Source organism: Ochotona curzoniae, unplaced genomic scaffold (assembly GCF_017591425.1).
Source record: "Ochotona curzoniae isolate NIBS_2020 unplaced genomic scaffold, NIBS_Ocur_1.0 scaffold_4506, whole genome shotgun sequence".
Classification (NCBI taxonomy): Eukaryota; Metazoa; Chordata; class Mammalia; order Lagomorpha; family Ochotonidae; genus Ochotona; species Ochotona curzoniae.
The window spans coordinates 11,980,711-12,052,799 of NW_024467119.1; positions in this window are offsets into that span (position 1 = coordinate 11,980,711).

Below are 72,089 nucleotides of genomic sequence, written 5' to 3' on the forward strand. Positions count from 1 at the left end.
TAAAAACACATAGTCTGCTACTGGCTGTGTTCTATTGAATTTAATTCATCTGATGTTTTCTTGATTATGTTCATTTGTGCTTGTCACATTGAGTAAAAACAACACCAGGGATTTATCCACCAATGGGCAATAGTTACTCCATCCTGTTGACATGACAGTTTTGCATGCTGATAGTCCAATTACTGACCCAGTACAAGCAGAAGTGCTTGGCACTGCTGGGATTCATGGAATGAACAAAGTTAGATTGCAATTCCTCTGGGTAACTTTCAGTAATTCAAAGTAAAAGTTCAGTAGGAAGCACATTACCAGGGAAGACACCAGGATGAACTAACAATTTCGAGGGTACTGGGGCATTGAGAATCCCAAGGAAGGGTTTCAAGTAGACTCTGTGCCAGGCTTCCAGGTGTTTGGTCTCACCGTTCCAATTCTACTGCAATGGCACAATTTTGTTTGGGGATGGGGAATGCTGCAGGGAGCAGGAGAACACAATACTAAATTTTACGTAGGAAGACAAAGAAATCGTATTTTGGTGTATCTATCTGCTGATTTTTGTTATCATGCCGGGATTTTATTCATTCCTGTTTACATGCCCTAATGCTTTATGACTTTGCCACTTCACTATGAATCCTCAATGGAAACAATTGTTCTTTGTTGCTGCTGTTGTTTTCCCTCAGGCCTATTGTAGCACAGTGTCTGGGCTTCAGCCAACTTTGAGATTATCATCCTCACTGCGCGAGGCATGCATTTTTTTTATTTCCACGTTTGGTCATTTGTATGACATAAATGAAGAAGAAAATCTGAATAAAATGTCAAAGCAAGGTCCTTCAGAAGGACATAGGTCCTTCCAGAAAGCCCCTTAAAGAAAGAGAAAGAGGAAGTACTTGCAGTGGGAGCACAGTAGACCTTCAATGAATGCTGCCACTTGTGTATAGGGAGTAGTTCACTAAACACGCAGGCCACTTCTGCCTGATAAGCCTGGGGGGAGAAGGGGAACTTTCAAAGACATGTGGCAGAGTATGACAAAGACAAAAGGACAGTGGAAGACAGCTTTGTGGGCCTTTACTTTTCACTCTGCTCCAGGTAACTGGGGAGAAGAGAGAGAAGCCTTAGGTGAATAAATACAGACGGCTTTGAGGACAAAGTGTAGGTCATCAATCTCAGATCTCAGCAGTGTGCCTACCTTTGGAAGAAAAGGAAATGGACACAAGAGGGTCAGGAATTCTTGATAGCTAAGGGAAACCCTCTTCGACAGAAAAAATGCCAACAAGTCCAGGGGTTCCCTGGCTGCCTACTTCCCCATAAATTGAAATCTCTAAGGGAACCTCTGGGTCACTTGTCTCTTTTGGAACCACATACTGTGTGTTGACTACTGAAAAGGGGTGTCTCTGTAGGAGAGAGAAAGGAGAGAGAATGGGAGTCCTATACTCTATCCTGCAGCTAGCTTGTAAACTTAGTCATTTGTCCCTGTAAACCTCAGCCCAATGCCTTAGGGAAGAGACTGGTGAAACTGGACTGAGTACAGCAGTTAGCCCGAGTGGGCCAGCAGGTGGGATGCCTGACCTTCCTGCATTCAGTGCATAAGGATTTTGAAACCACTGCAGAACTTATTTTAGCTGAAGTTATCTCTAGATGCAAGCCCAGATTAGTTGGGATTTTCTGCTAACACTCACTGATGACTGGCTTAGAGTTAAGAAATCTCCTTCCTGAAAACCTTAACAACTGGTATCATCTCTGTTTTAATCACTTCAGCCAGAGGATCGCTTGGTCCTGTAGAAGCTACTACACTTTTCCAAGAGCATGCGTGGGGAGTGTAACTGGAAGAATCACAATTTAAATTCTATTTCAACTGACATTGCTTACTTTGCAAAAATTAATTTGCCTCTAGCATCTCTGAGTGTTAGGATTTATTTTCTTAACCATATATGATTGCCGTTTAAAATGGTAACTTCAAGCAGTTAAGGTTTCATTTGCATGTTTATTCATTTGTGTTTGTCTGATTTTGGAAAAAATATTAACTAAATTATGACAATCTCTCCCTCTTAAAAATTTCCATTTATGAAGCTGGAAGTGAATAATGCCAAAGTCAGATGCCAGGCATCCGCTCCATCTTTTCTCTTAAATTTTGGGAAGGCGTTGGTGGGGACTACTTCACCTCCCTCTCCTCAACTCTAGAATCATGAAACCACACTGACAATTATTAACACTGATTATTTCCAATTAAACTGTGGACTTGCATGACAGACGTTGATGGAATAATGCCTGAGAGCCAAATCTGTGCCTTTAATAAAATGTGTTATTCAATTAGGTTGTATACAGAAATACGAAAAAAAAAAGCATGCGAGCCACATTATTTACAAAAACTCACTACTTCCTAAATGAAGGCATGCAGACAGTGCCGATTCAATTCCAAGAATTTTATGTATTTTAAGATTTTACAATATTTCTGAAGCACATGATTTTAAAACAGCATGATGAATTGCACATTTTCATCTCTTCAATGATTCAATACAGTCCTATTCAGTCATGAAGACTATATACTCTGGAAATAATTCAGAAAGTATCTCACGTCTGAAAGCAATTTTCACTCAGCATTCAACTTAAAGAAGGAGAGAAAGAGTGAGAGAATAATATAAAGGAAAAGAAGAAATTGACACAAAGAAGGAAAGAATCCTGTAACAGCTTCTGTTCATTACTAACAATGCATTGAATGTTCACTCCCTGAAATCCACTGGCGAAGCCATTCACTGTAAGATATACTTCACTGCAAAGCAGAGTCTCTTTCTTTATTCAATTTCATTTATTAGTACGTTAATAAGAAGCTTATTAACATTTCCTGTTCCTTAAAGCCATTCTCCAAACTATGGCATAACAGTCACCAAAAATGCCCTTGGAGCATGATGAAAAACTTTCACTAAGTCAAAAAAGATGAGGAATCAGATTTATAGGTAGCAAATATTTCCCAAAGATGTTAGAATTCCAATGCACATTATGCTTATAGGTAAAGCTGAAGGCTGAACAGTCGCATGTGAAGTGCCTTTTTTCTATTATAATATCTTATCTACAAATTGGATATGGTCATGTGTCACATAAATTTTGGAATAAGAAGCTAGAATGCCACTTTTATCAAAGTTCCATCTGATTATAATGCAGAATAGCCTTAAGCAGAGGTCTTTTAGGGCCCTGCTTCAACTAATAGAGATATGGATAAATTATAAGCTTGCTGGCTGCAAAGCCCATAAGTTATGCTGTAGCCACTTCTATAACTGAAACACTGGAATGGAAATGAGATTTTATAAGTTGAACATTTTTTAAGACTACATCAAGGTCATTATATGATGAAACTCATGAAAATTAAAAGTCACTTTGTAATCAAGTTATTTAACTAAGACACTTGATTATTTTTTGAAAAGTTGATGTGAAATATTACTAATGGATATAAAATCATAAAGAAAATGATAACGTGCATTCAGACTGAATTCTCTCCAGCTTGAATTCATATTTCAACGAAAAATACATTGAGGTAAAGTCTTTCTGGACAAACTGTATACCTTCCATGAATATTTGTTTCATCATTTATAACATAATTATAAAAAGTTTAAAAAAAACTTAGTGTCATCCTTTTCCAAAAACCTCATTTGAAAAGCTATACAATTGAACCATTAGTAGAATCAGCTTGCATAATCACCTATACAGTAGAGTCACGCCTAAAACTAAAAAATAAAAAAAAATAAAAAAACTTTTTTTTTAATTAAAAAGAGACCTAGAACTCAATATACTGTTAAACGAATGTATTTTTGCCCAGTGTTGTGGGGAAGGAAGCAAATGTATTGTCAGCCACACCTGCATTCCATCAGGATTCCAGTTTGAGTCCTGGTTGCTCTAGTTCCTATCCGGCTCCTTGCTAATGCCTCACTGAACACATTTTAATACGGTCTACATGTTTGGGCAGCAGCCACCCACACAGGATACCGAGGTGCCTCTCCCAGCTCCTGACTTCTGTGTGGCACGCCTTGAGCCCTTTTTGTCTTCTGCAGAGTGAAACAACAGACAGGAGAGTTCTCCCAGATCCTCTCTCCCTGTAATGCTTTCAAATAAACAACTCTTTTTAAAAATTAAAAAAAGAAATGTTTTATTGAGTCAACTCTTACAATCAAACATCGACTACTATGTAGTTTTTTTTCAAAACATTTCTATCAAAAATAAACAAGGAACAAGTTATAGAAGAGTACTTGCTTTTCCATTTGAATATGGAAACATTAATTATACGTCATAAATTGATATGTATCTAGCATTTGTCCCATTGCCTTACACACATTGTCCAAATCATATAGAAAATTATTATTTCAAAGAAGTCTCACTAATACTGACGCAGTAATATAACGACTATGGATAATAAGTTTCCCATTGGGTATACAACATATTTCTAAATATCGATAAATCCCAACACAATAACACCTAACTTTGCTTCAGGCAAAGTCTAAATATTTTTTCTAAAAGGGTTGCGCCTTTCTGACTGAAGCACTCTGTTTCTAGAAAATCAGGGTTGAATATTATTTTCTAATGATTTGTTCTTAACACAAATCTAACTTCAAGGTCGACCACAGTATGTTTGGCTCTGCTATACTCATCAACATTGCATTGTTGGTTTCATTAACTGAATTTACAACACTTCAAGTGTCATGTTTCTATTTATTTTCTATGAATGTGGAAATACTTTGGAGGACCACACTGTCAGAAAATGCATATTTGTTATTATGAACAGTTTATCCAATTACTAAAATGATTTCTTCAATACGTATACCAACTATTTTTAAAGCAATGATACTTAATTTGATTGATGATTACGTATGACCTAGTCAATCTGTTTATCTCATGTGTGATAAGTAATATGTGCGATTCTGCATATTTTATTTTACTTATTGTTAATTTTGCTACATACATATAGGTTCACAAAACAACCAAGGGTGGGTCAGGCAAGTGCAAGAGCCTGGAATTCCCTCTGGGCTTGTTCCCTGGAATTGTTCACAGGGTGGACTCCAGGAAGCCAAGCGGTTAGAATGGACGACCCAAGGGTGTAATGAGCAAAGCCTTGGCTAGCAAGGCTATGAGTAGATTCCTGTTGTGTGGCAAGTTCCGGCACAATGTCTCTCATCACTCCCTGATGCCTCTCCCCACTATATGGACACTTGATCACCTTTCTGCTATTTCATGACATTCTCCTGAGGGTGGTGGTTCGTTTGTTTAGGCATATGTGGAAAGGCTTCTATGATTGGTATAACACCGGAAACTGATTTATCAATCATGTTATGGTAAAACAGTCTTTAGCAACTTAAGACAATGACACAAAGCTAAAAGCATACAATAGCATAAATGAGCCTATATTGTTCCCAAACGTCTTATTATGTGCCCACCTTTGTCCTGGAACTTACATGTGAAATATTCTCCTTAGGAAATGGTTTGGCAATATCTTGGAAACAGATGGCAAAAATGGAGACACAAAGAATTTGTTTACTGAACAGCCTCAAACTGCTACAATACATGAAATGATGCATTTTGTCTTCCAGTCATGTAAAGCAGAAAGTACATGGGACATCTTCTAAAGGGAGACAAATGCTGTGAGCCCCCAGAGGAAAATTTGTTTTGAAATCTCTACCTTATATCACCACTTATACTTAGGGAAAGAAACTAGCTTAAAAAGACAGAAAGAAGTTTCCTGTGAAGGTCCTCTGTTCACAGAAAGGTTGGCCTACCCCGATCCTCTCCACTGCCCCTTAACAAAATAATAACCAAAACACTGAATCAGTACCAGGTGAGGGTGAAGGTAATTAGTGCACGGCCAATTATAAGATTTAATAAAGAATCTATGATGTATGTCCTTATAAATTTCTTTCATTTATTAGCTTTTTTTTTTAAAGATTTATTTTTATTATTTTTTCATTGGAAAGGCAGATATACAGAGAGGAGAGACAGAGAGGAAGATCTTCCATCCGATGATTCACTCCCCAAGTGAGCACAACGGGCCGATACTATGCCAGCCCGAAGCCAGGAGCCTCTTCCGGGTATCCCACGCGGGTGCAGGGTCCCAAAGCTTTGGGCTGTCTTCGACTGCTTTCCCAGGCCACAGGCAGGGAGCTGGAAGGGAAGCGGGGCTGCCGGGATTAGAACCGGCGCCCATATGGGATCCCGGGCGTGCAAGGCGAGGACCTGTAACCACTTGCGCCACTGCGCCGGGCCCTCATTTATTAGCTTTTAAAAAAATTCTATATTCTTGATATTTTAAGTGATACTAGTTCACATTTAATGAAAATTGATGTTTCACAGAAGTAAACCATCTGTTACTATGTAATAGTATGTACTGCCAATCCTGGAGTTCCTGGCTTCAGCCAGGTCACTGAAGGTTCGGATGAGTGATGCTTGCTGAAAATGTTTTCTTTGAAGCAAAATGATAATAATATATTTTTAAAGATTTATTTATTTTTATTGCAAAGTCAGATATACAGAGAGGAGAGACAGAGAGGAAGATCTTCCGTCCATTGATTCACTCCCCACGTGACCGCAACCACCGGTGCTGTGCCAGTCCGAAGGCAGGAGCCAGGAATCTCCTCCATGTCTCCCACAGAGGTGTAGGGTCCCAGGGCTTTGGGCCATCCTCAACTGCTTTCCCAGGCCACAAGCAGGAAGCTGGATGGGAAGTGGGACTGCCAGGGTTAGAACTGACATCCATATGGGGTCCTGGTGTGTTCAAAGCAAGGACTTCAGCTGCCAGGCCACCGTGCTGGGCCTGATAATAATATTTTTTATAATTGTTTTTTAATCATCCTTTAACCATGAAATAAAAAATGAAGCATTGGATGCTGTGCAAAACTTGCAATGATTTCTGTATCAATAAAGAAGACAACTTTTCTGAGTTGCCCATTCTGGGCACAATGCAATAGTGGTCCACATCTCTTCTTGTCTTCTTCCCGATCTATGCATCCATGGCAAGCTCTGAAGTCAGCTGGAGCCAGGCTGTCTCTGGCTGTGGGCAGAAACAAAATTATACCTGCGCCATCTTCCATGACCATCCCAAGGACATTGGCAGGGAGCTGGACTGGAAGTGGAGCGATAAGGTTGCCCATTCAAGTATCTTCAAATATGCCCAAACCCTATGTCGCTTTTATCCTAAATGTAGGAAAGCTCTGGGATAGGAAGGAAACCAGAGATTTAATCTTTCCAACAATTAAAAACAAAAGACTTTGCATGAAGACAGTTTGAGCATTTTTTTTATTTTTCCCACTGCAATGGTGAACACAAGGCCTAGTGGCACCATACACTCAGGCAAAGGAAGTAAAGGTCCTGCCAATAACATGAGAACTTCGGTTTCCAATAGCGAGTTTGAGCTCCAATACCAGGTCTAACTTGTCTTTTCCCTGAACTTCTTATAATGTAATAGAAACAAAGTCATTATCAGGTGTTGCTCTCTTTGGTGAATTATATTTCTGACATACATTTTAAAGATTCATTTCTTACTTTTTCATATAATAAATTGGCATGTCAATTTTAATGAAAAACTAATGAGTTACAAAATCATCCAAATTATAATCCCTGGAATATTGAAAAGTTAAACTTACGATATTGATGCTGTAACTCTGATATAAATTATATAAAAGAGCAGTGTAATGTTTTAACAGAACACTTCTTGACATTCTGTCAGCAGTGCCCATGAATACCTAAGAATTTTTATATGTAAAACTCACCAACACAAGTGAGTCTTTGAATATTTTATATCATCTTCATATCAACACACTATTATTTTGCAACAAACAGACATGAGAAATACGAGAAAATTGAGTGGTTGGCACATTGTTTAAAAGCAACAATGGAAATGATCTGTTCTGTACTAATTGTTTCTTTAGCCCCATCATATCTAAAAAGCTCAATATAATGAATGGTATTTCATGGAATTTTGACTTAATTTGAAAATTGACTAATAATTACAGCCGATTCTTTTTTTTTGTTTTGCTCCTGAACGTTTTCATCCAACTGCCAGCACACAGGGATCAATCACTGACAGCACTCGTGTTCATTCATCTTTGTCCAGTCACTCACCGCCTGGCAGCGAGAACGCTGTGTAATTGAATTTGGGTGCAGTCTAATACAGTGGCACACTGCAACACAGTAGCTATCATCAGTTTGATTCACAAATTTGAGCATGCGTTTTTGTTAGTTGATGTCTGGAAGAGGAATAGATTCTAGAACAGCCCACAAATGAAAACTCTGGGGAAACAGCTCCAAATGCGCTTTGGGAAACATCAAGTATTTTTCAACTGTCAGCTGAAAAATTAACAGACAGAGGGATAAAAGTGCATAAGCAGCACAGTGCAGCACTTGCAGAAAATTAAAGAACGAAGCCCAATATCTGAAAATAGCTTTCGATTATATGAACAAAACAGTCTTTTAATGTTTTCTATTTCTGCTGTCATATATGAAGGAAACTTACCTGATTCAGTAAAATTCTGTGTTGTAGATGTAAAGAAACTAAATTTATATTAACCCATGTGATGACATATCGAAAATCTATAGCAGGGCCACTGTATTTGTATACAAAACTTAACAATAGGTGAGGGGTCCTCAGAAGTGCTTCAGAGTAGACTCCCAGATCCTCACCAAGGACTATCAGTAAGAGCATCAAGGACTATATCCCAAATTCCAAGGAGACCACAGGGAATTGGAATGCCTTTGGAGGCCGAGAATTCTGAGGTCATCCACCCCCATTTGGATCTACCACATGGGATAGAAGAAGTTCAAATCCTGCCTTACAGGATCCAAGTTCATCAGAAAGACAATCAGGAGCCCTGAGCAGTCTGCAGAAAAGGAACAGTAAACTTCCTTCGGGACTAGGGAGGGGAGCTTTCTCTGGTCCCTACCTGGTTCCGACTTTGGGTCCCCACCTTCTCTTGCAATGACCATCAGGATCACTCCAGAAACCCCTCAAAACAAACTAACAAACAAAAAATCTAGAACAGATAGAGAACAACAAGGAAAGGTTAGAATCAGACAGGAAACAGCGTAAATGCACTTATACCTCACTGGGTTGGACACAAAGATTAGTTACTCCTCACTAGGGTATCGAAGATTTCTCTACACACCCCTCCTAAAACTGTTCACCTAAATTGTTGACATATGTCTTGTTAGAGTTATAGAGTTAGACAGCCGAAAAACAGCCAGGTTCAGCAAAATCATGCTTCAACTCTATAAACTGCTAAATGCTAAAATGAAAATAGATACAAGACAGTTGAATCGTAGTCTATAGCCATTTTAAGGTGTATAGAACACGGTTTTATGTAAACTAATAATTGAAATGTCAATCCAGTACACATTTTTTTCTACGTTCAGGATTACTATCACACACAAGTCAGCCAGGCTTGAATGAGGCTGTAATCTAGCCTAGAATCTTGTGGTCCAGGAAAGAAATTTCTAAGTAAGTCAAAGAAGTATCCCTCTGCGGTGGACTTGTGTGTGGATCTGTAACTGGCATTCCCTCAATATCTGATGTGCTCACCCAGGCTTGGCAGGTGGTGCTGGCCAAGGTGAGCATTCCCAGTTAGGCTCAAAGAAAGCTTGGACTCAACCACTTCCTGAAAGACTGAAGGTATATCCGCTGCCCTGCCAAGGCAGCAGCCCCGAAAGAAGAAATATCTGTCTTGTTTAGTGAAACATTTTAGCGGGTTTCTCATGAACACTGATACCTGGAAATGATACTGTAAGTGATATGGATGGCATAAATGTAGGGTCAGTTTCACTTCATGGCATGTTCTTAGCAAGTCTGGATTCCGTTTTAGGCTTCTGCCCCAGTATGTGTGTCATCCCCAGGGTTGATCACTAGAGTCATGCCATTGTGTCTGACTTACAGCACCCCAGTATCTTCTAGTCTTCCGAGTTTGACTTTGTCCATACCATGTTTGCTCAGTCTCAATTGTCTGTTATGAAATCTATGGGCTGCAAGTACACACAGAACATCCCCCACTTCATTGTTCAGTAATCAGGGATGTGGACGCATTGTCATTCACCAGCCAAGCTTCGTGGTAGCCATCAGCCCCAGACCTGCATTTGGTTGCCTGCAGTGGAATAAACTAGTTCTCCTACTTCCCATGTCCATGCTTATAAAATGTTTCCCAGACTTTTGTACTTATCCAGTTGAATTAATTAGCGAATGTGAAGAGGAATCAGGACTCAGGGCACAGGCTTTCGAAGCCTGGTGCTGGGTTTAGGTCAGGTTTGTGTGTATCCCCATGCCAGCAGCTGTGTCTCTCTTGAGGTAGCATCAGGCTCTCTCCTCCTGCTGGTGGGTGACCCTGGAGCATATCTTCATATTTGTTTCCCACTTCTTGGGTTCATTGCTTCCCAGTGTCGGGGATGACAGTCCTGGCACATAACTGCCCTCTCTGTTTTACTGGTATTTCCCTCTCCTGCCGGTGCACTTCTTCAGTTTTCCAATCCTGGGATCAGGTGATGCTCAAGGGAATCCCCTGAAGAGTTGCGCATGTGTGGTGCACTTCCTTCCAGTGTGTTTCCAAGCCATGAAATATCAAACTCAGTCCTTAGCTGAACTAAATCTCCACTACTGCTGTGTAAGTGCAGAGAAATAGACTATAACCACAAGGAGAAGTTCTACATCAGTAGAGTGAGTTTCATATGCTCGGATACTCAAACACTCAGCTTAAGATTGCAAAAGGGTGTTAAGTTTAAATGTGTAGAGTGAGAAGGGAAAACAGCACTTTGAAATGCCCATTAGAGCAATGGAAGTGGTTTATCTTGATGCATGCTAAACTGCTTCAAATATCTGAGATACATCCTTTAAGAACTGATGACTACTGGGCCCCGGGGCAATGACTCAATAGCTAAAATCCTTGCCTTGCAAGCGCTGGGATTTCATTTAGGGACCAGTTTGTGACCCAGCTGCTCCATTTCCCTTGCAGCTCTCTACCGGTGACCTGAGAATGTAGTACAGGATGGTCTAAAGCCTTGGGAACCTGCGCCCAAGCAGGAAACCTAGAAATAGCTCCTGCCTCCTGGTTTTGAATAGGCTCAGCTCTGATTGTTGCAGCCATGAACCAGCAATTGAAAGATCTTTCTGTCTCTCCTTCTCTCAGTAAATCTGCCTATCAATAAAAAAAGTTTTTAAAAATAATGTATTACTTCTATAGTGCCAATTCTGTAAGTTTACTAAAATAACTCCTAGAATGGGTAACAAAAAATCTAAATCTAACAGCTGAATATATGACACTTGATTGTATTCATTATAAATATTCAAATTTCACAAACCCAAAAAATACAGGTTGCCTAGAGTTTCAACTCTGTGAATGGACAATAGAAAATCAAATCTATATTTATGATATTTCAACATTTAGAGAATAATTGAAATAGGTCATTATAATACATTTTAAAAACTATCTGCTATAATAACATCATTACTAAAAGTGTACTTGCCAGTTTTATTATAATCTGTAATTGCCAAACAAACAAAAAAAAAGCACAACATTTAGATGAACTCTTCACAGAGTCAAATGACAAAATTGCTAGGGCTGAGACACATTCATATATCAAATGGCTCTCAAAATAGTTGTCATTCCTAGAATGTTTTTAAAGATTTATTTGTTTTGATTAGAAATGTCAAATTTATGGAGAGGAGACAGAGAGAGAAAATCATCTGTGTCCTGGTTTACTCCCCAAGGGGACACAAGCTGAGCCAGGCCACAAACCAGACAGAAGGCAGGAGCTTCTCCCTGCTCTCTCATGTCGCAGGGCCCCAAGGCTTTCTAATGCTTTCCCAGACCACACGCAGGGAGCTGGAAGGGAAGTGGAGCATCCAGGACATGAACCTGTAATCATATGGGATTCTAACAAGTATATAAGACAAGGATTTAGCCACTGAGCCATTGTGTAAGGGCCATCATTCATACAAAAAAAAAAAAAGATACACCACACAAATTTTATTTGGGGTATCTTGTGAGACAGTTAGTGGACTAAAGATATAAGGAAATAAATAAAATATGTTTATCAACCCTTTGATTTGTGTTATACCACTTACTGGAATGCCCACATAACAGTTTCATTGTGAATATGTATTTGCTAATTGTAAAGGTTGGAGCAACAAAGGAAAAAAACACCTTTTTCATTATTTAATTTCGAAACTAAAATAAAGCAATTAAAATAAGGGGTGGGTGACAATGTAAACAACAAAGACAGTACTATGAAACTTTTTTACATCTTTGTCAAATACATTATTTTATTATTTTAGTTTTACTAATCCGTAATCATTTTCAAAATTAATTGTTAAACAGAGGTGAATTATACTTTTCCCCTTCAGTTGTAGTTTGGGTTCATTGCCTATATTCCGGCTGAATGGAGTCATTTGGCTTTTTACTAGTTAAACTGTTACCTTGCGAAGCATTAGCCATACTAGTGTAATTTAAAATATATTACCTTAAAAATAAGGGGGACATGAAGAAAGAAAGGAAAGAGGGAAGCAAAGAAAGAAAGGAGGAAAGGAGGAAGGGAGAATGATAAGGAAACAGTAAGGTCGTTGTAAGGATAGATTTGTAGGTAAGAGCTACACTGACACTGTAGAAGACTAAATGAAAGCATAAAACTTCAGAGAAAACAAGCCACTTTATTTCCAGCTATAGATCTGGTATGGGATTGCATTGTGGTCATTTTTGGACTAAATTCAAACAGAAAAGTCTGGAGGAATGAAGTGAAACGGAGGTGTGATGTGATGACAATATCTCCGGAGAATCAATCCGTCAAACAGCATTTCTGGCTTGAGTTAGAAAATCTGAATGAAATTAGTCGCGGTGTGTTTTCAGAAAAGGTTGGGAAGAGCAGCGTGGGGTAGGAGTTTAGAGGGATTCAAGGTAGTGAAATGTAGCATGTTTGTGTCTCAAAACAAAAGAAGCAATGAACAATCGTCTCCTCTAGATGCTGTAGGACGCGGCTGTCCTGCTGTCCTTCTCTCAATTCTCCAAGCACAACATTTTAGATTCCAGCCGTAGGAAAGTTACTTAAAGCAATGATTCCTGGGAACCAACTTCAGTCACCACCATATTGGATACCTGCAGCTGTAATCAAAGAACAACTATCCTGTAAGACTCATATAGTTCCCTAACAAAACGAAACAAACAAATATATATATATATACACACACACATATACACACACAAGTGCTCCATATGTTACAATGTCTTTGCCTTAAGAAAGTATCATCAGAAAATAGTTTTGGAATGCTTTGCTATATTGACAAAATTGCAATATAGTCTAATTACATACCTTTAAAAATATTTCTTTATTTTTACTGAAAAGTCAGACATACAGAGAGGAGGACAGAAAGAGAGGAAGATCTTCCATCCACTGATTCATTCCTCAAGTGGCCCCAACAGCCGGAGCTGAGCCAATCCAAAGCCAGGAGCCAGGAGCCAGGAGCCTCTTCTAGGTCTCTCACATAGATGTAAGGTCTTTGGGCTGTCCTTGACTGCTTTCCTAAGGCTACAAGCAGGGAGCTGGATAGGAAGTAGGCTGATGGCCATACGGGATCCTGGCATATAAGGCGAGAACTTTAGCCACTAGTTTACTGCACTGGATCCTAATTACTGATTTTTTAAAGGAAGATCCATTGCTCACTATTTTAATACTCATTAATATTAAATAAAACATTTATTGATAAAAAACCGTTGAGAAGTTAAGACTTTTGTCAAAAAGATTTTAAATTACCGTCTTTCAAAATGTCTTATTTTTAAGACAATGAGAAAAGCATGACTCTAAATTTGAGTTGCAGGCATTTGGAGGATGAATTTTAAGCAAATGAATGATCTTGATGTAGATATTTCATTTCCTCAAGAAAAAGAAAGGCGCATTCTCAGATTATTTTGGCAGAAACATTGCTAATTTCCAAGCACCATCGTTGATACAAACGTGCATTCTCTAGCTTTTAGCCATGATGACAACTTTCTAGAAGCAAAAATCTATTCTGAAAGAAACTGAGGGAGAGCGAGAAATTTCCATTTTTCTCACACACGTATGGTATTACTATAGCAAAAGTCTTTTGACTTTTTTTTTTTAATCACACTTTTTTGAAGATGAAAAACATATCCTCCCATTTGGAAAACACAAAGAATTCATTTAAAGCAAATCTAAATTCATGAGATAATTATATTGCATAAATAATATAAACTCCTGTGGATTCAATATATCAATATTACCAATGATTCAACTCTTGAATGAACAATGTGGTAACATTTAGCTAAGTGATTTTTATTCAAGTGCAAATTAATTTTGCCCAATAAAGCAAGTAATGCATTAGTTCCACATTCCATTTTCTGTATACTATTCTCATATATTAGGTGGTTTTGTTGCCATTTTCCAGGAAGTTGACTATTAAGTGTGATAGAATTTTTTCTTGTTGCTAAATTAATCATTCCCCCTGTAGAGTTATTAGAAGATCATTTCCACAGAAGTTTTAAAACCAAATCTGGGAAAAGTGAAATGTATAGAAAAACAGCATATAAATACTTATGAAGGTAGATAATTTAATATTTGAGGTGATATTTGAAAATGACCACAGGATGTGTTTACAGCAATTTCTCAGGCAGGATTCTATAATTCTGTAATTTCTGCTGTAACCAGGTATTAATGCTGGTTTTATAGGAGTGTATGACTTCTATTGAAAATGGATGACTTCTGGACCCAATGCGATAATCTAGCGGCCAAATCCTTGCCTTGCATGTGTTGGGATATCATGTAGATGCTGATTCATGTCCGAGATGTTCCAGTTCCCTTCCAGCTCGCTGCTTGTGGCCTAGCAAAGCAACAAGGAATGGCCCAAATCCTTGGGATCATGTACGCACATGAAGAAGACCCAGAAGAGGCACCTGGTTCATGGCACTGGATCAGTTAAGCTCTAGCTATTGTGGCTACATAGGGATTGGACCAGTGGATGGAAGGCCATACTTTCTGCCTCTCCTTCTTTTCTCTGTATACCTGTCTTTCTCCTGGAAATAAATGAATCTTTTTTGAAAAAGTATAATCAAAATGGATGATTTGTAATGTCCTCTTACCAGTGCCTTGGTTTCTGGCTTAAGCTCTGATCTCTTCAAAATGAGCTCCTAACCATTGCAATATCATCTGCTATGAGTTGCTCACCAATGTTGAGTTCTTGAAACTGCAGTTCTGGGGTCAAAATGAAACTTTCTTGCTTATGTGGCACCCAATCTTGTTCTTAATACCAAAAACATACCTAATTTATCCACAGTTAGTAATAGTAAACTCAAATAATATAATTAGGGATTTAGAAGTAATATTGACATAAGTAAAACTAATTAAACTATACAAATCAAATCTTTCAAAATCAGATATATAAAAACATTGGTCATTATTACACAATTGGAGCTCATGCTGGAAGAAATACATTAAATAACATGTTTAAATTTGGGTTGTGTGCATATTTTAGGAAATAAACATCTATCCATAAAATAATGTGTTTTTTTTAAGATTTATTTATTTTTATTACAAAGTCAGATATACAGAGAGGAAGATCTTCCATGCAGTGATTCACTCCCCAAGTGATCACAATGGCCAGTGCTTTTCTGATCCGGAGCCAGAAACCAGGAACTTCCTCCAGGTCTCCCACATGGGTGCAGGATCCCTTGACTGCTTTCCCAGACCACAAGCATAGTGCTGAATGGGAAATGGAACTCCCAGGTTTAGAACTGGTGACCACATGGGATTCTGGCATGTTCAAGGTGAGAACTTTAGCTGCTAGGGCCCTTTAAAACAATGTTTTAACAAAATTGTTACAGGGTATATTTACATGTATATTTTGTGAACGCACATCATAAGTAACTGAAGTTTGTACTATTCATGGAATGATTTGTTGTATTAGATGTTGAAATTAAAGCATCTTCAGTTCATTCAAGGTTAGTCGTTTGCACGTAGAGATTTTATTGTTTGCAGTGTTCCTGTTCTCCTTCCTTTAGTGGCTTCAGTAATCATGGTATATTTGTTCATGTGCTCTAAGCAGTGCAAGCGTTTGGGTTTCCACGCCGTCAGCATATGGCATCTGAGATTGATGACAGAGCTCCCACGATCCTTTCGGCCTGTCATTTGGGGATTCTCAGGGTGATTAGGAACTACTCTGCTGTGGCTGTTGTTTGGAAAGTGTATCTAAGCAAAGCATGCAACATTTAGTGGTTCAGAAACTGGTCAGAAAATGAAAATGCAAACATTAGCAAAAGCAGCGTCTCCTTGACTCATAAAATGATTTTCCTCCATTTCTTCTCTGAACAAATATTGAGAGATCTGATGTTTCTAACAGTGAATGTACAGATTATTCTAAACATTTTTCTGATAAGAAATATGAGAGTTTTCTGAGATTTTAATATTATTTAAATCTGTGTATCTGCTTATTTTTATTAGATGTGGTCCTTGGGTCTTACGGATGAATGTGTTGGATTCTGGGTAGATTGTGGGTTGCAGGTGAAAGTTCAGCATGATGAAGAGAGAGCACTTGTGCATAGAAAGAGCTGAACATCAAGGACAAAATCAACAGTAGATGAGTCCTGCGTAATTCCTGAGAGTGGAGTTGGGCTGCAATGAATTATACATTGCTATGGGATATTAGGTTTTTAATTGCATGATTTATTTGAAAAGCTTACACACACACACGCACACACGAAGTGGAGAGAGAGGAGGAGAGTGAGATAAAGAGAGACCTCCTATCCATTGATTCAGTACCTAAACACTCAGAAGCCTGGGGCCTGGCGAAGGCTAACACCCACAGCTGGAAATGCATCACAAGTGGGTGAGAAGGATCCAATTGTCTGAAACAACTCTGCTGTTTCCCAGGGCCTACAATGGCATGAAACTGAACTCAGACACTGAAGCTGGGAATGCATCGCGGGTACCCTGTGTGGGGTGTCTTTGTGATGGGTGTCTTGATGCCCAGTATATGTCCTCTCTGGCTGTCTGTCTCCGGGGGATCAGGGAAAGTTGATGTACATGTCATCAACTATGTACTTCACACTAAAATAGCAGAACAGCTTAGAAAATGAACAATCAAAATCATTTCTGACTTAATTATGTTATAATTAGGAAAAAGCAATTATAAAGTATATTTAATACAAATTATGTGACATATATTAAATTGTAATATGAAATGTATGAGTATATTTATAAATCACAGCAATATATGTGATTATATCTAAGCACTGTGTTACATATAAATTCATTACGCGAAATGCAACAGCAGTAGCAACAAAAATTCTATTATTGTAAGGGCTTAATAGCATTATAGAACATAAGGTTTATATAGAAGTATTTATATAATTTCTATAGAAAATATTTTATGTTGAAAAGATTATTCACATTGCCCACTAAAAATAGACAGCTTCATTAATATTAAAAAAAAATCTGTGGACTAAGCCAGTATAAGAAAATCTGAGAACAAAAATAATAAAATAGGGCCCAGTGCAGTAGCCTATCAGCTAAACGTCCTCAACTTGCATGCACTGGGATCTCATATGGGTGCCAGTTCCAAACCTGTTGGTCCCTCTTCCCATCCAACTCCCTGCTGGTGGCCTGGGAAAGAAGTTGAGGATGTCCAGAGCCTTGGGACCCTGCACCTGCATAGGAGACGTGGAAGAGGCTCCAGCTCCTGGCTTCGGACTGGCACAGTTCTGGCCATTGCCTTCCCTTGGGGAATGATTCGATGGCTGGAGGATCATCCTCTCCTTCTCTGCTACTATCTGCATATACATATTTGCATAGAAATATTTGCATAAATAAATATATTTCTCTCTGTAAAACTGCCTTTCAAATATAATACTGTTTGCAATAAAATAAATATTTAAAAAAAAAACCCACAAAATATCTCAATGAGCTAAATAAATGCCGATGCATTTCATGCTTATCAGAAACAGTTGATATTGCTAAAAGGTTAATTCATCCTTACTTGTTCCATAGATTTTTTTCAACACTATGAATTTTAAAATTAATGAGGAAAAGGGAAGAATCCAAAAAATCCAAAGCAGCAGTGGAAAAAAAAATATTGGGTAAAAAGGTGGTTGTTGTCTTCAACATTTATCATGATCTGTGATGATCAAAACAACATTGGATATTCAATAACACTTAGCGCATCCAGAAAGCTGGCTAGGAAGGCCAAACACACGTTCAGCAGATGCTTTTAACAAAATACAGAAAATTAAAAGGAGAAACGAATGCTATCTTGAACACAAACTCTGAAACAATAGCAGCTATGTTAAAAAAATATGAAACCAAATATTTCTTTTATAAACATTAACCAAAACAGATCATTCACTTGAATATAACATAGAAAAGAAAGATTGATAGACATTGATAGGAGAAATATTAGATAGTCTTGTACTTGTAGACTTTCAGATATGATTACAAAAGCAAGGCACATTTTAAAAAAAATAGAAGAAGAAAGAAAAAAAAACATACCTGGTAAGCTGAACTATTTTGAATCTAAAATTTCTGAACTTACAGATGTTTGATGGGACGGGCATGATGAGTCAGTAGGCTGATCTTTCTCTTTGCACTATCACCCTCTATATGGGCACTGGCTTGTTTCTTTGCGGCCCCACTTCCAACCCAGTTCCCACTTAGGGCTCAGCAAAGCAGAAGAGGATAGTTCAAATCCTTGGAAATCTGTACTTTCACCCATGTGAAAACCCAAAAAGCTTCTGGCTGCTGGCTTCGGGTCAGCTCAGCTCCAATAGTTGTGACTATTTGAAGAGTGGAACATGATAGGGAAGTCATCGCTGTGTCTGTCTCTCCTTCTCTCTGTAAATCTGCCTCCCAAATAAAATCTTAAAAATATAAGAATTTTTAAGAAAACACAATGTTTATGAAGAAAATATTCTTGAATCACATGTGAAAGGTTGATTCAAAAATATTTGAATAGTTAGAATTCAGAAATAATAAAGCAATTCCATCATAAATTAGGTAGTGAAATAAATCAACAACTCACCAAAGGAGACACTCATAGGAAATAAACAAGTGAAAAATTCAAGTCCGTATGTTACGGGGCTTACAAATTCATGCAATGATGAAATATCACTACTCACAAAATTCCCAGAAATGAAAAGCTTGACAAGATTCTGCGCCTTCGAGAGAACAGCAAGAATTCTCATCCCTTGCTGATGGTCGTGCAAAATATGCAAGCTGCTGTGGAAGTCTTTATGCGATTTCAATAAGACTGAACGATTTTGCCTCATGGTACTTACCCAAACAGAAGGAAAACTTGTATCAACATTCAAATGTGAACACTAATTGACTGAGATTTTTAAACAATTTTCCTAAGATCAGAGTAAAGATCTTCTTCAATGAATGAATAGTAAGAAAATCATTGGGCACCAATTCCTCGGTATAGATTTAACTGTCAATTAATGTAAAGAGTGAGCCAGTCATAAGAAAACAGGGAGAGATCCATAAATGTTTCTCGCTCAAAAGAATCAATGAAATCAATATGGAAAGGGTCTCACTATGTGTTTCCTATGGAAGCATTCTGGAATAGGTAAAATTGTGATAACAGCAAATAGGCTTGTAGTTGACTGGTGTGATGTAAATATATGAGAAATTAGAAGGTAGAGCACACAGCCATTCGAGGGCAACTGAGAAAAGAATCAAATTGGCATGAATCTATACTAAGAATTCAATTAGTGTAATGCCTTTAAAATATTTTTTAACATATTATAGGCTGTCACAAAACTGAAGTTATTGGCCTATCACAAAATATTTAATGGACATTGAGTGCTGATGACTTTCTATCTCATTGAAGCCTGAAAGAAATAAAGTGTCAGCATTTGATGAACCAATTTTGTTAGGTGTAGCCAGTTCATAAAGCTTCATGCTTAAGCTAACAGTAGAGAACTGTAAACACTGCCTCCAAGTGAATAATCTCATTGGAATATCATTAGCAATAAATACCCAGGGAGTTCTAATTACCTCCTGCTGCACTGCTGCTTGAGGGGAACTTCTATCCTCTGTGGCCATGCCGTGGGACATGCTGATCACTTAAATCCTCTGCTATTCAAAGTGTGGACAGTGAGAAAATCAGAGAGAAAGAGAGAGAGGGAGAGATACCAGCATGCTTTATATGAAATGGCAGAGAGAGAATGATTCCCATTCTGGAGAAATAGTTTCTCCCACTTATAATAATCATAACATATGCTGTTCTACTTTTCTTAACATTCAGTTTGGAAACGAATAGGAAACCAAAAAGGTTGGATAATAGAAGGCCATCTATTTGTTCATCCGCTGTTGGGGAAAAGATATTGCACTTTGTTCACTTGAAAAAAAATGCAACAACAACTTTAACTAAATGTAATTGCATTTCCAATGCTTCATTTCCCTTTTGTGCTGCAATCAAATGATTGTTATATAACCTTCAAATATATTAAATGGTTTTTACTCACAGAGATATTTGAATGTTTGGTGAAGTGAAAACTTAAATGTGTTGATTTTTCTAAATGTAAAAAAATATATATTTTTTATCTAAAAGACAAATGGTACTTAGATCCTGTAACTCAAAGATGACTTTAGAGTTTTAAAATATTAGAGATAATATTTCTTTAAGTCCTTTAAGTTTTATGAAAATAAGGGGAAATCAAAGCATGAAAAGTTAGGTTTAGCACAGATTATATACTTCTTAACAGTATCATAAAAACAAATATCTTATTATTACCACCAAATAAATGAAACTGATCAGTACCTTAGATATTACCACAAACTGGGAACACTACAAAATCATGATTATCTCTGTCCTAGGAATTTCAGTAACTAAACTTACTGTCCATCATTTTTATTTCACTTGCTATTTGTCTTGTTACCTGGTTTTCTTCAGCAGTTGATTTATTGTCATCATTTGAAAGGCAAAAAGATATTGAAACAAGGAAGCAGATCCCACCTGTCTGTTTACCACCTCAGGTTTCCAAATGGCTGGCCCAAGTCAGCCAGAGTCCAGTCGCAAGTGTCTTCCACGTGTGTGGCAAGAACACAATTATTTGATCGATAACTTGGTGTCTCCCAGGCTGCACATTAACTAAAAGCTAAAATCAAGAGTGGAGTGGGCACTCAAACCCAGATACTCACATAAGGGATGTGGGTACCCCATGTCGAACCAATCACCCCATCGTCCTATTTGTCTACTGGGATTTTTCTTTATTTCTGACAATCATTACATAGTTAATTAGGGCACAAAGGTTCAAGGACTACAGGAACATGGGTAAAACTATTATTTCCACATTTTTTTTCTCTGTATCTGGGGTAAAGGAGGAGTTTAACAAAAAAGTCCCACCGAATCTCCCACTCATCCCAGGTCCCCGATGTGGGGCATGTTCTGAGGGTCTTGCTCAAGTGGTTTTGATAGTTTAACAATTATGAATTGCTGCCAGTCTCACCATTCCAAGCACGATGAGGTCGCTGAAGAATCCACTCAGATAGATTGACACAATCTAACTGAGTCTCCATTTGCCCTGTTTTTCACTGCTAACATATGGCTGGGGTAGTTGATTGATTTGTTCTGTCCTCTGTCTTTTCATGGTTAGGGTTCTGAGTCTGGCAGTTGGATTGGGGAGATCCCCAAAGAACAACATGAACTAAATAAGTTCCCAAATTCAACAGCAAAAAAGATTCACTTAATCTGACCAGGGATGGAAGGGCAGGTGAAGATAGAGGTGGCAGTGAAGAGCTGGGACCTGAACCAGGGATGCTGGTGATGGGTGTGGACCTCCAAGACAGTGATCTACCTACTGTGTTAATGTCTGCCTGAAATGAATACTTCAAAGAGACATATAACTCACCACATTCAAATGGCATTATTTAAATAGTCAAGAGATAAAAGTAGCCAAAGGGTGAATGAACCAAAAAAAAAAAATGACTTACACTAAGATTGAAAATATAATTTTCCTTAAAATAGCAGTAAATATGATCATTTGCAAAACATGGTGCACCTAGAGGATATTATATAAAGTAAAATAAACCCATTATAGAGTGAAAAACACTGCATGGTTCTACTGTGTTGAGTTTGTAATCACTGACCACACACCAGCAAAGAGAACAATGGCTGCTGATAGCTGAGGGGAGAGGAAACAGGCAGTTGTTAATCAGTGAATGTGAAGTTTAAATTATCCTAGATGCATGAGACCTTCTGTGCGATCACAGCTGAAGTTAAAAATGTTGCACAGTGTACTTGGACCACTGCACGATGCTTGGACCCCTGACACGCATATAAGAAGGAAGAATAAAATTCAGCGCTCTTGAAATTTGTGCTGCAACTGGCCAGAGTGTACTTATTTTTTGGCAAGTGAAAACCTAGTTGGAAGATCTCTCTCTCTTTCTCTTGCTCTGTGTGTTTGTGTGCTTGTGTGTGTGTGTGTGTGTGTCTGATGGTCTGACTTCCACACAAACAAATCTGTTATAAAACAGCCTTGAACATACTTACCACATAGGCAATCAAATTGCTGCATTTTTAATTCAATCAAAAATAATCTTATTAAATCTAACTGAACCACATCTAACTTTTATTCTAATAATTTCAAACTTTCCTCACCTGGTTGTGCACCCTAGTGCCAAGGAATTGAGGGGTTTTTTTTTTGCCAATTATCTATAAGTCACTTGAACTAAGTTGGACTTAATATGTCATGCAGAAAAACAATAAATGTTTTATTTTTTCCAGATTTATTGTAAGAAGGAAAGCTTGCTGCTAATATTATTTGAATGTAAATTATGTGTTGACAGTCTACATGTGTGCAGGGAATATTTTGTATCATTTGAAGAAGTTATTTTTGTTGTTAAGGTGTTAAAATCCTCACAAGTGAAATAGAAAATTCAGTTATTTTATTTCAGTGAGTATTTAGGGTCGATTTTATGCTGAAAATCTTTATGGTGTATTGCATTGCATTTCAGATAAATCAAAGTATATGAAAAGCTCTTTTCTATCACAATAATTAAATGTCTGAGGTTCTATGCTTTGTAAAGAAAAGAGGTTTATTTAACTCTTATGAATGGAAGCTTGAGAGCATATGGCAATGTCATTCATTAGATTTTGTGAAGTCCTTGGGTAGGTTGAATCATAACTTGTATGTATGAGATACATGGAGAGAGAGAGACAAAGTTATGGTGTCACCAAAGATTTTTAAAATACTTGTTTAGCAATTTTCAAAAGGCAGATTTGTGGAGAGAGGCAGATATAATGAGAGATAAACGTCAAGCCACTGGCTCACTGCCACTGGCTCACTCCCTAAAATGCCAAATAGACAGAGCTGAGCTGATTGGATGCTGGAAGCCAAGATCTTCTGGGTCTTTCACATGACTGCAAAATCCCAAGGATTGGGGCAATCCCCCGTTGCTTTTTAAGGCTATCAGCAGTAAGCTGGGTTGGCAAGGGAACAGCAAGGACATAAAGCAGCATCCATATTGGATGCTTGTACACAGGGTGGAGGTCTAGCCAATTGAGCCACAGTACTGTCAGAGGCTGGCACTTTCATTACCCTTCTTCGTCTTTTGAGGAGGCCCTCGCCACATTCTTGGCCAAGATTCCAATATGAACACTTGGGGAATAAACTAGACCCAAGTGAAAGGAACATGTGTTACTGCTGTACAAGGAAACACAATGCAAGCATTTATATAATATAATATATAAAATGCACATTTTATTATAGAATGTAATAACAAAACTGAATCTATAAAAGCTAAAATCTCAACATGAAAGAATTTCATGAAATTTAAATATTTCTTATCCATAAAATGTAAAAATGCACATCTCTTTGTCTGAAATAATGGCCTAATTCAGTGAATCTAAACCAACAGTCAATGCCTTTTCACACTTTTGTCATATTATGTTTGCTGTTTCATGTAACCAAGGGATTAAAAATCAGATTATATTGCCACAAGACAATTATTTTTAGTTTAAAAGGATATAGTGGTCAGTTCTGGTATAATTATATTAAATATCAGAGAATCAAAATATGAAAAGAATATTCAGAATGATATAGACAGATCCATAAAATATATTGAAAAAGTAAGCTATTTAAAAATTCACAAAGGCCACAGAAAAGTTATTTTAAAAGATTTAAGAAAGCAGCAACAATGGCTCATGGATATGACAAGCTCACCATGCACTAGTCAGGGCCGAAGGACTGAGACACACAGAGAACACACAAACCATCCAAGGAAACTCCAAAGCACGCTCATATGAAATGCATCTTTCAGCAGAACGACAGTCCCAGACAGTCCCAGAAGGTAAAAGATATTGTGTTTGCAATCTTTGTTCTGGTCTTTTTTTTTTTTTTTTTTGCGGGTGGGAGTTGGGCCAGGGGGAGATTAACTGAAACACAGAGATAGTAGGAAGGAGAAAGAGAGAGAGAGAGAGAGAGAGAGAGAGAGAGAGAGAGCCATCTGCTGGTTTATTCCCTCAAATCACTTTAATCCCTGGAGATAGACCAGGCTGCAACCAGGAGCCTAGAGTTTTGTCCAGTTCTTCCATATGTGTGGAAGGGAACCAAGCACGTTGGCCATTTTCTGCTGTTTTAGGGAACTGGAATATGTGTATCAGAAATGGAGCCCCTGGGCTTCAATCAATGACTCTACCAAATGACACAGTGGCAGGTAGCAGCTTAGTAGGCAAGAAGGCAGTTTAAGCCTCAATTATCCATATTTTTGTTCCTTGGATATAGGACCTGGCTTGGCATGCAGTTAGCAAGTGAAAAACACTAAACGAATTGATTAATTAGCTTGAATAAAACTCATTGGTAAGTTAAATGAGGTAAAAATAACAGGTAAGAAGTGAAATTTTATTGTCTGAATAATAGATTGGTTATTTTAATTTCTGTATAGTTTTAGTATGTATCTATATTGGATATATATTTTAAAAAGTTCCTCCCACAAAATGATCACTATTTTTGTTTTATGTTGTTGTAAAATTAATGAAAAAAATAATTACATATCAATTTTATACAGAAAACATAGATTGTGTGACTTTTATTTTATTTTGTTTTATTTTATGTTGTTGGAAAGTCAGATACACAGAAAGAAGAAGAGACAGAGAGGAAGATCCTCCGTCTGCTGAGTCACTCCCTAAGCAGTTGCAGTGGCTGGAGCTGTGCCGATCTGAGGGCAGATGCCAGGAGTTTCTTCCGGGTCACCCTCATGGGTGCAGCGTCCCAAGGGTTGGAGTCATCCTTACTGCTTTCCCAGGCCACAAGCCGGGAGCTGGATGGGAGGTGGAGCCGCTGGAATTAGAAGGAGCGATCATATGGGATCCCTGCCCATGCGTAGTGAGGACATTAGTCACTAGGCACTGGCCTAAGAATTTGCTTCATTCTGAACAATTCTGATTTTGGTGACAAGATGAGATTTGATAATATTAATTTCACATAGTTTAGAGTGGTGCCATGATGAACTTTATTTCATTTGCTTTTGTAATGGAACAGCAAGTACAGTGACTGTAAACTATTCCATTAGAAGATAATGAGTCATTTGCTTGAAGAAATAAATTAACACATAAAACCATTGCTGTCCTTAATTATACTGTTTTGTGAATATTTTGCTTGTTTCACTGTAATACTATGCAGTATCTATTTAGAAAAAGAAAAATCTCATGAAAGAAATAATATTTCAAGCACAGTTTTCAAAGTATATGCATTTCCACTTCAAATGAAAATGCGTTTACATTTTAGTTATTTTTAAATTCATGAAAGACTTCATTTCTATTCTGCAGATAAGCACAGCTTAGCTTCAGTTTTGTGCATTCCAAACCTAATTCAATGAAGAGCGAGCTGAGTGTTTTTACTGTTTTTATCAAAGTTGTTTCAAGTTACTATAGGGAGATGTTGTGGTCTAATAGTTCTATTTTAATGGAATATTCCAAATCAATACGTCATTTAAAATTTACTTAGTTTTACAGGAAAAAAGAAAACAAATTAGAGAACATTAAGCTCAGTAAAATAAGTTAATCCCAAAATAACAAATTCATATGTTTGCCCAGATATTACGCAATCTTCATGCAAGATACAAGGTAAAAAGCTTTTTTGAAAATTTATTTATTTCTAATAACATTGTATTATGTGACACAATTTTATAGGTACTGGGATTCCCACCACCCCTTCTATAACCTCCCTAGATGGTGGATTCCTCCACCTTGTTGCATGACCACAGTTCAAGTTCAGTTGAGACTCCTTCATTGCAAGCATATGCCAAGCATAGAGTCCAGCATCTTATTGTCCAGATAAGTTCAATCGCTTTTTGGGGAGACCTTCTCTGGTCTTAAGGTAGAGCCAACAGAGTAAAAACCCAATCAATCAAAAGCCCCAACACAACATCAGCAACAATATACAATGTTATGGTATTCATTGATGTAATATTGAGTAAACAATCTATTAAAAATAATGCAAGTTCTTAACCACATCTTGTGACTACTCCATGGACATTTCAACAATTGAGGTGCATAACAGTTATAGGAGGGGTGTAGCACAAGGTTTTGAAAGTATAGTAGGTTTTACAATTTTTCTAAACACATGGGTTGAGACAGTATTAATTACAGGTTCAAAAAGAAAAAAAAATTATAGGTTAAATTAAGACAAACATGTGGTATCTAACCTTTTGGGATTGGCACATTTCCCTTAGAATTATGGTTTCCAGTTGGGCCCATTTGGCTACAAAGAACTGCATTTTTTTTTTTTTTTTAATAGCTGAGTAGTATTCCATGGAGTAGATGAACCATAGCTTTCTTATCCAGTCTTCTGCTGATGGGCATTTCAGTTGCTTCCAAGTTTTTGCAATTACTGATGGTGCTGCTGTGAACATAGGGGTGCATGTTGGCTTGTTGTGAAACAGGTGTTTTGGATATATTCCTAGGAGTGCTATTGCTGGATCATATGGTATGCAGATTTTCAGTTGTGTAAGTGTTCTCCATACTGATTTCCATAGAGGCTGTACCAACCTGCAGCCCCACCAGCAACAGAGTAGGGTTCCCTTTTCCCTACATCCTCCCCAGCAAGTGTTGTTGGTGTTTCCCCATATGTGGGCCAATCTTACTGGTGTTAGGTGGTACCTCATCGATGTTTTAATTTGGATTTCCCTTATTGCCAGAGAGCTTGAGCATTTTTTCGTGTGTTTGTTTGCCATTTGGGTTTGTTCCTTTGTGAAATGTTTGTCAATTTCCCATGCCCATTTCTTGAGTGGCTTGTTTGTTTTGGTATTTTGGTTGTTTTGGAGTTCTTTGTATATTCTGGAGATTAGCCCTCTGTCACCTATGTAGTGTGCAAAGATCTTCTCCCATTCTGTGGGTTGCTTTTTTACTTCGTTAATTGTTTCCCTTTTTGTGCAGAAGCTTTTTAGTTTGATGAGGTCCCATTTTTTTGTTTTAGTCTTGATTGCTATTGCTTTTGGCATCCATTTTATAAAGTCAGGACCAACCCCTAGATCTTGCTTGGTATTTCCTACATTTTCTTCCAAAAGTTTGAAGTTTTCTGGGTGTACGTTTAGGTATTTTATCCATTTAGATTTGATCTTAGTATATGGTGATAGACTCAGGTCTTTCTTTTTGTTTCAGTAGGCTATTAACCAGTTGTCCCAACACCATTTATTGAAGAGACCTTCCCATTTGCCTTGATTGTCGTTTGTCTTTTTATCAAAGATTGTTTGGCTGTATCTGTGTGGGTTCCTTCTGTTGCTTCTTTTCTGCTCCATTGGTCTTCCCCTCTATCTCTGTGCCAGTACCATGCTGTTTTGATAATGATTGCCCTATAGTATGTCCAGAGATCCGGAACTGTGATTCCCCCTGTTAACTTTCTATTCTTCAAGATGTTTCTGGCTATTTGTGGTTTTTTGTGTTTCCAGATGAAACTTTGTATAATTTTTTTGAGTTCCATGAAGAATATTTTGGGCAATTTGATTGGGATTGTGTTGAATGTATACATTGCTTTAGGTAGTATAGACATTTTATTGATATTGATTTTGCCTATCCAGGAGCATGGGGTATTACTCCATCTTTTGAGGTCCTCCTCAATTTCTTTTTTAAGTAGTTTGTAGTTTTCTTCAAAAAGGTCTCCGACATTTTTTTGTTAGATTTATTCCTAGATACTTCATACTTTTCTCTGTTGCTTTCAATGGCATCTTGCTGATTAGATCTTCTTCCATCTTGGGTCCGCTTGCATACACTATGGCTGTTGATTTTTGTTCATTAATTTTGTACCCTGCCACTCTACCAAATTCTCATATACGTTCTAGCAGTCTCTGTATTGAGTCTCTTGGTTTTTTCTATGTAAAGGATCATGGCATTTGCGTATAGTGAAAGTTTGACTTCTTCATTTCCCATTTGAATTCCTTTGAATTCTTTGTCTTACGGCCTCTGTGAGAATTTCTAGGACTATGTTGAATAGCAGTGGAGATAGTGGACTTCCTTGTCTTGTTCCAGATCTCAGTGGGAAGGGTTCCAGTTTTTCTCCATCCAGTATGATGCTGCGGTTGGGTTTTTTGTATATTGCTTTGATTATGTTGTGGATTGTTCCTTCTATGCCTAACCTGGTTAGGGTTTTTAGCATGAAGTGGTGTTGGATTTTGTCGAAGGTGTTTTCTGTGTCCATTTATACTATTATGTGATTCTTGTTTTTCAGTTTTTGGATATGGTGTATCACATTTATGCATTTCCAAATGTTGAACCATCCCTGCATGCCAGGGATGAATCCTACTTGATCCAGGTGAATGATCTGTCTGCTGGTTTTTTTTTTAAATTCTGTTGGCTAGGATTTTGTTGAGAATCTTAGGACCAATGTTCATCAGAAGGATAGGTCTATAGTTGTCCTTCTCTGTTAGTTCTCGATCCGGTTTTGGGATTAAGCTGATATTGGCTTCATAGAATGAGTTTGGAAGGGTTGCTTCCTTTTCTATTGCACTGAAAAGTTTGTGGAGGATTGGGGTTAGCTCTGCTTGGAATGTTTTATAGAATTCTGGAATGAAACCTTCCTGGCCTGGGCTTTTCTTTTTTGGGAGATCTTTGCTCACTGTTTCGATCTCTGCCTCAGTTTTGGGTTTGTTTAGGTCTTTAGCTGCCTCAGGGCTAAGTTTTGGTAAGCGTTGGGTGTCCAAGAACCTTTCCATTTCTTGGTGGTCTTCTGATTTGTTGGAGTACCGCTCTTTGTAGTAATTTCTAAATATTTTCTTAATGGTTGCAGTGTCTGTTGTTATGTTGCCTTTTTCTTCCTTGATGCTGTTAATTCTTGTTTTCTCTTGTTTTTTCATTGTCAGTCAGTCCAGTGGGATGTTTATTTTGTTTATCTTTTCAAAAAACCAGCTTTTTGATTCATTGATTTTGTGTATAGTTTTTTTTTTTTAATTTATATTTGGTTTATCCCTTCCCTCATTTTAATGATTTATTGTTTTCTTTTGTTTGAAGGGTCATTTTGTTGCTGTTTCTCTAATTTCTGAAGGTGGGTGTCTAATTCTTGTAATTGGTATCTTTTTTGGGCTTTGACATAGGTGCCAATTTCTATGAAAATACCAAGCAACACTGCTTTGGCGGTGTCCCACAAGTTCCGGAATGTTGTATTTGAGTTTTCATTGGTTTTCATATATTTTTTGATTTTGTCCTTTATTTCCTCTCTGATCCACTGTTCATTTATTAACATGTTGTTCAGCCTCCAGGTGTTTACGTACTTCTTGTGGCATTTTGATTTGTTGATTTCCATTTTCACTCCATTGTGTTTTGAGAAGGTGCATGGTATGATTCCATTTTTTTTTTTAAGTTAGTGAGGCTTGCTTTGTGCCCTATCATGTGGTCTATTCTGGAGAAGGTATCAAACACTGCTGAGAAAAATGCGTATTCTGTGTCTGTGGGGTGGAGGGTTCTGTAAATGTACACCAGGTACTTTAGTTCTATGGTCTGTGTGAGTTCTACTGTTTCTCTGCTAAGTTTCTGTTTCGTTGATCTATTTATTTGTGTTAATGTGGTGTTGAGGTCTCCCATGATTATTGTATGGTTCATCTATGTCCCCTCTTAAGTCTATCAGCAATTGCTTTACATAGCTGGGTGCACCTGTGTTTGATGCATAGATGTTTATAATGGTAATCATTTCCTGCTGGAAGGTTCCCTTCATCAATATGAAGTGTCCATCTCTGTCTCTTTTGATGTTTGTCACATTGAAGTCTAAGTCATCTGAGATTAGAACAGCTACTCTGGCCTTTTTTTCTCTTCTGTGGATGTGAAATATCTTTTTCCATCCCCTCACTTTCAGTTTCTTCGCATCTTTTTTGGTTAGATATATCTCTTGTAGGCAATATATGGTTGCATTCTGTTTGTTGATACATTCTGTTAATCTGCGTCTTCTGATTGACGAATTTAGGCCATTCATGTATAGTGATAAAATTGAGAGGTTTTGATTTTGAGCTGCCATGCACATGTGTAAGCATGCAAGTGTGTATTTGCATATATTGGGATCTCTGATTAGATGGCTTTCCTCGTATAGGTTTTAGTGGGGAGGTCTTCCCATTTGCCATCTTTGGTTCTGGTTTTCATTTTTTATTTTTGGGTTTAGCACCTTCCTAAGGAGATTTTCCAGAGCTGGATTCATGCTGGCATATTCTTCGAATTTCTCTTTACTGTGAAAGATTTAATTTCATTCTAAAATACAAAGGAAAGCTTTGCTGGGCACATTATTCTTGGTTGGCAGTTGTTTTGTTTCAGGATTTGAAAGGTGTTACCCCATTCTCTCTTTGCTTGGAGTGTTTCTTCTGAGAGATAGGCTGTGATTCTGATTTGCCTTTCTCTGAAAGTAATCTTATACTTTCTTCTTGTCTTAGAATAGTTTCCTTGTATTTTCTTGAGGGGAGCGTGAGGACTAAATGTCTGGGCGAGGGTCTTTTTGGATCAAATCTATTGGGAGTTCTCTGATCTTCTGGATTTGTGCTGGATTTATGTTTCCGGGGTTCTGGAAGTTCTCCTGCATTATTTCATTGAACACCCGTTGTAAGCCTATTTCTTTTTCCACTCCTTCAGGAAGGCCCATTATTCTAATATTTTACTTTTTGAGGTTGTCTTTCATTTCATATATGGACCTGTTGGCTTTGTTCCAGTTTGTCTCTTAACTGTTTGATGAGCTGCTGACTTTCATTCTGATTGTCTTCCATTTCTGATATTCTGTCCTCTGCTGTGTTCATTCTGTTAGTTAGGCTCTCAATTTTGTGTTCAAGATCGAGGATTCCCTTTTTGACTTGGTTTATTTTTGCAATGACATGGTTTTCAAATTTCTTGGACTCTTCCCAATGCTTCTCGCTGTCTCTGATGAATTTCATCACTATTTTCTTAAATTCCTTATCTGGTAATTCCTCCATGCCTTCATCTCGCATCTCAGAGACTGAGATTTGTTTTTGGATTTTTGGGGGGAAGTGCTTGATCTTTCTTCTGCGTCATTACTTTTTCTAATACTTTTTCCACATTGTGTTGTTGTTTCTTGTCATTTTGGGATTTTAGCATCCAACTTGCTTGTCCATGGCTGACGCTGTGCCGATCCCAAGCCAGGAGCCAGGAACTTCTTCCAGGTATCCCACATGGGTGCAGGGTCCCAAAGCTTTGGGCTGTCCTCGACTGCTTTCCCAGGCCACAAACAGGGAGCTGGATGTGAAGTTGAGCTGCTGGGATTAAAACCAGCGCCCTTATGGGATTCTGGCATGTTCAAGACGAGGACTTCAGCTGCTAGGCCACACTGCTGGGCCCCCCAGGAATACAGTTCTTAAAAAAAAAAAACACTGTGTCCATGAATAGGGTAAAAATCAACTTCTTTATTCGTTCAAGGACTTCAAGGACTCTGTAAGAAACCAAGACCAACAGATTATATAAAGATGAAGAGTGAACCATGCTGCCATTACACCTGGGAGATGACAAGAATGTGCATGGTTTTCAATTGTTCTGATGCTGTAATAAAAGGTCTGTTCAGTGTAACAACATTCTTAGAGAAAATATTTTTATAGCATTCAAATTGAAATAGAAAAAATAAAATTTAACCTCCAGAGATTTTGGTGGAAAACTAATTTACCATATTCTCACTAGTAAAAAAAAAATGAATATGTTGCCTTTGAATATTCTTGTTAACTAATAAGAGGGAAAAACTCCAGGCTTGGTAGTCAAACATCTGACTTTGCTTTCTAGATTCCAATACTGTAATCTTCTTCAAAATTTCAGACCTAAGTCAATTCACAGAGTGAATGAGTGTGAACCCTAATAATGCGAATCAATGTCAATTCCTATGGTCCTTCCTTTGCAGTGACTTCGCTGGAAGCCAATGATCATTACTTGGCTGAGTTGTTTGAAGTCTTTTAGGCAAGACGTCATGTTCTAACCAATCATTTGTAAGAGTGTTTGGATAATGCTATACCTTGAAATGTTTCCTAAGGATAGTATTAATTCTCATGCTCTCTGCCATAATACAGTCTACAGGATTCTTGAATGTCTTAACATTCTGTGATCTCAGATTATTAAAAGCCAGGGGTAATTCTAAAACTCATTTATTGTTCTATCCTGTAATGTGTGTTTTGTTACGTGTGTACATGCTGCATGTCTAAATCCTAAAATGTATTGTGAGTTCTGCTTATAAATTAAGATTACTAAATTAACACAAAAAATATTTCTGACTCATGTAACTTAAATCTCTGGTATGCTATTTTAAATTCATTGGTAAAAAGAAACTAAGAAGAAGTTTTTAATTCATCTCCATGCTTGTCCTAGAATTTGCTAGTCAAATAAGTTACAGTTAGTCATGGCAGGTGCTCGTATCATCTTATCCTATCTTAAACAACTTAGCTTTTAGAGTTGATCCTTGAAAAATCAGAATTTAAGATAATTACCATGTTTATCAAACATTCTAATTTCTCAAGTAACTTAAACATAAGCTAAGCTGTAAATAAAAACAGTGATTTTCTCTGGCATATTTGCCCTTGTCTCCTTAGTAGAAGACATTAGATCTTTTAGTAAATGATTGTCTTCTGAAAGTTTGTATTTGGTGGTTTTCATTTGATATCATAGCTATTAGTCAGCCACACAGCATAGCAAACTATTAAGAGTTAAATTAATTAAATAAACTAGAGCTTAAATTATGGTATGGTTTCACAACTAGGTTTATTTTGCCATAGGCAAAGTGGACAACACCTCTCTTTTTTCTAACCAAACTAAGGGAGACATGACTTTAAAATTAGTAGAAGGTGCTATGTGATCATCCTATCCTCATGTTACCTAGTAAGACACAGCTCTCCTCATGGGCAGTGCCTTATTTCACAGAGAAAGCAAAAGCAAACAACAACCTAACAGAATATGCCTGTGACTATATACCTCTACCTCAGGACACTATGTCTTTAGCAGAAGGTCTGGGCATCCCCTTGGCTGAAATCCTATACATTGTCTCTGTAGTCTACTTCATCAGAGACAGGAGGAAAAGGAGTGAAGAAGGCAGCAAGAGACACATTAATGTGGCTTTACATACTGATTTACTCTCACGGCCAGGTCTCCTTCATATAGGACTGTTTGTGATGTAGAATGCAGAGAATTGAGCAATTAGCTGCCCTTGATAGCAGTTGGATACCAAGGAATACTGTCCACTCTGACCAGGGCCAGGCCACTGGAAGCTGCCTGGGTCATTAAAGAGCTCATGTGTGAAAACTACTATAGTTTTCAAGCTCAAAATCTCTCTGCTCAGCTTCTAAGGCAACCAGCACTATGCATAACCTAAGTGATATTGTAGGTGTAGCTGTAAATTTCTACGTAGGGACATTGACTATTCTCTACTACCCTGCTATTTAGACCAGCTCTCCTCCCAGTCTACCCATGTAATACATATTAAAATGATAGCTCCCCCTAGGAATTTCACACCTTCCTTAACATATCTTTTCCAATGCCCCATGTGAATATCTAGGCCTGGGACTCACACTTGGCAAGTTCATATACACTTATGTAATTGACACATGCCTTCTATAGAGTCCTGTTTGCCTCTCTATGGGAATACTTCCTCTGGATTTGTGTAGTGTTTTATTTTGGACCCCCTATATTTAATTGGCATGATAGATAAGTTTTCTCCAGATTTGAAGCATGAAACTGTAGGTGGACATGCATAAAGCCTTGTAAGGAAATGGCTTCTGCTGGTTAACAGAGTGGGCCTTTGAGAGGCCACTTCTGGAACACTGGCAAGATGACAGGTGTACACTTTGCTCCTACTCGGTTCAAAGGAGCCAGAACTGTCATTACCCCCTGAAGGAGCCAGTTTACAGAAGCAGAGGGAGGGAGTGAGGGATCCGGGGACTAGATGTCAAAGCTCTCTGCCAGCTCACTAGACAGATCAGCTGCATACTTTCTCTGCAGCCTTGCTGAACTGGACTAACTGGACAAACACTTGCATTCTAGCTCTCCTTTTCCCCTTTTCATCCTATACTCTAGACCCAAGGTATTTCTCTGCTCCTCTAACCTACGCTGTTAAGGGATTTTTGAACTCCCCCTATTTTTGAACTCTCTGATTTTGAACTCTGTACTGTTTTTACATGAAGTAGGTCATGTATGGTCAGAGAAGGTATTGAACACTAAGAAAATATATTCCCAAAGAACTCTACCTCATTTTGACCATCTTTTAAACCATGGGACTACCTTTATTGTCTCCTCTTACCCTCAAAATCATAATATCTCTGTTCCTAGTATGTATAACTAACATGTTGCAACACTTTTTACAGGAATGAATGAGCTATAGCCTGAGCCATGACTATGCTGACCCATCATGCAGGAGCAAAACTATACAATTCTCTTTCTTCAATCAATCTGAATCATGGATTATCCCGATATCTATACCCCTTATCAACAGGAAGCAGGGAGAAGGAAACCAGTATATCTTCTCATTATCCATACATAGTCAGGAATTAAGGGAACAAGAACATAAGTTTGTGCCTTATCTTCTCTGAATAATGAATAGAAAATCTCCCACCAGGGACTCGAATATTGTATTTCAAAGGACCATTCTAGTATACTCCCACTCCAGTCTCTACATTTCCTTGTCCCCAAGAAATAAGATTTACCAAGGCTGAAAACGTCCACAAAAATTATTCTAATTTTGCCCTTTCCCCATTTCTCCTCTCCTACCCCTCAGAACAACCCTACCCTTAAAACTAGTGGAGACAAACCTTAAATATCTTGAACTAAAATTAAAGAAAGATGGGTGAGAACACTGTGATGAAAATTACAAAACATGAAAAAAAGTAGAACACTAAAAGGTAGAGAAATTTACCATGTTCCTAGATTAGCAGAATCAATATCCCAATTTTTTTTTTAGATTTTCAAAGGTAATATGCAGATTTACTGAAATCCCAATCAAAATTCCAAACAAATTTTCTCAGTCCTGTAAATGATGATACAAAAATACATCTGGAAATATAAGAGGCCATGATCAGCCAAAATACTATAATTAATAAAAATAAATCTTCAGGAAATGCAATTCCGGATCTCAAGAATACTACAGGGCAGTGGTCATCAAAACAGTTTGATACTGGTTTGGAAAGAGAGAAGATCAATGGAACAGTATAGAAATCTCAGAAGTGAGCCCACCCATGTACAGCTAATTAATATTTGACAAAATAACTGAAAATAATACAGATAAGTTTGGTCTTTTCAACAAATGTTGAAAAAGATGTTGAATAGATAACAGCCTGCATAAGTAGAGTAAAATGTTAAAAAGAAAGCAGACTGCAGAAATAAGAAGCAAGACTCCCCACCTGCTTCTGTATGTAAAATTCTGCTCTAAATATGTCAATAACTTAAAATTTGCACCAAGAAAAAAATGAAACTATTAAAGGATAGCATGGTAAGCACTCTACAGGATATAGCCATTGGTAAAATCTTCTTAGAAATGTCATAAAAGAATAGGCAGCCAAAGCAAAAATAAGCAATGGATTACATCAAGCTAAGAAGCTTCTGTTCACCAAAGGCAACAATCCATCAGCCAACAGAAAAAAAGAAAACCATTGCACACTAAATAAAAGACCTGGAACTAATTTTTAGGATTTACAAAGAGCTTCTGAAGCACATCAGCAAAATGAACAATTTCATGTAGGAATGAATTAAAGAAATGAGAAAACATTTTTCAAAAGAACAAATTGAAATGGCTAATAACCATAATTTTAAAAAGTGCTCACATGCCCTAGCAATTAGGAAAATACAAAGAAAGGTCACATTGCTCTTGATTCCTTCTGTATATCTTTGTAGTTTTACTATTGTCTATCCATGAAGGGTACTGGGAGGGGTTGGGGGAACCTCAAAGCTTATGAAACGATGTCATAAAATTAAATGCAATTAAAAAAAAGAAAAGAAAAGTCACATTGAGTTCCCACCTAAATCCAGTAAGAATGACCTTCATTCAGACATCTACTAACAACACCTCCTGCTGTGGATGCACGGAAGAAGTTACCCTACACCACTGATGCTGGGAATTTAAGCTAATGCACCTATTGTGCTACTCAGTGTGGAGAGTGCTAAAACAACACTATATGGATCTACCATATGACCTGGTTATCCCAATCCTGGGATATATATCCAAAGGAAGCAATATCTGCATATGCAAAAGTGACATAAAACCCTAAATTTATAGCAGTACAATTTGCAATAGCAAAGGTACGGATAGAATCCAGATGCTTATTGAAGGAAGCATGGAAAAAGTAAACTTTGGTACATCTACTCCACGGAAATAAATGTCATTAGAAAGAATGCAATTCTATCATTTGCCACAAAATTGTCCCAACTAGAGACCATTATGCTCAGATAAATAAGCCAATAATAAAAGGATAAATATCATGTATTCTCCCTGTTTTGAGGCAAACTCTATACATAACACCAACTAGATACATAAGTAAGTAGGTATATACATGCATTCTGATAGAAGAACCCTAGAATGGACACTAGCATAATGAAAAGTGAACATATATTGCAATATGCATCAGGTTACTAGACTTTCTAGCATTGTCTATACCTATAATGCCTTAATACACTTAAGTAACAGAATGCTGGACTTGAGACGATTGCTGAGAGAATATATTGTTGTAATAACGTGGGGGAGCTGTGGAAGGGAGACGATGGAGGTGTGCAGGTGGGAATCCATGTGCATATGGAACTGTGTCTTGAAATTAATTTTTAAAAAGTTAAAAAGAATAAAGCAATCATTTCTCCTTCATTTTATTTACAAGTCAGTCTTCTTTATGAAGTTTTAGAATATTTGTTCGTTATGATCCAACAAATCTACCCACACAGCTTCTGTTAATTTTTGGAACCTGATTAGGTATTTTTCCAGAATTTTTGAACAGATGAGAACATGAGACATTTTTCTTCACTTTAGAGTATACCTAACATTTCCACAGAATGACCTTTTCCACTCCTCTCTTATGTCAAGGATCAACAATCAATAGTACTCAAGTGAAACATGCCTAAATCTGCATTTCTTATTACTTTTCTGAAGACTTTCTTCACACTTTAATCCCATCTTTCAAGAAATATTCTATGTGATATTATTCGAAAAATAGGTATGAGAGAAAATAAACTTCAGGAAAGAATGGGACAATCCAAGTTCAAATATAATATTTTATTTTGTGTCGCAGATTTGTCTCATGACCTCATCTTTCTTGATCATCAGCTTAGAGGGAAAGTCCAGAGTGTGTGAATGATGAGCTACTTGTTCACCTATCAATTATCTATTGCCTGTTTATGCTAAATCTTTTAAATCCCCTTCATTTTGGAAAGTAAGTTTAAATAAAAAGGATCTTTCAACAATCCTCTCAATAGAAATGTTCCATAATTCATTATTCCATTTAATGTGCTGCAGTTTAATGATCAGAGTCGTATCCAGGATTTATTTTCAGTTTTATATACTAGCATGAAAATTCAGGAATGTCTTAGATTGTTTTTACATAAAATTTCTCCTTGTCAAATATATTTCCAGTCGTTTCTTTTTGTATACATGTCTTCTTTCATGTTTGCATAATAGCAACAAGATTTACAATTCTTCCCTTGATATGTCATACTCTATTTATTGCTACGATGTTACTTTAGAATAAACAACTTGTTTCTTCTTTGCTAGATGAAGTCAGTTCCAAATGAATTATTTTTTTCTTTCTTTAGAAATTGAATTTTCTCTTATTTAACTATTAATCTAGACAGTCAATATTATCTTGAAGAAATTTTTATGTATTTAGTCAGTTAAGTATAAACAAAATGAAAACAAATTGCAAAGAAATATTTCAGATTTGTATTTGGAGTTTTAAATTTTCTTATCAAATATATAAAAACAAAAATTAAATTAGAACATTAAATTAAATCAGAACATTTACTTGTGAAATTTTATAAATATATAATTGTAAGCATCCATATATATTGCTCAGCATTCATATCCTGTTTATATTCATATATTCAATTTGAGATATTCAGTTTAGGTCACATAAGGTCTGATTAATAGAGAATACATCAGAATGCCTGGGATTCTTCAACAAAGGGTCATGGGTCTTCTGATGTTTTGATATCCTTGTTGCATCTTCAGAAGACAAATCAGGCACAGTTTTGGAACTGAGGAAAGGATAAAATTCTGAGCCTAACTCTTAAAAAGCATGTGTGACAATCTTAAAAACAGTGGAGGAGATACACACAAAAGAACACACATTTTCCAGGAAATCAAAATTTCAATATATTGAGCACTCAATTTGATTATATAATTTTAGTCTCCAGAACAAATTCGTGATGTGGATAACTTTAAGATTTCTCCCTAAACAACAACAACAACGAATGACATGGCTCTGTTCAAATATGTGATCAAGGGTGCAGAACCTGGGTATAGACATTATTTGTACAATCTAAATCTGGAAATTGTCTATTGTGTGACAATAAAAAAAAGCAGTGGAGATCTTTATCACAGATACTCTTTTGGAATCCATCAGAAAAAAAATCTGGGTTGAAGCAAATGAGATAGATTGTGGTTTATATATATAGATATAACTTTGCCTAGCCCCAGGCATGCAGCAGATGAGAACCGGCTCTACTGCCTTTGTCCTCCTCACCTGCCACCACTAGGACGCCACGTGGGTACCTGTTTGTGTCCTGGACGATCCATGTCTCATCCAAGAACCTTGGCACCCTGCGCTTGTGTGGGAGACCTAAAGGAACTTCTGGATCCCAGCTTCAGATTGCTCGATTCTGGGCATTACAGCCACTTGGGGAGTAAACAAGCAGACAGAAGAGCTTTCTCTCCTCTCTGTAAATTTACTTTTCTCGTAAAAAATAACATTTTTTTTAAAGCATGGGTTTTAGTTATAGTTGTAACAAAATATAAAAAGGATATAAGTTTATCTTATAAATCCAATACATTGCCTATCCAGCTGGCAGTCTAATTGAACATTATCATATTAATTATGACGCCTAATGCAAATAGAAATTTTGTAGTTTAGAGATAGATGAAAGAATCCAGCACTAATGGACTGATTCATCCATGAGTTAGAATGGCACCGCATTCTTCCCTTTTTGTGGATAGTGTATGAAAGAATTGCCCACATATTCTGTTTTCTTTGTAAGAGCTATCGGACCACACTTATGTAGGAGATTCTCCTTGCAGAGGGAAAAGTGTAACAACCAATTGAGAAACAAAGATTCACAATGGCTTTTACCAAGAAATATTTACTTAGCTCCCGAGTTCAGTCTATCTGGACTGCGCCAGACTTCGTTTAAGCCAGGTGTGTTCATGTGTCTGTGTGGTCAGCCTGCTGGCACTGTTGTTCTGTCTGATTCATTCCTAGATAGTGAATGACTGACAATTGCTGATCAACAGTGACTGAGGCGTAAAGGCTTTCAGTTCAAGCTCACAGGTTTTTCTACCATCCACAGGCTAATGTGGGCTTTTTCTCACAGTAATAATCAAGATAAAATATAAATGTCCTGTCACAAAAGCTCTTTTTTAAGTTTGGTGATTGAACATGTACTGAAGCAGTTTGCAGGAAGTCAAGGCAATGGATGAGCTCTGATAAGGACAGGAGCAGGGAACAGAGGTCCCTGGCAAATGCTACCATCCTAGGAGTGTTAAGTCATTGTAGCTGCCAATGTAGCATCCACGTTGCCACTGAAACGACAAAATCTTACTTCTTCAACTGTCATATAAACAAATAAGAAAAATTAAAAAAACAATGCATTTTGCAAATAATTGCTCTAAAATCTTATATATGTATTTAAAATATATCTATAAATACATGTTGGGGATGTTTAATATTTCCACTCTGGACCCAGTGCAATGGCTCAGTCACTAAATCTTCACCTTGCCTGTGCCAGGATCCCAGATGGGCACTGATTCATGTTGCAGCTGATCCATTTCCTGTGCAACCCATTGCTTTTACTCTGGCAACACAGAAAATGATGACGCAAAGCAAAGAACTCTGCACTTGCAAGGGAAACCTGGGGGAAATTTCTGGCTCTTGTCTTGAATCGGTGCAGCTCCAACCATTGTGGCCAGTTAGAGTGTGAACCAGCAGATGGCAGTTTTTTCTTTCTGTCTCTCCTTCTTTCTGGAAATCTGCTTTTTTCATTAAAAATAGATCTTCTGTAAAAAAAAAATAAATAAATAAAGGAATTTTAACTTTGTATGAGATCTACCTCTGAAAAGGAAACATTGTAAGCTGCATTGAAAACTTTCCCAGTCTGTGCAGGAGCCAGTCCTGATATTCTATTCTGTTTAGAAGATGAAAACGTTTCTGAGTTATCTGAGACCACACCACAGCTACCTTAACATATGCAGAATTGACTTGTTCAATTAGATGTTATGAGTCTATGATCATACTAATCTGGTATCATTCATAGGATACAGAGCAGTCAGTACAGGACTACTTGCACCACAATTTTGTAGTGGTTACCTGAAATCCAAGGTGACATGCAGAAGGTTGCATGGCTTCTTTTTTTGTTTGTTTGTTTTAATATTTATTTATTTTTATTGGAAAGGCAGATATACAGAGAGGAGGAGAGTCAGAGAGGAAGATCTTCCATCCGATGGTTCACTCCCCAAACGGCCGTAACAGTTGGTGCTGAGCCAGTCCGAAGCCAAGAGCCAGGAGCTCTTCTGGGTCTCCCACGCGGGTGTAGGGTCCCAAATCTTTGGGCCGTCCTCAACTGCTTTCCCAAGCTACAAGCAGGGAGCTGGATGGGAAGCAGGGCTGCTGGGATTAGAGCCGCTGTCCCTATGGGATCCTGGTGCATTCAAGGCTATGTTATCGCACCAGGTCCACGTGGCTACTTTCTTTACTCAACGCATGTAGTGCATAATAAGGCAAAGAATGCTTCCCCATATCTTTTGTATTGTGTGCCAAAGTGTTCTCCATTTGCTTCTTCGCTGTGTTGATCACTTCCTTTGATGTACAGAAGCCTCTTAGTTTGATGTAGTCCCATTTGTTTATTTTGGCTTTGACTGTGTGTGCTTTTGGAGATCTCTAAGTATTTACAAAGCGTGTATCTTGTAGAGTGCTTGGTAGGTGTTCTAATAATGTTCAATGGTTTCTGGGTGCAGATTTAGGTCCATGATCTGTTTATGGCTGATTTTGAATAAGGTGACAGGTGGAGGATCTTCTCACTTAACACAGCCTGCTATTGTGCATCCCAACGGTGTTTGCTGAAGAGACAAACCAATTATTTTCAGTTTTCTTGTCAAATATCAGTTGGCTGTACATACGTGGGCTCCTTTCTGGGGTTTCTGTTCAGTTTTATTGATCTTTTTCTCTGTTTATGTACCAGTATCAAACTGCTTTGATGACCACTGCCCTGTAATATGTCCTGAGGTCTGAAATTGTGACTCCTGCAACTTTGCTTTTATAACTCATTGTACCTTTGTCTATTCATGGTCTCTTGTATTTCCAGATAATTTTTTTTTATCATTTTTTCTGGATCTGAAAAAAAAGTGTTGGGACTTTAGTTGCAATCTAATTGAATCTGTAGGTAACATTTAGTAATGTCGAAAGTTTGATGACATTGATTCTACCATTCTAGGAACATGCTGAATTTCTCCATCATTGATTCTTTAAATTCAAACAGGTAATAGACATATGAAAAATGCAGATTCTCTAGCCTTTGGGTAAATACAAATAAAAACCTTACTGATATTCCATCTAACTCCAGTGAGATCAGCCTACACTCCAAAATCTATTACCAACTGGTGTGGGTGTGGGACGAAGGATTATACTACTCCACTGTGAGAATGTAGGCTAGTCCAGCTGTTGTGGTAGTCAGCATGGAAAGTGTTAAGATAACAGTCATGCATCTACCATCTGACTGAGTTATTCCAATCCTGAGAATAGATAGAAAATAAGCAGAATCTGTATATGAAAAAGTTTCACAATCGTATATTTATAGCGACACCATCCGCCATAGCAAAGACATGAAACAATCCTGATGCCTGTTGAAGAGGAATGGATGAAGAAACTAGGCCATGGAATACTAGTGAGACATTGAAAAGCATGGATTTCTACCATTTGCAACAAAATTGTTTCAACCGGACACAATTATGCCCAGTGAAAAAAGGCAAAAATAAAAGGATAAATAGCATGCTTATCATGCAAAATATGAGATAAATAGATGTACATATCTTCATAGTTGAACTGGACAATTCAGGCTAAATACGTGGAAGTGAAGACACATTGTAGTATGCATCTTAATTGCCAAATAAGAGGACTCACAATGAAGTGCTTAAATGTATCTTGACAATAGGATACTAGACTTTCTAGCATTGATCATAGCTATATGACAAACAAACATAGCAGAATGCTAGAACTGTGACTGTTGCTAAAGGTCTGTACTATTGTGATAATATTTAAAAAAAGAGTGGAGGGCAGGATTAAGGTATGGAAGGGGAATCCCTATGCTTATGGAACTCTATCACAAATAAATAAGTGAATAAATACATAAATAAATAAGCTAATGTAATTCATAGTATAAGAATGCTATTTATAATTGAAAATCAGAAACAGCTTACTGATTCACAACAGAGTCCGGGAATTCCTTTATTCTTCATAAAATGAATTGGTTAAAGCAAACTAAAAGTACAATTGAGGTTCCAAGTAACACTAAACTGTGAAATCAATCGGCTTACTGAGAGGTTCTCCAAGGACTAGTTGGGTAGATTGAGGCGAGTGTGCTGTACTGAAAAGAACTGAGGTTCCGTGTGTTCCGAGGACACATAAAGATTGAGCCTTGAGTCTCAGTGTAGGTTTGCTGAAGGAGACAGGCAACAGTTAACGAATAAAACATGTCACCAACAAGACAGAAAGCTTTCACCTAATTTCCCAAACATACAGATCATATATTTGCAATGCAAAATTTCACCCAGAGGTTTGTTCTGAAATAATGAAACTTTCAAAAGTTGAATACCACATTTACATTTAGAAATCACAAGGAATGAAACTCACAGGGATTTTATAGGGCATCGTCTGGATACGAGTCTACTGCGTGCTGCACTTTTTACATGGAAATGTGCTCCTCAGACATTTATAAAATCTCAGGAGAGTTCGTGGATAACCAAAGCTCTTTATCCTTATAAATATGTTTACTGAAGTTCTGGTTACAATTCAACATTAAATCTTAATAAAAGGGTTTGCTATAATACAGTTAAATAAATATTGTTTAATAGGTAACCAGAGGTATAATGGGGTATAGGAGAAGGAGACAAAATAAGTATATATTCCCCCTTATATCTCCTAGATTAATGATGTTTTGCAGTTTCTTACTCATAGCATGATTAGTTATATCCAGCTCATGGTAATATTTATTTGTTTTTTTTGGTGACACAGATTTACAGAGAGATGGAGGAAGGAGAGACAGATCTCCTGTGCTGTTGATCCACTCCCCAGGCAATCAAAATGGCCAGAGCTGAGCTGATCTGAAGCCAGGCGAGAGGAGCTTTCTCCTGATTTCCCACATGGACGCAGGGTCCCAAATCTTGGGTCATCGTCTACTATTCTCCCAGCCCATATAGGGGAGCTGATGGGCAGTGGAGTAGCCAAGACATGAATAGGCATCCGCATGGAATCCTAGTGTTTGGGAAGTGTGCATTTAGCCCCAAGGTTATTGCACCTGGCCAAGATCTCTAGCTCTTATTCAACATTCTATAAGCAAAATGCTAAAAAATTATTGAGAGGTTTGAAATGTACCAATCCTGTGAATACAAACAAATGAATACATTCTGAACCAAGCACATTACCTCAATAGCTAAAATCCTCACCTTGCAAGCTCCAGGATCCCATGTCAGTGCTGGTTCATATCCCAACTGCTCTGCTTCCCATCTAGCTCCATGCTTGTGGCTTGGGAAAGCAAGAGAAGATGGCCCAAGTCCTTGGGACCCTTCAACCTCGTGGGAGACACAGAAGAGGCTCCTGGCTTTCAATTGGCTCAGCTCCAGGCATTGTGGCCACTTGCAGTTGAAGCAAAAGATGGAGGATATTTCTGTCTGTCTCTCTGTAAATCAGCCTTTCCAATAAAAATAAATAATTTTTAAAACAAATACATGCATACATACATACACACACCTACTCTGTTGTCAGCTTTAACACCAGTTTCAGCACTTACTGTTTCCTTCTGAGTTCCTGTCTCTAATTGTGACATGCTATTAGTGGGGTCCTTCTAAGAACAGCTTCTTCTAAAAATACCCTGGGACAACTTCATTTGGAAGACAGTTAGCACTTGAAAAATCAGTCTTCTACTTTCATCATCATTACTTTTTGAAGATTCATTTATTTTTATTGGAAAGGCAGATGTACAGAGAGGAGGAGAGACAGAGAGAAAGATCTTCCATTCAATACAGCTGGAGCTGAGCCAATCGAAGCCAAGAGCCTGGAGCTCTTCTGGGTCTCCCATTAGGTGCAGGGCTCCAAGGCTTTGGACCATCCTCAACTACTCCTCGTCCACAAGCAGGGAGCTGGATGGGAAGCAGGGCAGCCAGAATTAGAACCGGCAGCCATATGGGATCCCGGGTGTAGAGGTGAGGACTTTAACCATTATGCTGTCGTGCTGGGGTACTTTTGTCATCTTTTTACACATTAAACTTACTCTTCCATTCACCCTACAACCTGTTTCTGGTTATTCTTATTTCACATCACTGATAAGGATAGGAGTTTGGTAGCATCTTCAATTTTGAACAACCTGTGGTTAATCGTACATGTATTTGTATATGTATATATGTCTATGTCTATGTATGTATATCTATACATATAGCAGAACTAGGAACAGGAAGCTTAACCTGGATTGTCTACGTGGGTGGCAAAGGCCATCTTCCTCTGCTTTTACAAGGGAACATATTATCAGGGAGTAAATTGGTGGCTTCACTGTTATGTCAACATGAAAGCCCCTCATTGAATATCTCTAAAGCATATCAGTTTAAAAATATTTTATTTAAAAAATAAAAGGAAACCATGTTGTCCTTCCTTTTTTTGAAGATTTATTATTTGAAAGCCAAAAAAATAAAAAGTAAGAAAGAGAGAAAGGGAAGGAGAAACAAAGAGAAGGGGAGAGAGAATGAACAAGGAAGATGTGTTGTGTTCAATTGCTCAGTATCACAATGGTTGCAATAAGTGATGAGCCATGCCACACTCAGGATGCAAACTCCATTCAGTAGTCTCCCACTGCATCCCCGGACGCAATGGCAGTTACTGGGTAGAAGGGCAGCATTCTGCACTCAAACTGGGCGTGATATCGGATGACAGCTTTTTGGGTGGCATGGTAATGTCGATGATGGTCCTGACAAATTGCTTTTCATTTTTTATTATTTCAAGTTATTTGCCTTTTACTATTCTGCTTTGTTCTTTACTAGTAAGATTCTGCCTTCTTTCACAATACTGATTATCTTTCTGTGTTTAAATAATGCTGTGTTCTTAAGTATCATTTATAAGGCAAGCTTTGAGGACTCTGTGAATGGCATGTCAAAATTTCTTTAAAATTATGCTTGTTTTTCTCTTTTAAGATTTACTTAATTTTACCAGAAAATCAGATATTCAGGGAGCAGAAGAGGCACAGAGCAAGATCTTTATCCCTTGATTCACTCCCCAAGTGGATGTAACAGCTAGATCTGAGCGTTTCCAAAGCCAGGAACAAGGCTTTGGGTTGTCATCGACTGCTTTCCGAGGCCACAAGCAGGGAGCTGGATGGGAATTGGAGCTGCCAGGATTAGAACTGTGCCAGTGTGGTATCCCCATGCATGCAAGGTGAGGACTTTAGCCACTAACTATTGCATCACGCCCAAAATTTTGCAACTTTTAAAGAGTTTTTCATTTAATCTGCATTTATGATAGAGGTATCTTTTAAAATTGAAACTACTGATTTCATTCTCTATTAGTTTATTGTATTAATAAGCCTCCATCCTATATTTATGGTAGCCCAACCCACAATAACAAAAGCATGAAAATAATCCAGAAGCCCATCGAAAGAGGAGTGGATAAAGGGATAAAGAAGCTGTGGTATATCTACTCTGTGGAATACTACACAGCCTTAAAGAAGAATGAAGTTCTATCATTTGCAGCAAAATGGTCTCAAATAGAGACCATTATCTTCAGTCAATGAAATAAGCCAATCTCAAGAAGACAATTATCACACATTCTTTCTTATATAAAACAAACTTGATGATAAATGCTAGATCTTAGGTATATAGGTAATCAAGCAAACATGTAATCTCAAAGATGAACTATAGAATGTAGACTAGTACACCAGGAAATGAAGATTTGTTGCTATATGCATTTCTATTCCTAAATGAAAAGAGGCCCCAAATTGAACAATTAACTATTCTTAGGAAATAGGATATTCAATTTTCTATCATTGCCTGTGCCTACAATGCCATAATAAACTGAAGTAACAACATGTTAAAATTGTAACTGATCCTAAAGTATTATGCTGCTGTGATAATAGGAGGTAAAGTGGTGGAGGGGTGAAAGAGAGAGGGAGGAAAGAAAGAGAGAAGGGAGCAATACCTAGACATACACAACTGTCTCAATGAAAATAATAAGAATAATAAAAATAATCGCTTGAGTGCCCGGCGCTGTGGCACAAGTGGTTAAGGTCCTCCCCTTGCACGCCCGGGATCCCATATGGGCGCCGGTCCTAATCCCGGCAGCCCTGCTTCCCATCCAGCTCCCTGCCTGTGGCCCGGGAAAGCAGTCGAGGACGGCCCAAAGCCTTGGGACCCTGCACCCGCGTGGGAGACCCGGAAGAGGCTCCTGGCTTCGGATTGGCATAGCATCAGCCGTTGCGCTCACTTGGGGAGTGAATCATCGGACGGGAGATCTTCCTCTCTGTCTCTCCTCTCTGTATATCCGCCTTTCCAATTAAAAAATAATAAAAATAAATCTTTAAAAAAAATAATCGCTTGAAAATGCAAAATATACAGTGATTGCTGATTTTCTCATGCACATTTTAGGATATAATTATTATGCTGACCTTTAAACACTTTGACTATAATATTCTGTGGTGGAGATCTTTCCTGATCATGTTTGTTTAGGATTTTACTGACTTCCTATATTTAAACATTTACATATTTCTCCAAATCATGAAAGTTTCTAGTATTATTACATTGAATACTTTTTTTTATTTCATGATTTTTTACAGGATCAGGAAGTCCTGCACCCACACACTTGGTAACACATTGGCACCTCCCTTCTGTTTTGTTTCTTTTCTTTCTGAGATAAAGAAAAAACAATGTCTTCTAGAGATCATATTCTTTCTTTTCTCCCATCACATGTCAGTAGCAACTGTTATCTTAGCAGTGAGGAATCGAAGCACCGGGGATTTTGAAACACAGCAGTATACTTTTGTGACTGGTCCCCTGGGAACTGCCTGCTATACAGAGCAGAATTACTGTTTACCATTCTGAAACTCCATGTAACATTCAGTTAATGGTGAAGAAAAGGCATTCCAATTCACTGAGAACAGGTGCATGTCCCAAGCAGTAACTATCCCTCCACTGCACCTGGCACTCCAGTGAGTCTCTAACCTGCGATTGGAGCTTCTCAGAAGACTGTATCTTCCAAGAGAAGAGTTGGGCATAGGGGTTAGCAGAGCTTTACCCGGATGACATTACCTTTCTCTTTGACTTTAATACAACCAGAGTATGAATGCGTGCAAAAGCAAGTTCATCAGATAGTCTAACCTACACATGGAACAGGCAGAGACTCTTGTCTGGAATAATGTGCTGATTCCAATGTGGACTCACCATCCTTCCTTCCAAATTATACCTGGATTTTCTTTAAATTAAATTCTTTTCTTGTGGATCACTAAAGATATAAGTACAAAAGTATTTTTAATGTTATGGTACTTGGAGTTTTGATTATTTTGAGATATTCTCATTTTGTTGTCCTGGTTACCTAGGAAACAGCCAGACTGCTATCATCTGAGTCCTATTCCATTGTCTTATATTTGTGCTCTCTTTTCTAATGTCTTAGCTATTGCTAGCACACTTTGAAATTCATATTGGCAGCGGTTGATCCGGCTTGGGGATGATTGTCTGCTCTGGCTATTCGGGGACCCTTATGACATCCGTGTGTTTAGTTCCTTTTTATAAGGTGTGAATATTGATTTGCATCACAGAAGGGTTTATTATTCAGGAGCATGGTTTATTAAGCTGCTGATGCATCATATTTAACTGCTACTAAAATTAACCGCAGTGCATGCTCAGCAGCTAATTTTCAAACTCTGAGCTTTTGGGGATATGCTAGTCACCCATAAATTTAAGAGAAGGAAGGTTTAGCAAGTTTATTGCTGACCTTTAATGCTACTTGGTGTATGTTTTTATGTTGCCATTAAACTAGTTTGTAAATAGTAGATTTCATACTGCAAGTCTAGTGACTGTACCTTCAGGACTGAGAAAAACCTGTTCCTGCGTGGGAAATACAGACTCGTGCCCCACCTGCATGGCCATCTCTTACTCTTCACAAAGTCACCAGCAAATGGCCGTGCCTGTCTACAAGTGCTTTGTGAATCTGTAATGTCACAGAGAGCCTTTGTTTTGAAACTGCACATCTCAGAAATTTGGTAATGTGTGTATTGCAAACAGAATATGTAAGTTTCCTTAAAATCCATGCTTTCACATCCCTGTCCTGCAGCCCTGCTCAGTATTTTTGTCGAGGCCAGCAGGGTATCTTCCCAAGATTATCCAAAGTATTTGCCTTCATGTAGCAAAAATTCAGGATTTTTTAAATAGCATCCCAAAGGTCCACTTTTTGTTGAAGAAAAAGCAAGCAAACAAACAAACAAAAACAAACCCCAAAACCCTCAGGCCAGCTTGAAAGAGATAGAGAGTAGTATAAATAAACAATATGACTAAAAGAACAAAAGTAACAAAGAAATCTCTACCAGGAAAATCTCTCCACAAAGCAGACAAATAAAGTGTTCCTGGCAACCAACTCAAGCCAACCTTACTGTGATGAGGAAACTTGGGATGATGTTGGTAGGACAGGGCCAGGAGAGTGGACTTCTATGAGTATTCAGAAGAAGAGAGAGCTTGGGCAGGGCTGCAACCCATTCTCCCTGGAAGTCGTAGGAATGCCAAGGCATTGGGTGTGGTGTTGGCAGCTTTGGCTCTGTGTTGATTTAATAAGAAAAGCATTCTAATGTCCCGAAGGTCATTGAGAAAGACATCCTTGCAGACATGTTTGTGTCTCATACCAGAGGATCTGGACTGCAGGTTGTTCTATCCACCCCGATCCCTTCTGACTGCAACCCTGCCAGCCACCAGGCTTTAGCTCAGTGACTTGGGTCCTTCCGCCAGGAGGAACACCACGTGTTACTGCATATTGGCTTTAGGCTAGTGCAGCGTCTTAGCCTGTCCCAGGCATTTGGGGAGTGAACCAACAGATGGAAAGCTTACTCTGTTCCAAATAAATATGAATTATAAATTGATTAGAGGCATAAGTTTGAACTGTTTACACACAGTAGGTATAATGGCATCTTTCAGAACTTCCAAATTCCCTTTAGTGATAAAACATAATCCTTCTGGGATTGTATATTACTGCACTAGGACAGATAACATCAACTGCTGGGTTTAATAATTGGATGTGAAAAAAAATCATAAGAATACAATGGATTGGTCCATGTCTATCTTGTACCTTGTAATGTTTTAAATGTTTATTTTATTTTATTTTATTTTATTTTATTTTATTTTATTTTATTTTATTTTATTTTATTTTATTTATTCCTAAAGGAATATCAGGTATACAGAGAACAGTAGAGACAGAGAGGAAGATCTTCTGTCCACAACGGCCTGGCTGTGCCAATCCAGAATTTTCTTCTAGGTCTCCCACAAATGATGCAGGGTCCCAAGGCTTTGCACCATCCTCTGTCACTGTTCCAGGCCACTAGCAGGGAGCTAGATGGGAAACGGGGCCTCCAGGATACAAACCAGAGCCCATATGGGATCCTGACATGTTTAAGGGGCGAACTTTAGCTGCTAGGCTACTGGGCTGGGCCCTATCATATTCTGTGTCTTATAAATATCGTGCTAAATATCTACATATAGTATCTCAAAACAATTATACAGCTTATAAATTTCTATTATTCTGCTGAGAAATTGATACATAGCTTGTACAAGCAGGATTTTGAACTTAAAGACATTGGTGCTTTAGAAACAGCCTCAGAAACAGAGCTCCTCTCTGATCTTGGCCTTCTCCTTCATTTCTTTTCCCTAGGGAGAGTCACACGTGTCAGGCCTGATCTCTATAACCAGGCCCTTTTTTCTCAAAGTCAGCCCCGACAACTCAAAGCATGACTGTAACCTTCACCTCCATTCCTGTCTCAAAACTAGCCATAAAGAAATCTATGATCTAACTTCTTAAGACCTTCATGCAGAAGGCTGGTGCTCCACAGCCAACTGGGGAGGGGGATGGGAGGGCCACAGAGCAACATAATGTCAATAATCTCCACAAACAGAGCTTGTCTGTTTTCTCCACTCAGTCTTTCATTATTAGACAGCAACTTTTGTGTCCAAACCAGCTCTGCTTGGCTGCTTAGTCTGGATTACAGGTAGGCATAAAATAGATGCTTTCCCAGGGACAATGAGTCTTCATCATAATGGCTTTTGCTTCAAGATAAAACTGTGAGCACATTCAAGTTTTAGGCGTTCTCTAGTTCACCTCTATTTTGTAGTAGAGGTCATCTTTCCGACAGGTGAAGTTGTCTGAGAGGAAGCAGCAGTTCCCTTTCTCTTATTGCCATTGCATAGGCATCTGCTATTATTACTACAAGTGCTCTTGACGTATCACTGTGGCAAAGGTGATTGGCAAGTTCCCACAAGAAGGGAAACCTTGACAAGCGTCCAGGAAGGATGGACGTAGTGGAAACTGCCAAAAGCAAATATCATCTTTGTGCACAAAAATGCCACACGTAGGAACACAAGTAACAAAAAAGGGATATAACTGGCTGTTACTAAATCACAACTTCCTTTTTGAATGCAGCTACACACACACACACACACACACACACACACACACACACACACACACACGGTTATCTCATCACTTTGAGTATCTAGGATAAAATCCTTTCTCCATAATGAAAATCATTTCATGATTTGGTAAGTAATACAGAGACTAATGCCAGCGTCTCTTCCATAAATCCCTTGGCAGCTGTCTCATTTGATTGCATCTTCATATTATAAGGTAGATTTATTTCTATGAAATGTATAATGTCAGTGTCACAGATAGAATCTGATAGCACTAAAGCTCTGCAAAGCCATTGCTTTAGCCTGCCTCCTATCCCAGTACAAAGAGACTAGACAGAAAGAAAATAGAGTCACTTAGGCTAAGTGCTACATAATCAAAATGAAATTTGAAAACAGCCAATTGCCTAGGCGATCTGAATCAGCATAATCCAGAACCCTATTCAGTATTTTCTCTTTGTGGAAAATAACTTTAAAATGATCCATTCCCTATTGTTCTATTACTGCTACCTCAACCACTTTCTTCATATAGAGGCAGTTGCCTCTCAGATCATTAGAACAATTGTTGACTGACAGGAAAATCACAAGCAAAAGCCAACCAAATATTTGAGACAAGTTTGCTTTAATTTTGTCTTTTAATTGTGGTGCTTACATGTATATGATAGAGTCATTTAATCAGATTTTTTCTTGATTTATTTGAAACACAAGAGTCACAGACAGAGGAAAAGACAAAAGGATAGAGTAACAACTTCTGTCTGCTGGTTCACATCCCACGTAGCCATGATTTCCATAGCTGAACCAGACCGAAGCCAGGAAGGGGGCAGTAGATCCACCGGGGTTCCTGTGGGTGGGACAGGCTCGTAGATTTGGGTATCTCTTCTGCTTCTCAGAGACCATTAGCAAGGAATGCACTGGAAGTAGAACGCCAATCCTGGCCCACACATACTCTAAATGATGACAGTATCCATTATCAGAAATACATGGGTACATAGGAAATGTTGTTGTTTATGAGGTTTTATACTTGATTTTAGTACAGGTTGCAAAATAATATATATATTATCTTTTAAAAATTATATGAACCTTATAGAGTTTGTTTTTAAGCCTGACACACACATTTTGACTCACTTATTATAAAACATGTAATTTCAGCACCATCTTGTGGTTTATGATTTGATTTTCAAAATTATGCCATATTATATTTACTTTTTAAAATTTCTATCACTGTGTATTTTTATTTCTTTAATTTATTTTAATAAGTAGCTCTAATTCTTTTAAAATATGTTTTCTGTACTTTGTAATATGCTACATGAGGATATGTTTATGTTTAAATGTCTTATGAAAATCAACTGTTCACATTACAAATATGTCTCTGAAATATACTCCAAAATGCCTAATTAGAATTTGAGACACACAAAATCAATATAATGAAACTTCTTTCAAAAACACTGATTTCCAATTCCCAACATGTATGCCAAACAATCTTATATTTCAGAAATCAGTTGCTTAGTATTATCTAATCACTATTTGTAAAGTACCTATTTCAGTGTAAAATAAAGCTAGAGATCAAAACCATTTCCATATTAATATCATTAACATTTTAACATTTTTCAAGTTCCCAAAACAAAGTTTCTTGTTAAATATCTGAATATATGTTAATTGAATTTCTTTTTAAGATTTACTTATTTATTTGAGAGCATTACAGGAAGAAAGGCAAAGACAGAGTAAGATTTTTCATCATCTGGTCCAGTCTTCAGAAAAAATATAATGGTCACGGCCAAATCCAGCAACCAGAAACTTCCTCTGGATCCACTCTGTGAATTCAGAGGCCCAGGTTCATGAACCATTCCCTGCTTGTTTCCCAGGCACATGAGCGGAGAGCTGGATTGAGAGTAGAGCAGCCAGAAAGGAAGCAGAGGTCATTCGGATGCTGGCATATGAGGCAGTGGCTTTGCATGCTAGACCACAAATCCAAACTCTGCTGTTTAAAATATGATCAGTTTATTTCACTAATTTAATTTACAGCATGTATCATCATTCAAGAAATAATTGATCCAATCCTACAGCCATTTGTCACATTCAGAGAAGGCAATTTATGACTTCTTCATCACTTACTTTAGAAAGATTGACAAGTGATGAGTCTAACTATATCAGAGCCAAGTAAAGGGATGGGCCCTTGGCAGAAGCTCAAGCCATCAGCCACAATGTGGACATTTCAAATGAGTACCAGCTCAAATCACAGCTGTTCCACCTCCAACCCAATTCACTGCTAGTGAACACAGAAAAGCACCAGAATATTGCCTAAGTACTTGAGTCCCTGGACCCACATAAACACCCAAAAGAAGCTCTAGAAACTTGATTTCTACTTGACACAGTCCTGAATGTGGTCGCCATTTGGAGAGCAAAGATGCATATAGAAGATTCTCTTTCTCTCTTTCTCTCTTCCCCCGTAACTCAACCTTTCAAATAAAAAAGCATTAAAAGTTAGAATTTGATAAAATTACCACTCATGAACTTTGATTCACATTGTCATGCTAAAGATTTACATATAAGATAGATAAAAAAAAAACATAATTTCTGTTCCCTCTGTTTTTCTCCATAAAATAAGACATTTCATGTACACTGAGAAATTATTTTTGCCTTTGCAATTTTTAAATACCAATGAGAATAAGAGCAATTTTCAGACAATTAAATTAGGCTAAATCACTACAAAAAAAATGAGACTTTAAAATTAAAAATGAACATATAATTATACAGACAATTTTTTTTAAATTTTGTTGTTCTTAAGTACATCAAAGCCATCCACTTCTGAAATATTCAAATCAGACTAGAGAAGATATTAAGAAATTCATTTCATCTGATTTTGATAACTGCTTGATATGCAAATTGAACTCAAGCATAGCTATGGGCAGAGGAAATATACTGTGATTCAGAAAAAGCTTTTGAATAAACAGAGTTTATGATTTGTAGATTATTGATTCTCATATATTTAGATATAATCCAATAAAATATGTATTAAGACACAGGCAAGTTGTAATGCGTGGAAGCAAGAATGTCTTTATATTATCACCTGGGATTTTGCCCTGTGAAGTGGCACCTCATTCTCTCCTCTTGTGGCTTTTTAAAAGAAAATCTTGTTGCATTCCTTGCCTCTATACCAGAAACTATAGTTTATTATAATATGCCTTTTAAAATTGGACAAGTTAACCTTCTGTTTATTTATTATTGAAGTTTAGAAGAGTGGCCTGATTTATTTTCCTAGCTCAAAGAGAATGAACATTTTTTGTAGGTCCTGGGACTCAAATCAGGGTAGAGTAGGAAGAGCACCTATCCATTTATCAAGGAGAAGAGAAGGAAGGGAGGGAGCTGAGGCAGTGCAGTTCCCATCTCCATTTCTTTGAAGAGATCAAAGGACACATCTGCATTGTACAATGTCCAACTTGTGTGCTTTATGATGTAGTCCACTTTTGCTTATGTCAATTTAAATTCATTTAGAATATTCCAATGCAATGTCAAGCCGTTTAAAGAACGTGGAATTGCATCAAACCTAGCATTTCAGAAGGCATTTCAAGGCTGTGCAGTTTGGAAACCACATTAATGATTACAGTATATTTTTAGAATGCAGTGTCCTCATAAGATACACTTAATAGAATTTATTTTAAAAAGTTTTTTTAATTTCTTTTTTTTTTTTGCTTTTTATCTCTCTGTTTGGTATTTTGAAATGTGAGTTTTCTAATATACACAATGATATATAAACCCAAATTATGAAGATTATGAAAAGTGAAACTCAAGATATCTATTTGATGCAAAAATTGAAATCTTTACAAATAAGAGGATTATAAAACCATGTCTAGAATATATTATGTATTAAAATAAATGTATTTTTGAGCTCTCTTTTCCTTCAAATTTCTCAAAGTACCATTATGCATATGCGTTGGCATTTGGTGGCATAGAAAAAGTAATATGGCTTCCAAGAGGCCACCGGAAGGAAAAAGTGTTGTGAAAAAGGGCAGAGAGCATGAGCAGTGTCTGGGAGTGACAATGCAGAAAAAAGGTTCCCAAAGGCGGTGGAATGCATAAAGGTCAGACACATTCTGACCTTTACATGAAAAACATGGCAAGATCATGGAAGCCATGGAAAGGGTAAGCCTGCAAGGGTATTCAGTCAAGTGGCCGCACACAGAGTGAAGATAAATCCAGCATGGGGAGCCTGGGGTTGCATGGCCAGAGGGTCCATGGCAGGACCATTTCAAGAAGCATCATTTGCCTTGCCTGCAAATGGAATGAATAAGCCTGTCTTTACAGAACCACCAGTGAAGACAAATTTTGACTGTCCTATTATTATGGTTGAGGAGAGGAAATCAACTATTATCAATAAAAAAGAAAAATAATACTCATTAGCTTTTAAATGAAATGTTTTTCATATATTCATATATATACATATATTTAAAAATACAAAAATTTACATTCTACACAAAGGGCTTGGAACACTAAAATGATATTTATCAAAAATGACATCTTTTTGTACAATATTAATTCATATAAAGAAAGGCAGAGAGGAACACAGACGAAACGCAACGGAGAAAAAGTGAAAATTGGGAGGTCAGCATTTGGAGAGGGACTTCATACTTGCAGCTTTTTCTAAAACCAAAACATGATTTCATTAGTGCTCCACATTTGTTGTTATTTGGCTTCATATGAAGATACAAACATATTTGGGGGCCAAAACATTGAAGAATGGTTTTAGTAATCTTGATTATATTTTAATGATACCAAAACTATATTAAGGCATTTCATAATGACTATTTCACAAGCGGTTATCCACTAATACATATAATGGAATATGTATTTGCATTCTTAAGATTTTAGGTATCATAATAGAATGTCCAGTTAGAAAAATAATTTTGTGATGAGTAAATTAAGGTAGATATTTACTAGACATATTCACTGGATATGCCAAGAGTTTTAGGTTGTTTGGCTCTGAAATTCCAAATTAGGAAATACTACACTTGCATAAAATGCCATGACTTGCTGGTAGTTTTAATGAGACAAATTATGACAGGTACAAAGAAAATATTTTGTTCCTCCTTTAGGGATAGCTAACCTTTCGGCTGGAATTTCACATATTCATTGTGACCAATTAGCAGTAAATGTCCGTGTGCCTGGCTAGAATATGCTATAACATTACATCAACAGAATATCTCTGTTCTCCAATGAGCGCCAGAAGGGTGATTGACAGTCCTTATAAACCAATTTATGAGGACTACAGAAATACTAATTTTGAATACACCAGAAGGTAGATCATTTTAACAAAGCACTAAATCTTGATGTTTGTGTCTAGGTAGTTAAATATGTGAAATTAGGTTTAAACCCTGTTCTTGACTCAGTGAACATACTAAAGTCAAGTTCTGGAGTCAAAGTATGAACAATTGAGGAAAATAGAAATTTAATCTCATTGATGGGTTATATTTTTTTCTAAAAGCTTAAAATAATATAGAGCACATTACATTTCACGAATATCTGGTCATCCCTATTTAGAAAGTAATGAAATAAAATTACATCCATTTTGTACCAAGCATGCATTTTTTTTTTCGAGTAGAAAAGTTTATTTAGTTTGCCAATACTAAAACTAACCTCTGACCTTCTGAAACGTATTTCAAAATATGTAGTGAGAAAATCTATGCCAGAAACATCCATTTATAAAATATCATCACAAAATGTTTTAAAATGCACTGTGAAGTTCTAGTTTTTGAAACATCAGAGACATTTTCCCCAAAATCATTGGCTAATAAAACAATATTAGCAGCTTTCCAATATATCCTGGAGTTTGTATTTTTATTTGTATTTTAGGACATATCTCATAACATCTGATTTGCTTTCTAAATAAAGAAAGTTCTTTTAAAATGATTTCAAATATACAAAGGCTGTGTTAAACACTTTGACCACCAACCGTGTCAGTGGTACTCAGAGTTGGTGTGATGGATCTCAGCCTGGGAGGTCTTGTGGACTCATGGTCCAGTGAACCTGTATAATTCCAGTGAGTAAGCATAAAAGGACTGCTAATGGGGTGACTATGGGTCAAGTTCATAATGATCCCGTCCTTGGGATACAGCAGGTGAGTGCTCACAAAATATGAGGCTTAAGAATTTGAAAGGAAATTGGTTTTCTCTGCTTTAATTGGAGCCCTACCTGGGGAGAATGAATTGAGCATAAGTGTGATGGCTAGAAACTGGAACTCAGTTTTCTTGCTTCCTGGGCATGGTGCCTGTACTCTGGTGAGACAGAGCCTAGAATCCGCTGCAGCTGTCCACCAGGGCTGCTCCATGTGCACCTCACGCATCACTGTGGCTTGAAGCTCCTCACCCAAGGATGTTCAGAACGGTTGTTCACACTGCATGTTGAATCAGGTGCCAGAGAGGATGAGAGAGGAGTTGCATGATATTCACGACCCATATCACAAAGTCTCACTCTGACTCAGTACTGTTGGTAAAAGCATCTTTTTAAGATTTATTTTTTTTTTTATTATTTTTTCATTGGAAAGGCAGATATACAGAGAGGAGAGACAGAGAGGAAGATCTTCCGTCCAATGATTCACTCCCCAAGTGAGCGCAACTATGCCGATCCGAAGCCAGGAGCCTCTTCCGGGTCTCCCACGCGGGTGCAGGTTCCCAAAGCCTTGGGCTGTCCTCGACTGCTTTCCCAGGCCACAGGCAGGGAGCTGGAAGGGAAGCGGGGCTGCCGGGATTAGAACCGGCGCCCATATGGGATCCCGGGCGTGCTAGGCGAGGACTTAACCACTTGCGCCACTGCTCCGGGCCCGGTAAAAGCATCTTAAGAAGGAGGAGAAGGCAGTAGGTTCGTTTCCTCACAGGTACAGTGTCAAGGAATTTCCAGTTATGAAAAAGGAATTGTTTACTATTTGAACTGCACAGCATATTTTAAATGAAAATTCATATTTTTTTATGTTTCAATCTTAAAAAACTTCAAGACCACATGAAACTAAATATAAACAAAAATTTTAAATAATATTTAGGTATTGGATATATTTGCTGTTGATGTATTTTATGTACAAAGGAACATGAAGTAGCATCCTTTAATATTAGGAGAAAGAATGGTCATAACCATGGAGCCTATGAATAAATTAACTTCTGACTCTGAGAAATAATTTTCATAGGCCAGGCTATATCAAAAACTAAATGTAGACTTACCTTTTAGTTATGTTTTCCCATATTCAGAATTCATCAAAGAGATGCTCAAATTTTAAAGTGTTGAATGAGGAAATATTAGCAACACGGCACATAAAGAAAGCTGCAATATTTTAATAATTTCTGAAACATCTATTTTATGCATGTGTGCCTTTTAAAATAATGCTCAGAGAATGAGTTACAAGAAAAGATGACAAGGCAACAACATTATTCCCTGTTAAGCCATATATCACCTTAGCATGTTTCAATAATAAAATAAAAAGTCATGAAATAGCATTATTGTTTTCATTCTGTTGATTGCAAAGTTCATCATCCTGCAGGGAATATTGAAAAAATTTATGATTTCAACCTTTAGCTTAACATTAATGTTATTGCCCAGCACTGGGATTACAAATAGCTATCTGTTCCCAACTTAACAACAGACAACCTTTACAAAAGTCATTTAATATATTTTGCCTTTGTGAGGGAAAGGAAAAGTTTATTGTCTGAAAACTATTGACAGAGCATGATAAGAAAATATAGTGGAGAAATAGTCATACAATTAACAGAAATCAACTTTGCTTCTATTGTATCCATTTGGAAAATTAACAGCTCCAAATTTTCAACAAACAGAATTTTCATGTTGAGAAAAAAACATGTTACTTGACTATTTTATTCTACAAAATTACTAACCAGCTTTACATATTTTGAAAACATGGGAATGTAATACTTATGTAGTATGAACTATTTTTAAAATAGTCTTGAAGTCTTGAACATTTATGTAATGTATATCCTGTTTTGAGGATCATGATAGTGATAATAAAGATGAATTTGAATGCTTTTAATCATCTGAACTGAATTATTACATTTATATAAAATTACATTTGGAATGGCATATTTGTATCCAATTATTCAACTATTATGCAGTTCCATAATTAATGTACTTTTATTGTACTGATAGACCTCTAATTACAACATGGAATATTAATTTTTTGTTTATTTTTGAAGACATAACTAGGTAAATTAATTGCTATCTGTAAATGTGTCAGTTTTTCTCCCTTGCTGTGCAATACAAATATTATAATGTCAGCTAAACTAACATGGATGCATAACATATTAATTTCTGTAGGCAATCATCTGGTTCAATACTACACAAATAATACTTCTTCAGCTGAAAAATGAAGAATACATTTCATAGTACAAAAATAATTAGTTTACTGATTGTGTGATTACTCAGTGTGCACTTCTAGCAAAATGACACCCAGGCTCTCAGCAGTGAAAAGAGCAGAGTGTGAAGGTGCTGTCCTGTGTGATCCAGGACGTTTGTTTAACGAAGACAATATGATGTGGCCTTTATGTATCATTTACATAAATTCAGATTTCATTATTTTTAAGGAAAATTATGACATTTATTATTCCTACAAAGTGTATGTATAAGTGGAGAAGGAACTAAGTATTCTTGCTACCATATCATAGTTTACTGTTCAGGAATGTTATGACTGAAATATAGTTAGAGACATTACTTCAAGGTATATATTAATGCTTTGATATAGGACAATATTCCAAAAAGGTTTTTACTTTTTTTTTATGGAAATTCTTTTAAATGGGTCTAAGACTTTTTATTTGTCTATGCAACAATACCAAACAGCATTCTATTGCCGGCACAATGCACAAGAGTAAGATATGGGTTGTGTTTGAACAAAAGTACACACTTGCAAAATGAAATTCAGACACACTTTTTGCAGCACAGCCACCACAATTCTTCAGTATTATCTTTTTTTTTAAATGCAGAATAACAGAAGAACACTGGGAGGAAGGGAGAGAAAAGCAAATCTTTCACCCACTGGCTCACTCTCTAAATGAATGCAACAACCAAAGTTGGCCTGTTTGATGCCAGGTGCTGCAGCTCCTGGATTTGCCCACATGTGTACAGGGGTCAAGGGCTTGAACAATTCTCTGCACTTTCCCTGCATCTGCCAAAGCCAGAAGCCAAGAACTCCCTTTTTGTCGGCCACGTGGTGGGGGGGGGGGTTGCTGAAAGCAGGGCTCCGTCTCAGACACACTGGAGGGAGCTTATTCCGAAGCTGAGTGCTGGAATTGAAGCAGCACACTAAGACAACATGCTGGCTTGGCAAGTGGAGGCTTGATCCTTCGTGTCACAATGCGGATCCCTTGGTTATTTGGAAATGTAAAGTATGGGAGCCAGAACTGTGATGTAGTGGATTCACCTGCCAGCATGACACAGACATTCCATGTGGGCACGGGTTCATGTCCCCAGTGCTCCACCATCAACTTGCCTGGTCATCAGTGCAGCTGACACAGTTGTCATCTGGGGTGTGAACCAGTGAATGGAAGATCTCTCTCTGTTTTTGTGTCTCTCCCTCTACTTAACTTTGCCTTTAAATAAACAAACAAACAAACATGTTAAAAGTAATTCAAGTCAAGTGTGATCAATAATTGAGCCAAACGGAGCTTTTAATTTGAACAACACCCAAATGAAAGGATTTCATGTGGCTCATAAGTAGAATTGTTATTGTTGATTTGGAATTGTATGTTGAAGAAACACAAGTTTAGGAAAGAGGTAAAAATAAATATAGTTAAAACAGAATGTGGGGTTCTAGATATGACAGCATATTATACTGTGCATATCCAGTCCTACAAATACCCAATAAAGGAAGGATGGAAATAAAATGAAAGTCTCTCTTAGAGCTTGAGGAAAATAAATATACTGAATTTGTTTAACTCACACTTTTCAAACTTTAATTGATCAATGCGCAGTTTTTCAATTTTAAAATATGTTCAATGTCAGTTTTGATATGTAGATTGCAAATAATGGAACGCTTAAGTGTCTGGTAGGAAAATTTATTTTGGTTTGAAATAGATGTGCTAATGAAGGGAATTTTTAGTTTTATTCCTATTTTGGAGATTATCTTAAATAGGTCTAAGGCTTTATATTTTTCATAAATCAAATATTAATAACAGAATAATATGAGAAAAATATCATGAAATGGCAATTAGAAAAATTTACAGAATTTGTCTAGTTTATGGTATATGTGCAAGTGAATGTTATTGAATGACTTTCAGAGAAGCCAAATAACTGAAAAACAGTCACATTGAAAATTTTGGTACAAGCCTTTTTTTGAAACTAATAGTGCTACATATCAGTTCAACAACAATGGCATGAACTTTGTTTAAAGGAAGCTTTGTTGGAATGGTGTACAGTGAAAAGGGAGTGGTTAATCAGATCACAAAAGGGAGAACTGAATCAAACAGATGTGAATGGGCATGAAGGAAATCAAGAAAAGAAAACATGACAATATCTTATTTCAAAATGTCAAAATGACTATCTTTAGTAATGCATTATTTACAAGAACTTAAAGAACAAGGTAGTTAAATGATTAAGGCCAACAATTTTTTCCAATGAACTTTCCGCTATTGACAGTATATTTTTTTAAAATTAAAAAGCTATGAAAACTCATATTCAGAGATAAATATAAAATAATGAACTGGTTATCAATAACACAGTTTTCCAAGTCTATAAAAATTATTAGGGCTTTAGCTTGAATAATGAATTTAAATAAAGTCACTTCATTTATAAATATATTCTGTAAAGTACCTAATAGTAAACATTATTAAATGAAAAACACATATTTTCACACATTTTATTATCACAAGTGAAATAAAAATAACAGTGGTAGAAATTCATAAATAAACATACTAACACAAGAACAGATTTTGAAACAGTGATTAAAATTTAGTTAGTTGTATTCACAACGAATATTCCCTGTCTCCAGCATTGATTGTCAGGGTTCATCTGTGATGGATGACGCACGATGAGATTCTGCATATTTCATTGTTGAGACATTTTTCACTCAGGAACTTTCAAATCGTGTCATTAATCCATAAGATTATGATTTGTGATAAGACATTTGCAGAATGTGAGAAGATGTTTCCCATAATCTCTCTTTCAACATGTCTTAACGGTGAAAAAGAATCTCTTCTAATTGAAGGGTATCAGAATCTCCTCAAAGGCATAGTTAAATTAATTTCAAACATGAATATATCATTTGGACATGTATTGAGGTCTAAATAATTATACCAGAACTGCTGTCAATTCACAAAATATGGTTGTTCCAAATTTGTAGAGGAATGAAGAACTCGCTTTAAAAGGACTCTCAATGAAGCTGTTAAGTATAACTTGACAGTATGATACTAGATTTTCTATCATTGCCCATGTCTACAGGACATGAATCACCTAAGTAGCACAATTTTGGCCTTGCGAGGGCTGCTGAGGAATTATGCTATTGTGATAATAGTGGGGATACAGTATATGATGGGGGAGAATGGAGAGGGTCGAAAGGGAGGTGAAGGGGTAAATTTCCCTACGTAAAAACTATCAAGGACAATAATCATAATTAAAAATTACCTAAACATAAAAAAAAACACTTCCCTGCAATGCTGTACTCATGCTGGTGAGGACAAGAACCAGGGCTAGGACAAGAACCTTTCTCCAGGGTGGAGAAGGCAGTGGGACCATGAGCATATATGTGGGCTGGGTCTAGGGGAAGGGTGAGCGAAACTAAGCCACAACATCCATGATTGCTTCCGAGAGCTGGAGTGGATGTGGGCTGAGCTGGGCTAGGCTGCAGCAGAGCCTGGCATGGGCACAGACCAGGCCTGGGGTGTGTCTGGTGGGTGTTAATAGGCATCACCTCCACTAGGCCACAGCATCCTCTGGTATGTGTGAGGACCAGGTCTGTGGCAGGACTGGGCTGAGCTCCAGCACTTTTCAGTTCTTGTGAGTTATGAGGCTGTGAAAGGACTGACCAGGCAGCTGCATACACAGGTATGTGTACTGGCTCTGGCTGGTACAAGGGACAGACCGAACCTGACCCTGAACTGTTTTTTACACATAAGAGTCAAATCTGAGCTTACTCCAGGAAAGACTTCTTGGTAGAATCCCCAACTAGACATCTGGACTCAGACCCCAGCCACACCAGAAAATCACAAGATGTGCTGTGTGACCTTGGAGTACAAGTATCAGCTCTGGGCCTCCTCAATTTCTGACAGCATGCATGGAGTCACATAGGGGACATTATGGCCATCTCATCTAGGCCAGCAGGGAACAGCAATTGGCTCATCACAAGATTAAAAGCAGAATAAGTTGGATAATTCTCCAGGTAAGCTAGCAGTGTGTCTCTAGGTCTTTGGATGCATCAAGGCAGATTTTGTCAACCAAAGATCTTGGAAAGATGTTCTCAGCCCTAGTACAATTAACCCAATGACACCTCAGAACCATCAAAACCACTCAGTGAACAGTCTCAGAGGAGTCTTCCCTGCATCAGGGTCTCTAAGGCAGCTGAGGACTGTGCCCATCCATGAGTGCAGGTGTAGCTGGACAGCAAGGAGCAGCCCTATTTCCCTCCACCCCTGCGGACACAGAAGAAAGAAAAAATACTCAAACATTTGTCCCACCAGATTCCTCCATACCTGATCCTCTCCACCCTAATCAGAGGCCAACATAAGCATGCATCCCTCTCAACTATGTAAACAGCATTGAAGAGAAAAGAAAAATCAGAAAACAGCCTCTATTCTATCAGATATACAACTGTAATGTCCTCTTCTGTACATATCTTATTATATGCTCATCATATACCAATTTTAAATTATAGAAATGGCCAGAGCAACATTTTATAATTTATTTAATTTGGTTAAAGGAGAGAGAGAGAGACAGGAATCAGAGAGATGAAAGGAGTGACAGAAAAAGTTCTAACCACTGGTTCATTCCCCAAATGCAGACAAAGCTGGGTTTGAACCGGCTGAGATAGGAATCCAGAACTAAATCTAGATAATCCACTTGTGTGATGAAGAACCAAGAGTTTGAATTCCCTGCTGCCAGTTCCAGAGTGTACATTAGCACAAAGATGGAGTCGGATAGGAGGGAAAATGTAAATCTGAGTCTTCACTTGCAACGCATGCAAGTGCCATTGGTGAGATCTTAGGCATCATGCAGCCTTGCTGCTTTGCGTTCATGAGCTTGTGGAGGGAAGTACCCCAGCTGGAGTGAAAATGCTCTTCACACGAAGAATCAAAACACAATAGTTGATACCAACTAATCTGGGTCTGCTGTTGTGTTTCCCAGTGGATTACAAAGGTGGAGAGTGTCTTGTAGTCATCGAGTAGTTTCCAGTTCCAAAATCCATTTGTCTATTTGGTCCGTTTCCTTTTAGGTTGTGGGACGCAAGCAACATTGCTTTTCCATCATACACAACTGAGACAAATAAAACTGGACAAAATTAAATCTATTCCTACAGCATGGATTTCTAAGAAGTGCATTATATTTAAACAAGTCTTTCACACTTCTATGTCTCCTTCAGTTAAATAAAAATAAGTGCATGACATGTCAAAAGAGAAAGAATGGTGAATAGCTGTGCTATAATACTTCAACTTATCTATGACCAAGAATCCCCATAAATGGTTCCAACTTTGAGTGGTGCAGAGAGCCACCTTGAAAGTTATTATGTGGAGCAGCTCTTCCAGTACTCCTTTAGAGGCTGTGAATGCTGGACTCAAGTGTGATGACGGTGCCTCTGGCACGAGACAGTGCCTGGGGGTCTATATAATATAATTTTATATATATATAATACATATATAATATTAGATTTCATTTTTTATTGGAAAGGCAGAACTACAGGGAGAAGCACAGAGAGACAGATATTTTCTGTCTGCTGGCTCACACCCCAAATGAACATAACAGCCAGAGCTGAACCAATCTGATGTCATCAAAATGTCCAACTTATTTTCTACTACCAAAAGCAATTTACTGATTCAATGCAATGCCAATCAGATTATCAATGGCTTTCTTCTCATATCTAGAAATACTAATGTTGAATTCATATAGAAATAAAGAAACTCATATTAACCAAATCAATCTTAAACAACAAAATTAAATGTAGAGGCATCCCAATACCAGATTTCAAGACATAGTATAGGGTAGTTAAAATCAAAACTGCCTAGTTCCTTGGTACTGGAACAATACAGAAATGCAGACCAATGGAACAGAATAGAACTTCCATAAATTAAGCCATACATCCAAAGTCACTTACTTTTTAACAGGTGAACTGAAATCGGTACTGCAAGAAAGAACAGTGTCTTCCAAAAAACAGTATTGGGAAAATTGTACCCATATGTACAGAAGTATAAAACAAATCTCCTACCTTATGCTTTATACAAAAATCTACTCCAAAAGAACCAAGCATGTAAATCTGCATCATGATACCATCAAATTATCAGAGGAAAACATCACAGCACTGAAAAAATGTACAGTAAGTGAAATCTTGGAAAAAAAAGAAGCATGGGTAATTAAAGTAAAATAAATAAATGGAATCACATTAAACTAAAACCTTCTTCATAGCAATGGAAACCTTCACCATAAGAGTTTGAGGACAGGCCTGGTGGTGTGGCCTAGTAGCTAAAGTCCTTGCCTTGAACGTACCTGGATCTTATATGGGCACCGGTTCTAATCCCGGCAGTTCCACTTCCCATCCAGCTCCCTGCTTGTGGCCTGGGAAAGCATTCCAGGATGGCCCAATGCTTTGGGATCCTGCACCCATGTGGGAGACCCGGAAGAGGTTCCTGGTTCCTTGCTTCAGATTGGTGCAGCACCCGCCGTTTTGTGTGCTCACTTGGGGAGTGAATCATCAGATGGAAGATCTTCCTCTCTGTCTCTCCTCCTCTCTGTATATCTGACATTGTAATAAAAATAAATAAATCTAATAAATATTTTATAAAAATATATGTCATACATATCTGACATATATTATCCTATATATGATATGTAGGATAATATGTCCTATATGTGTGTATACAATTTTATGTGTGTGTGTATATATATATATGTGTGTGTGTGTGTGTGTGTGTATATATATATATACATACATATACAAGCATACCATATATATGGTATCTGTGATACCTGATACAGAGTAGTATTTATAATACATATATACTATTATATATATATATCATGTATTATCACACATATGTATATATATGGAAGAATTTCATACATATAGGAGAGAAATTGGCATTTTGAAGTTTGACTATTATTTGCAGCATTTATGTATAGTCTTGAAGAACAGGGTTTTTTTTTCTACTTTCTACATGCAATGTTTATAGCATTATTTAATGGAGCAGTAAGCTTATGATTATGAAGTGAATTGGAACATGCTATTGTGGAAATTAAAAAGGAAGAAAAAGAAGAAAAGGAAAGATGAAGGAGGATAGAAATCTGGTAGGGAAGAGGAAGGAAAAGTTGAAACGTACCACTGTGCTTCTATACTTGTACTGTGAGATACATAGAATTCACCTGAAATGAATGAAATAACTGAAAATATATTGCAAAGGCATGGCACTGCCAAGTAGGAATGGAAGCCAGCAAACAAGAGACCTCAATGGTCCTAGCAGGCCTGCACCTGCAGTATCACTGCACAAGGATAGGGTTCTAGGAGAGTAAGAAGAGCTTTGTTCTCAGGAAAAGCCTGGGGTGGGTTTCTGCACTTGAAGCACACAGTGCATGCGGTACCATCCACTTAGCTGATTTCTGTGCAAGAGGGTAGGACCTGTACAGGTGCGAATTACTGATGAGTCAGCCTGTTCCTAGGAACCAGACAAGGGCCACAGATGCCTCTTCAAAAGACCAAAAGATAAATGGAGCCCTTGCTTTCACCATATCATGGTCACTGCAGTTTAAGGCACATGTTTTCTTGTTTGCTTGTTTGTTTATTTTCCCTTCTTTTCCTCTTAATCCTCTCTGGAAACTGCTATACATGTGAGAATTCCATGGTGAGTTTTTCTAATACAATATTGGAAGATACTTGTATGACAACTGGATTTTGGAGTGGGAAAGAGCCTGTGTGATGATGGATGGAGTCTGTCAGCTTTACTGTGATGGCTGCATATTCATTAGAAGTCACATGAACAGGATATATGCTAGGGATCAATGATTTTTTTTTAAAATAAGCATGGGCAGTCTATCATCTTATCATGTTTGAGAAACAGTGCCATCTTCCATTTCTAGGGAACACACAATTTGGAATTTGTCTCATTCCAATTTTGAACATGCCAATTGATAGACTCTTCTGTTGTTGAGGCCAATGAACTCTCAGAGCAGTGATGCTACTGCAGGGGACATGTCCTTTGCACTGATTGAGAACTATCTGCTTCCTGAGGTGGACCCTTTACATGACATAAAGAGAGATTTCTGAACCTGGGCTATGCAAGGCCTGCGTCCCTAACAAGCAGGAAGTCACTACAGCAGATGTAATGAAATTGCAACATCCACCCATCTTTAAAAATGAGAGTTGGAAATCTCAGTGTGACGAATGGGAGAAGATAGTTAGCACAGGATGATGGATTTTAAGCCAGGCTTCCCTTGCCCTGTGTATTACTTCTGGCCTTGTTACCAACCAAATGATAACCCCCGTGATGTACTGCTACTAGTATGGTACTGGGGGATGTTATCATATAAAACTGCCCTTTTCAGGCTCATAGGAGGCAGGAAAAGGGGGAACCGTAAGCTCTCTCTTGCTGTGGACAAGAGATGCAAGTAGAAACAACTCTATTAAAGCATTTACCACTCTACCCCTGAATAGGGCCCACCTGTACCTATGATTTCTTCTTCTTTTTTTTAATATTTACTTATTTGTATTGGAAAGCAGATATTATAGAGAGAAGGAAAGACAAAGAGAAAGAACTCCCATATTCTGGTTCACTTCCCAAGTGGAGCAGAGCTACTCTGAAGCCAGGAGCCGGAGCCAGGAGCTTCTTCTGGATTTTCCACATGAGTACAGAGTGCCAAGGGTTTGCATCAGCCTTTACTGCTTTCCCAAGCCACAGGCAGGGAGCTGGATGGGAAGTGGAGCACCCAGGGCAGAAACTGGCATCCATAAGGGATCCCAGTGCATGCAAGGTGAGGATTTAGCCACTAGAGTATCATGTTGGGTCTGTACTGATGGTTTCAAATTGTTTAAATTAACTTCAAATAACCCAAAATGTCAATGAAAATCTTACAAAGACTCAGCACCCTATAATCAAGTTATAGTAAACAATTTCATTGTAAGTCCATCTTTGTCTGGAAGTAGAGATGCATGTCATATTGTATTCTCACATCTGGATATGTTATTCTCCATTTCACAGTTACTGTACATCTGCCATTGTCCATGCCCGCAATGAAGGACATATGACTGTGCATGAAGAACTATACTTTAGTAATGATATAGGGGATCTAGGTGGGGGGGGGGATTTGGGGAGGGGATCAGGGAGATCCCAGGAGCCTCTTTAACTGTATCATAAAATGGTAATAATAATAATAATAAATAAAAAAATTTTAAAAGAAAATCTTTAAAAAAACATACATAAAATATAAAACAAATTGCTTTATTTTACTGTGGATTGTAGTTAAATATTTTTGGACTCTCCATATCAGAAATTTTAAATACATTTATTTTATGAATTCTGATTAAACTGAGCTTTAATCATTTTATTGTAAATATAACATTAATAACTAATATTATATAAAATAATTTAAGCCAATATCAAATTCTGGGAAAGTAAAAATATAAAAGAACAGAGTTCTACAGCATTTTATTCAAAATTAATGGTCCCAAGCAAACTAAAATATACATGTGTTCATTATGTATTAATTATTTATGTACTATGGTAATTACTCAGTGTTAAACTGGGCAGCCAGTGATTTTAATTACTTTAGCAAAGAGGGGGATATATTGTATAAGTGTTATGCTTAGAACACTATATATGTAATATCTAAATATCAATGGGAAAATAAGCAAAGGAGAATTTTTTATAGACTTGGATCAATTTGAGCTTTGCTTCCCATCCTGTTGTCCTCTGAATTTATTATCAGTGACACATAATTGTCAATAATCTCAGTCTAGAGGCAAACTAATAACACAGCCTCCTTTTTTGACATATCTTTAAGGGCATATAATTAGAACGTGATGATGCAATAAAAAAGAAGCAAATGCAAACACTCCAAGTCACTTGAGAACTTCTCTCATGATGTCTTTTCATATAACACTTCCCTGAGAACTAAAGTCGATCCCATTGGCTTCAGATCAAGTGGCTTTTAGTAATTAAAGACAATAGTAAGTCAAATCTAGTAACAAAGAATAACGGTGATCAATAAAATTGTTCTGGAGTTAAGGTGGTTCTGTCTATGGCCATACCACCCTGAACACGCCCAATCTTGTCTGAGTTAAGGTGGTTCTATAACATTGTCAGTTCTGCAGTAGTACACAAGATAATGTATGACTGTGTGAGATATTTTGCTTTAAAATTATGCACTTTAAAACATTAATTTTTCAGAGAAGTATGCATTGCTTTATGCTAGTTTTCTTTGTTCTATAATATTTATTTCTTTTTATTATTTTATTGTGATTTTTGCTCTACTACAAAACATCCTTGTGTTAGGAATGCAATTTTATTGGCTTATTGACAATCATATTTATACGAATGTTGTATTTGTTATATTTTTAGTAGATCTTCATTTCCAGGATCTCCATTCTAATCCCCCACTTGCATGGTAGGCTGTCAGTCCTGTTGAGTCATCACTGCTACTTCTTTGGGTGTGGAGCCAAGCATCAAATATAGACATTAAGACAGGATACAGGTTCTTAACAGGTGTCTCAACCAACAGACCAAAACCCTGAGTTCATTCAGTGTAATGTGTAACATGTTACACATACTCATCAGTTCTTTCTATTATATAATGAATTGATCTTTCGATGATGTGGATCAGAATGAATGTTTCATGATTTTTTTGACATTTCAATTGTGTGAATGCACACAGCGGAAACCATACCTTAAATTTTGACTTTTTGCATTTTCTAGGCCTATCAATATAGGACATGACACTGCATCATATGGTGCTTTCATTGGCTGATGCATATTTTCTGAGCATGTCTAAGATAGGCACTACCAAGCCATAATTTTATATATATCAGATATGTTAAAATCATTTTCAATGTATCATATTTCCAATATGAAATGACTTTTATTGTCTATTGAAGCATTTGCAATTACAGAGGATAAAGATAAATATTGCAAGATAGTAACTTCAAATATAACTATAATGATGAAAGCAAAAAATGAATTCTATGTGATAATTATAATTTTATCTCTATATATGTCTAACATAAAGTTCTTATCTATTATCCCTACACACACACACACACATCATTTCATGCAACGTGGACCACAGCTTGAGTTTCAGTCATAACAGACGAGAATAATAAATACATTATTCAGTTAGAAATTTACCCCATTGAGCGCCTATTGCTATTCTTTCAGTGATGAAAAGTGCCAGGTTTTTTTTTTTTCATCAAAAAAAGCAAAATAATTTCCTGGAAATTTTTGTCTGCAACATCATTAGTTAACAAATGAACTGTGCTGTCAAGCTAGATCATTTATTTGACACGCATGTCCAATTGATTTTTTATCATTGCAATAGCTGTTGTATAAATTTGATACATAAAATGTCAAACAGGTTTTGCAAAGAGCTGTTTTTATCTTTCAATGGTTATACTGGACTGGATTTACCATAACTATAATATACACATAATATACAGTTACATCAGGACTTTTGCAAGCTGTCCTTGAGATAAAATGAACAGCCAGCTGCTGTGAACAGCCTTGATGCTATATAGCTACTTTCCATGCCCCCTTTTCCACTGCCAATCTGATAGAGCTTTGCATTGTTTATTTTATTGCCATATGATTCTAATGCCCTTTCTCAACGTAATTAGTGTCCTCTTTCAATGCCAAAATTCATTGCTTACGGTTCTTCTTCCTGCGGCGAAAAAATTGCAGAGATGTTTAAGTGATTATATTTTTCCTGATACACGCAATTTTCATTGTCCTTGCAATGGCAGCGTTCTTCAGCTCTGTTCCAGTGATATAAATAAAGAATAATGAAAATATTCACATTTTGTCCCGACCTGCAGGATACGACGCTCAAACCCTGAGGGTGAACTGGGAATGCCGGACTGCTAGCCCAAGAAACACAGGGGCACACGTACTTGATGGAAAAGAGTGCCCATGTCCTTTATTTTACTCCTCATATATATACCTTCTTCTCTAGGGGAGGAGTGAAGGGGAAGGGTTTCCTGGAACTAATTATCTTCATTAAGACAGGGGAGGAACTCATCATCTATATTGAAACAGGGGAGGAACTAATCATCTGAACAGGAACAACGGTGGAGGGTCTGTTTCGCTTGCTTTGCTCGGGGTGTTCTGGCCGCAATATCCTGCTTGCTGTGGCCGTGCTTGCCCAAGGCAGGCTTTGCAATGCAACAGGTTGTCAGGTAGGCCAATTGTAAGGCCTGTAAGTCTGTGGCTCCTAACA